The 72,089-nt window shown below is 40.0% G+C and overlaps 2 protein-coding genes across 7 annotated transcripts in view; one reads left to right on the top strand and one right to left on the bottom strand.

The window, feature by feature from the left end:
• The first annotated feature begins 13,364 nt into the window (after positions 1–13,364).
• Positions 13,365–53,337, top strand: LOC131315145 (tobamovirus multiplication protein 1). Of its 4 annotated transcripts, XM_058344231.1 has the most exons (14): positions 13,365–13,737; positions 16,938–16,988; positions 19,914–19,947; positions 32,364–32,450; positions 32,537–32,588; positions 34,056–34,230; positions 34,382–34,477; positions 36,086–36,146; positions 43,524–43,588; positions 44,178–44,252; positions 44,345–44,420; positions 48,118–48,281; positions 51,734–51,930; positions 52,658–53,337. In XM_058344231.1, exons 1-13 carry the CDS (start codon positions 13,633–13,635, stop codon positions 51,866–51,868), a joined length of 1,176 nt encoding a protein of 391 aa, XP_058200214.1. In that variant the 5' UTR covers positions 13,365–13,632; the 3' UTR covers positions 51,869–51,930; positions 52,658–53,337. The 4 variants fall into 4 exon arrangements, with proteins under 4 accessions (XP_058200214.1, XP_058200223.1, XP_058200231.1 ...); XM_058344240.1 differs by lacking the exon at positions 32,364–32,450; XM_058344248.1 differs by lacking the exon at positions 51,734–51,930.
• A 14,058-nt stretch (positions 53,338–67,395) lies between these two features.
• Positions 67,396–72,089, bottom strand: part of LOC131315658 (transcription factor bHLH144) — a 10,995-nt gene continuing 6,301 nt past the window's right edge. The window contains exons 2-3 of one of the 3 annotated variants that reach the window (XM_058344840.1): positions 70,136–71,173; positions 67,396–67,667 (exon numbers count right to left, since the gene is read on the bottom strand). In XM_058344840.1, the coding sequence (XP_058200823.1) occupies positions 70,148–70,864 (717 nt within the window). In that variant the 5' untranslated portion in view covers positions 70,865–71,173 and the 3' untranslated portion in view covers positions 67,396–67,667; positions 70,136–70,147. Of the gene's footprint in view, positions 67,668–69,641; positions 71,174–72,089 lie in introns of those variants that run through there. The other 2 variants (XM_058344841.1, XM_058344839.1) reach the window with 2 other exon arrangements.

The raw sequence follows: 72,089 nt of genomic DNA, 5'->3' as shown, positions 1-72,089 counted from the left end.
ATCTCGCAAGTAACCGACAATTTCGCCCATCCAGCTCAGGCCAAGCTCTATGTTGAGTACCTCTTTATCTAGCGCTTCGAGCTGAAAATTGGGCTTGTCAATGGAATTGAAGGAGATGGAACAGTGTTCTGTAGATGAGCAGGCCGAAGTGAGCCCTGCAAGGGCGTGGGCGTGGGCGTTCTATTCCCTGGAAATGTGCTCGACTCTAATTGCTTTGAAGGGTTTGATGAGCTGGACAGCGGCGCTAAAGTAGGTACGCATGCGATCATCCCGAGCTTCATATTCTTCAGAGAGTTGGTTAACCACCAATTGGGAGTCGCTGTAAACCACGAGCTCTTCGATGCCAATGGCTTCGGCAGTCTTGAGTCCTAAGATTAGTGCTTCATATTTCGGCCTCGTCGTTAGAGGTTGGGAAGTTGATGGAGAGTGAGCTTTCGTGCAGAACAACGGAGGGGGAGAGGAGAACGACGCCTGCACCTGCGCCTCGGCTGTTGGAGGCGCCATCGACGTACATTTTCCAAACATCTCCATGAAAAAGCTGCCAGGCTGTGCTAGGGTTGGCCTGGAGTACTGCCTCGGTGTTCGGGGTGGGAGCCGAAGTGGATGTATTGGGCGGCGTAAGCTCGGCGAGCACCTAGGCTTTTGTTGCTATCCGAGGCTGAAAATGGATTTCAAAATTGGAAAGCTCAACGGCCCACTGTGAGATTCGGTTGGAGAGATCTGCCTTCCGGAGGAGAGACTTGAGAGGGTATTCGGTAAGGATGATGATGCGGTGTGACTGGAAGTAAGGAGCGAGCTTCCTGGAAGCTGAGACGAGGGCAAGAACGAGCTTTTCTAATGGTAGATAACGCGTCTCGGCGGGAGTCATTGTTTTGCTGGAGTAATAGATTGGCTAGTGCTCCCGACCCTCCTGGCGGACGAGCACCGAGCTTACAGCGTGCGGAGAGACAGCTAGGTAGAGGAACAAGTCTTCCTGGTCCCGAGGGGTGACAAGGAGTGGAGCCTTGGAAAGATACTCCTTGAGTCGTTGGAGGGCTCGGTCACACTCTTCTGTCCAATTGAAGTTCCGTCGGCTGCCCTTTAAAAGTGCGAAGAATGGCTGGCATTTGTCCGAAGAACGGCTTATAAACCGATTCAGGGCTGCGGCCATGCCAGCCAAACGCTGAACATCGCGCTTGTTGTGGGGAGCCGAGAGTTGATTAATATCGAGAATCTGGGAAGGATCGGCTTCAATTGTCACACCCCAAAATGGAAAGTGACCAGCCATGAACCACAAGACTGAAACTCGTAGAACATGCAGCCTAAAAATAAATTTGATTAAAACCCAAGGCATTAAACTAATAAACGGTAAATCAATTTTTTTTAAATTAAGAACAACTCCAACAAAATTAAGTTCAACAAAAAGTATGGGGCACAACCATCCCATGAACCAACCAATATCCAGTAATCCAACAATAATAAAAAGGAGTCGTTATCTGACAATTGTTTCGAATGCGGAAGCGATTTATTAAAAGAAAACTAAGATGAGACACCCTAAGGAGGCCAAACAAAAGAATCCCCGAGATGCCACCAGAGTCCTTGCCTAACTCCCCAACTTGCCTGAAAGAGAAGTTGGAATAAATCCGTCAGCTGACGAGCTCAGTGAATAGCAAGTATGTATAATAAATAAAGTTGAAAGCGGGGATTAAAATATTTACCATTAAATCATAATTTGGCATACGAGGTGTCCAGCAGAATAATAAATTAATCAATAAAGCCTTTAACCAATGAACATTCTTAGTGGTGATCATAATAATAACTCTATCAACAATGGGGAACCACAATCAAACAGTACCATGGCCAAAATAAATCTCAACAGAATTGGATCCAATATCGAACTTAGAGTCACCAGGATTGGTATCCCGTGGTACTTTTCCCTAAGACGATCCGGCGAAAGAAAGCCGTTGACCATTAAGGTCACCGGCCTAACACGATCTTTTCCCTAATGGCCAGGGTCACCAACACGAGAAGGAATAAGTTCCCTGGACTTCCAAAATAAATGTTCCCATTAATATCCACCAAGTTCTCACCAAAAAGAACATTAACAATTGATCTCAGAAAATTCATCGCATGCCAATTTATAGAACAACTTATAAACAGTTTTGAGTCTCCGAATAACATACATATAAATTTCTGAAGGAAATACTTTTAAGGGACACAGGAAACTTTCGAAAATACGTAACATACTTAACTACTCACCTAGGTCCAAAGCTAATGCAAACGAACAACGCGAAACGAGTCTAACCTGAGCAAAGAATCATGTAGCACTATTATCACTAACTGTATCAATATAATATACTCTGTAGCAACATGGAACTCTCTAAGAAAAAATAAAAATAAAAAAATTCTTCTAACCTAGGACTAAGCCAACTTAACTTCAATTACAAAAACCCATCTTTGTTATTCTGAGTCTCAACTTCCATGTCCACAACCCATGGCAGTCTACCATGTGCCAAACTCTCCTGTTCCTTAATCCCAAAATTACGCCAATTACACCACAACAAACCCTTGTTCAACTCTTAGATTTTATTAGCAGTATATAGCCACCACAACCCCATATACATACTGATCATTGATCACCTTCACGCTTCACCACGCACACACACACCGCACAAACGACCAATAAACCCAAATCAATCTTTTACTCCACACCCACGTTCGGTAAAAAGAATGGAAGAAGGAACAAGAATAAGAGATCAAGATCACTTACCCGATTAATCACCAAATCGCCAAACTTTTGACTGTAGTCTCTCTCTCTCTTTCTTTCTCACCCAAAGTTCTTTCAACTTCTTATCTTAGACGTTTTCTCCAAATAAAAAAACCCTATACCGTGAAAACATCTCCTAACTTTCTAAAATTACCCACTACTCCCTATATTATAGTTAATTCGACTAAGATAGAACGTAACACAATTAATAAAATTACCATTCGGTACCACTTATTTTATCCAAAATCAATCTCATACCCCAAATATAATAATCGCGACATCAAAATTCATAGCACGCACAAATTAATTAGTTGGGACCCAATCATAACACTAATTAATAACGGCAATATAACTAATTAAATAAATGAAAAATGCTAGGCCGTAACATCCTTCCCCCCTTAAAATAAATTTCGTCCTCGAAATTGTATACTAACCTCATTCATACAAATGCGGATACTTCTCGCGCATCTCCTCATTACGCTCCCAAGTGGCTTCCTCAACCACATGGTTGCGCCACAAAACTTTGACCAGTAGAATCGTTTTGTTGCAAAGCACTTTCTCCTTCGTATCAAGAATCTCAACGGGTTGCTCATCATAGGTTAAATCATCCCAAACATGAAGTGGCTCATAATCAATAACATGGGACAGACTATGCACATACCTTCTCAACATTGACACATGAAAAACGTTATGAACCTTAGCCAAATTAGGCGGCAACGCCAAATGATAAGCCACCTCGCCAATCCTTTCCAAAACCTCAAATGGCCCAATATAGCGAGGACTCAACTTTCCCTTTTTACCAAACCGAATAACTCCTTTCCATGGGGACACCCTAAGAAACACCATATCTCTAATTGCAAACTCCAAGTCCCTTCTACGATTATCTGCATAACTTTTCTGTCTACTCTGAGATGTTACAAGTCTTTCCCGAATAGTTGCAATCTTTTGGGTTGCCTCCTCCACCAAGTCAGGTCCTAAAATTTGCCTTTCTCCTACCTCATACCAACAGATAGGAGATCTACACTTCCGACCATACAAAGCCTCATAAGGAGCAACTCCCAAACTCGAATGGTAACTGTTATTATACGCAAATTCAATCAATGGTAATTGATCATCCCAATTTCCTTTCCACTCTAAGCTACATGCTCTCAATAAATCTTCCAAAGTCTGAATAGTTCTCTCACTTTGACCATCGGTTTGTGGATGGTAGGCAGAGCTAAAAAGTAAACGAGTACCCATCGCCGCCTGTAATGCACCCCAAAACTTAGACACAAAACGGGGATCACGGTCTGACACAATCGATGCAGGTGCGCCATGGAGTCTAACAATCTCCTTCACATATAACTGCGCCACACCACATGGCCCAAAAGCTTAAGCACAAGGTACTAGTAGTAGCCCACAAGGTTTGTTATATGCCCAAGATCATCCATGTAGACTTTCGATATGGGACGGGGTGTTACAATCTCCCCAACTTTATAGCCTCGCGACCTCGCGAGGGCTTGAGCACTATAATCACCATTATAAATCAAACCAACAACCAAATCAAACCAAACTCCAAGGGTCCACACGGTCGTGTACAACCTGGCTTTGATACCACCTGTAACGCCCCAAGCAGACCACTGGCCCAGTACCCCGATTTTGATCCACAAGCCACACCACATGGCCCAAAAGCTTAAGCACAAGGTACTAGTAGTAGCCCACAAGGTTTGTTATATGCCCAAGATCATCCATGTAGACTTCCGATGTGGGACGGGGTGATACATCAATACCGCGTCGGGAGATGAGGTGGCCAAGAAATTTGCCGGAGCTAACACCAAAGACACACTTCTCGGCATTGAGGCGGAGCTTGTGTTTCTTAAGTATCTTGAAGACTTTGGCGATGTGAGTTAGATGATCACTGGCGCGCATGCTTTTGACCACCATGTCGTCGATGTAAGCCAGCATAGTGTCGCCTAGTAACCGCTCGAATATCTTGGTTATCATTCGCTGAAAAGTGGCCCCGGCATTCTTTAATCCGAAGGGCATAACAAGGTACCCGAAGATGCCGTGGGGGGTGATGAAGGTCGTGTTCTCGACATCGCCTTCGCTCATGGCAATTTGGTGATAGCCCCGGTAGGCATCCAAGAAGCTGAGTCGCTCGTGTCCGGCGGTGGCGTCGACTAGCTGGTCAATACGAGGAAGGGGAAAGAAGTCCTTTGGGCAGGCGTCGTTGAGGTTTGAGTAATCGACGCAGACCCGCCATTTGCCATTCTTTTTCTTGACTACGACATTGTTGGCCAGCCACTTGGGGTACTGGACTTCTCTAATTGCCCCTGCGTTCAGAAGTCGGTTGACTTCTTCAATAACGGCCTCGGAATGAACAGGAGAGGACCGTCGTGGCTTTTGTACGACCGGGCGTTTGGCTCGATCGATGTTGAGTTCGTGGCAAATGAAGGAGGGGTCGACCCCGGGCATCTCATACGGGGTCCAAGCGAACACTTCGATGTTTCGGTTGAGAAAAGCTACCGTCTCATTCCGATCAGTATCACTAAGTGAGGAACTGACAAGGAAGAAACGGGAACCGTCTTCGGTTATTGGGATGGTGGCCACGTCTTCTACGATTTTGTCGTCAGCGAGTCTACTGACGTCCTCCAAAACTGGGGCCTCGGGGACTTGAATGAGATTAACTCGGGAGGTCTGTTTATTACTTCGGACGGCGTTGACGTAGCACTTCTTTGTCACAGTTTGATCTCCGTACAAGTCTTCCTGGTGCCCATGAGTACCGATGAAACGGACCACTTGGTGATAGGTGGAGGCAATTGCCTTAAGCTTATGCAACCAGGTGCGCCCAACAATTGCGTTTTAAGGGCTAGGGACGTCGACTACCACAAATTCCATTTCAAGAGTCACCGAGCCGGCACGGACTGGAAGAGTGACCATGCCGATTGGCCAGACCGGTGCTCCGTTGAAGCCGTTAAGAGGAACTTCGGAGGGACGGAGGTCGGTGTCGGGAATCTTCAGATCCTTGAACAGAGGGTAGTACATGACTTCGGCCGAGCTGCCCTGGTCCACAAGGACGCGACGGACGTTGAAAGTTCCGATGCGTAGCGTGACTACGAGGGCGTCATTGTGGGGAAGCTGGATGCGGTCGAGATCCTTCTCGGTGAATGTTATCGTCCATTTGGAGCCGTCATCGATTCTGGGGCGTTTCGGTTCGGGACCGACCAACATGACCTGCTTGGAGGAGAAGGCCTCGTTCAGCTCGTCTCGGATGATGCGAGCGGCCTCAGAGTTTAAAGGACCGTGTATGATGTGGATCGTCTGGACCTCTTCTTCGGTGTTGATTTCGGTACGTTTTGCCCGAGCCATTGTCTTTTCGCGATCGATGAAGTTGTCGAGGTGGCCACCCGCAACAAGCTGCTCCAAGTAGGCCTTGAAGGGCTTGCATGCTGTGGTGAAGTGACCCTGCTCGTTGTGGTAACTGCATCGGACGATGAGATTCTTGATTTTCCCATTTTCGGATCCTAGCTTTTGATTTGGGAAAGAGAAAAAAGGCTGATCCTTCACTTGATCGATGATCCGGTAGATAGGAATGGTGAAGACGGTTTTCTCGGCGTTGAAATCACTTGGCTTCAGTCCCCTCCTCTGCGACTGCTTGATGGTGTTGACCTGTTTCTTTGGTGTTGGGACATGTGTGGGAACCGGTGTGGGTACCGAGGTGTTTAGTGTCTTCAAACTCGTAGGCTTCCCGATGCCTCTCTCCGCCTTGGACTCGATGAACTGACACCAACCCTCAATATGAGTCATAAGGTCCTTCATAGAGTTTGGCTTATGGCGAGCGAGGTTGTCATAGACTTGCTCGTCCTGGGAGGTGAGACCGTGCTTGAATCCTCGGGCTGAGATGACGCCATCACAACCCTCTATCTCATTGAATAGTTCCCAGTAACGTTCGGCGTACTGCCGGAGCGTTTCGTCGTTTCTCTTGCGGAGGGCCAAGAGGGAGTCGATCTCCTTTTCGTGCTTATTGCTAGTTACGAACCGGGCCATGAAGGCATCACAGAGGGAATCGAACGAGGAAATTGACCGAGCCGGGAGTTAATTGAACCAGGTGAGGCCCAGGTTGCCGAGGCTTGCAGGAAACACTTTGCACAAGAAGGCATCGTCCGAGGGTTTGTTCCGAAGAAATAGAGACATGACGAGCTTGTACTGAACCAAATGAGTGTATGCCTCGGTCTTGCCGTCGTATTTGGCAAACTTGGGTTGGGTGAATCCCTTGGGGGGGGGGGGGGGGGTAACCGAGTCGATCTCTCTCGTGAAGGGGGAGGTCGTGAGTCGTGTAAGTCGCTCGTCGCGATGAGGTCGAATCGAACGGTCGAGGCCGTCTGGACGCTCAATCGCTGTACGCTTCTTGGGGACAAGTTTGTCCAATCGTTCATATTCCTTTCTTTTTGGAGCAACACTAACCAATTTCCTAGGGGAGCGTTCTTGGCGGTGATGGCGGTAGCTGTCCCGAGCGGAAGGCTCGAGGTGCTCAGTGACCGAGCTCCTGTTGTGTGCGCCGTCGGGGTGCGAGACGATGGGACTTCTGGCTCGGGGGCCCTTCAGGCGCTCGCGGTATCCTCTAGTCTGGAACTTCACAAGGTCGTCATCTCCTCTGGCCGCCTTTGTGAGGCTAGGGGTAGATTCCCGGCCTGTCTTGCCCACTCGGACCGAGTGGGTGGAAGAGGAAGAGACGCTCTCAGCACCGAGCCTCTCGAAGACCGATGGTCTCCTTTGAAGCTGCATAGGGGAACGGGAAAGGTCCCTATGCGATGTGTCCTTTGTGGCTCGAGCGTCTGCCGCTCTTGGTGGCTCGAGACGATCCTTGACTGAGGGGCGGGATCTGTGCTCCAGCAGGTGACCGACTTCGCGACTGTGAAGGGGGGGTGTGACGGTCCTTCCTTCCGCCGCGACTCTTGGAGGAATGAGATGGGGAGATTTGGAGGAGGTGTTTGATCTCCGCCACCTCATCTCGGACGTGTCTGTCGCGGTCCATCACCGTCGTGAGGTCATCGATTTTTCGCTCAAGATGGCGGATGTAGGAGTGGAGCTCGGAGGATGGGCCTGCGTCTGGAATTGACGCTCCGGCGCCAACTCCGATGGATACATGGGTCTTTCCAAGGGCGATTGCTCCGCCGGAAGCCAGGCTGTGGTCCACGAGGGAACCGAGCCCGTGGGCGGTACCACTGTGATGCGCGTCGTCGATCTCAACCATGTTTGATTCAGAAACGCTAAACGGAGCGGAAAGGGGAAAGTGGATGCTGAAAGAGTGGCTAGGTCCCCAGCGGAGTCGCCAATTGTAAGGGTACGATTTAACGGGACCTTGACCTGAATTAATATTCCTCCTCCGCTGCTCCGTTCCCCTGCCTCTGGACCTGTAACAAGTCACTAGGGCTGGATTAGCCCAGTGACCCTCCGACGGTCAAGTCAGACCTCAGGGGGAAATATAGATCTAGGGTTAAGGAAGAATGGCATACCTCTCAAAGGCGAGTATCCCTTTGTATTTATAGACCCAGGTTTGCTTGCCCTCTAAGTTAGCGCGTGGAAGATACGCTCGGGTAACCGCCTCGGGTGACGTCATATGTGATGACAGGAGCGGAAACGGTTATGGAGCACATGATCAGATCTGACCATAATGATGGCATCTGCCACGTATCTTCTTTTGATACCTTCTGGCATAACAAACTCTTCTTGAGTGAACTCCGTGCGAACGTCTACGCAATTGTAATTTGTGTTGTTGGCAGTTTACCGAGGTTAGCACTGAGGGATCATTACCGAGCGCTTAACCGAACCAACACATCACAGTCCATGTGCACTGACCTACGGGTCGGATCCTCACGAGACCTCGGCTAACGGTACTTAGCACCATTACCTAGCTTGGTACTGAAGCCACCACAGATTTCATATAAAATTGGATCAAATAACCAAAAAAAAATGAGCACTATTTTTTTTACGAGTCCTCTTCTTGCTGAGGGCTGTTTTCACCAGATATATCGGCCAATTGTAGTCAGGGGTAAGCAGCTCAAAACTTGGACCAGATGTGCCCTAATCCGTCTTTCTTCTTGATGGTCTTCCTAATATGTTATATGTAGTTTTTCTGTTATGAAATAACATGTTACAGATGACAAGCAAAGGGCAATTGGAAAAAAAACAAGTGATTTCTATAGAGACTTGCATCTTTCAAATATGGATCAACTCTCTCGCGCCTTGGCTACAAGGAGTTGTAATGAGTTCATTTAAATAGTCCATGTACAAGTGATAACTTTCATTCTTCAACTGCAGCCGTCACAGTAACAAGGGATTCCTCGACAACGACACCAATAGAAATAGATATTATCAATATCAATCAAACGACACCCTTTAATATCAAAAAATTACAAAATTAAAAGTTAGTAAAGTTTCACTAGTTTTTTGAAAAGTGTTTTCTGCTCAAATCTAGAGGATGCTCACTAGTTTTATAATAAGTGTCGTTTCCAAAATACCTAGTGAATGCCCACAAGATAATATCTGGTGAAGTGTCACTAATTTTTGTGAAAAGTATTTTTTTTCTCAAATCTAGAGAATGTCCACTAGTTTTCATAACTAAGTGTCGTTTTTTGTAAAGTGTTTGGCGTTCAAATCCAGTGGATGTTCATAATCATTAATCTTACTCACGAGGTTATATCTAGTGAAGTGTCACTAGTTTTTTGAAACTTATTTGGCTCAATCGGATCTAGTGTTCTTTTGCGATATTGGTCCTTCTATAAGGAATTTCGACGAACACATAGTGTGCAAAGTTCTTCTATTAGGAATTTTGACAAACACATGGTGTGCAAAGTTAGTGACCCACTCTAAACTTCATGAAAGCTAAATAGATCAATGAACAAAGCTACAAAGCTATTTTGAACTACAGAACAAATCTAGTGAGCAGTCACTAAATATTTTGAAACCCATCAAAATTACTTATACCTGATTTTTTGTAGATACAATGCATGATTCCTTCGAACGGTGGTACAATCTAGTACGGAATTCCTTTGAAACAGATTGTAGATTCGAAACCCTACTCCAACTATGCACGAATTCGTTGTACTGCTCTACCGAAATCATAGCGAGAGAGAAAGAGAGAGAAATTGGAGTCTGGAGAGAGAACGAGAGTGGTTGTCGGCGGTGGAGGTAAGTGCGTTGGTGGTGGCGTTTGCCGTTCCGAACGGTTTCAAACGTTGAACTCAAAATGCCTTCGTATATGCGTGAACATGCGTTTGTGGGCAGAAGGGTATTTGGGTCCTTTCGTATACGACGTGTCCTTATAGTTGGTTGGAAAATAGTCAAAATACCCATGTCCTTTTCTTAGTAAATGTAAAATATTTTGGATTTATGGCAAAGTCACACACACACATACATACAGTTTCGCGGACAACCAATTAAATACCTAAAAAGCACTCTAAATCTCAATCTCATAGTTTTCGATCAAATTTTTATGATCCGAACCATTCAATGTGTGTAGAATGTGATTTTAAGGGTGCTCACGAGAAATTAGCAAAAAATATGACCGGGACGTGCTTATTTTGAGCAGTTTTTAATTGAACCGTTCATCAAATCCAAGCTAAAAACTGCTAAGATCAAGCCCTTCCCGATCTTTTTTTTTAGCTGATTTCTTTCAGTACCCTTAAAATCATGTTTTGATCACATTGAGCGGCTCGGATCATTAAAATTTGATGGGGAATTATGATGTGTTTTTTTAGGTGTCTAATTAGTTGTCACCGGAATCGCCCTGTATATATATATATATAAAATCAATCCACTTCTTATAAGGGTGCCTTTATTTTAGTTAAGGTAAGGACGTCCCTTTTTCGCCACTTTCCCGACCAAATTTCAATGATCTGAGTTGCTCAATGTGTTTAAAATGTGATTTTAAAGGTACTCTCAAGAAATCGGCAAAAAAAGATTGACCGGGAAGGACTTGATTGGATCGGTTTTTGATAAAAACGCGATAATAGTATTTTTATCAAAAACTGATCCGATCGAGCCCTTTACGGTCATTTTTTTTGCCGATTTCATGCGTGTACTCTTAAAATTACGTTCTAAAGACATTGAGCGGCTCGGATCATCAAAATTAGATCGAAAAAGGGGAGGTCCGGAACTTAACAAGTTAAGGGTGCCCTTATAATAAGAAGTTTCGAGTGTGTGTGTGTGTCTATACACACACACACACACACACACACACAGAGACCAGTTCAGGTAAGGACCCCGGCATTTTAGCTTAAAATGCGGACCTAGTTACTGGCCGTTGGATTGTGTTTTGAATGGTCCGGATTCGCGGATGGTTTATGACCGGTCACAATAAAGCTCTATTTCATTAAATTCCCAACCATTCAAAACACGATCGAACGACAGCTGAGTAGTACTGCTCCGTGTGTATCAATACACTTGTAATAAAAGGACTAGCATGGTAAGCCAAGGCATGGTGTGAAATTACATTATTGCCTTCCAAACTTTTTCTTTTCATTTTGCCCTTGCAAGTGTTGGTGTTTGGATAGTTTTGGTATTTGACATTATCAATCAATACACTTGTAATTAAAGAATGTAGGATGGCAAGCCAAGCCACTTGGTGAAAATGATCGATTTGTTCTTGTAGTTTGTTAGGAGAGTGGCTACACTAAGTATAGCCATAATGTGATTTGACATAAATGCCCTCATTTATTTATGATGAAAGAGGTATTTTTGTAGTTTGGTATTTTGTTGGAGGGCAAAATAGAGAATTGTGTTTGGCATAGCCATATCGTGAAAAGATGAATTTGCCCTTGTAGTTTTTAAAGGGACCGTATTGGACTTTGGAGGGTATTTTGGACTTATCTTGTTTAAGAAAATTGAGTGGTTATCCTTATTTTGTGTTTTTTTCCCTTAATTTATGGTTTACTTTTGAAGTACTTCCTTCACTTTTCCCCCCTTAATTTATGGCTTACTTTTGACTTTTGAAGTACTTTTTTCATTCCCCCGGGCCCCCCCTTAATTTATGGTAAATGTTGCTTTGTCAAGAAAAAAATGAGGTACATTGTGAAAAGATGAATTTGCCCTTTTAATTTGGCAAGGATGGATTTAAGAGGTTGATGTATTTTTTGTAGCTTGATATTGAGTTTAAACGCAAAAGGGAGAAGAGTGATAAGCATAGCCATTTCATGAATATATGAAATTACCCTTGTAATTTGGCAATAGTAGATTTAATAGGTGGGGTATTTTAGGTATTTTTTGTTTTCCTTTGCTTAGTCAAGAAGAAAATGCTTTTCGGGGGGTATTTAGGGGATTTTAAGTCTTTCTTTTCTTAGTCAAGAAGAAAAGGTTTTTCGGGGATATTTTAGGTATTTTAAGTCCTCATTTTCTTAGTCAAGAAGAAAAGGTTTTTCCGTAATTTAAGGGTATTGAATCTATATAAAAACCTGTCTCCTTCTCTCTCTGTTCTCGGCTGCAAATTCGTCTTCATCATTGTTCAGAAGGTCCTGATCTCTTTCTTAGTTCATATGTTGTTTAATTTAGTATTGCATACATTTGTTGGCATGAAATTGCCATATCCATATTGTTGAATGTTTACAAGCGCTTAGAGCTGCAGGAGGATTGGAAGCTATTGCAACCATAAAAGCAATCAACGCTAGCTGGCTGCATCCAACAATTAACCAATGTATACTGCACCGAAAGCCCATTCCTCTAATTATGCTAAAATTTTCTCAGTTATTCAATTTTATGATGCACTTCATGTCCTTATGGTTCTTGAATTTTGCAGAACTTGGAATCTGATGTCACAGTTGACATTGTTCCAAACGTGAAGAGCATGAAGTCTATGTTGGTACGTATTTTAGTCCCTTTTTTCAAAAATTATGAAAACCACAGAAGCATAATACTTAATCTAGACATATGGTTTATTGGTTAAAAACCAAAAACCTTTAAGTGTCTTTGTTACATGTTTTTGCTTTGTTGGCAATGAAGATAATATATCTTTTGTATAATAATCAAACATTTGAACATTTTGCTATCTAAATTCCTCATATTCCAACATTGCTTAGCGAATAAATAATATGTCAACATTCACTAATCAAATTTGCCTATTTCATGCAGGTATCTCCAACTCATTTGGCTATGGTTGGCATAATGTGGTGGTTGTTTTCGCTCCATTCAAGCCTTAGATGAAGGTAAATCGAAGTAACCTCTCTTCACCTTTTTCCTTTTGAAAAAATTTGGTTTTGGTATCATTTTGATTGTCTAAAGCATAACTACAAAATATTCGAGTATATTACAGTTTTGTCATTTTATGATATTTGAGTGATGGCTGTTGAAATTGAACCGCTGAACGTACTTGAAAAATATACAGCTGGTGGTATGAACAAAAATAACATATGTATATTAACTTCCTGACTATCAATTAAATTAATGAGTACGCAAAAACGTGCAAAGCACGAGCATTACACTAGTATATATATACACACACATCCTAAACCACATTATTATCTCTTTCTTTTATTATAATCGGTCTTGCTATTGTCAACTTACTGAAGCTGACGATAAAAACACTAGAAGACAAGGAAAACAAACATTTTCCGTGTAAATTGTCAGCCTACTGCACACTACCAGCAGATCTTATTACCATTAATAATAATAAAAAATTCATTTGCAAGGCCAACAGTATCGTTTTCGAACCATAAACACTTCCAGGCGATACGCCTCGTGACTACAATTCCTTTCTCATTTCGGAGAGAGAGAGAGAGAGAGAGAGAGAGAGAGAGAGTATATACCGGTATATACCTACCCGTTCCTATTCTCGTACGTATATACAGCAGGCAGAAAACTTCGTGATTGCGATCGGGAGGGCGTATGCCGTTCAATTGGAGACGACGACAACGATGATGGAATTGAGATACGGAAGTTGTTATCCAAAGGCGTTGCTCGGTGTTAATGTCGCCCTTGCTTGTATCGATGCCGCAATTTCCGCTTTCGCATTCTATCAGGTACGGTCGGTTCCAATTCTGGCGATTAATACACTCGTTGATGGATATGTGTTCGTATTCAGTGCAAATGTAGATGGGGAATGTATGTATATATACGCCTTAGTCACATTCTAGAGCAACTTCTGGTATCATCTCGAAGTACTATGTAAAATTTGTGAGAGCAAGAATTAAGAGTGGGACCCAGAGTGAGGATTGAGATTGGAAGCGAAGGGTGCTACTGAAATGGTTACGTTATATTTTTTGATCGTCAATGGTTATGTGACTTAGCTATCCACCTACGTGTGCGTTCGTGGTTTTTGGACGAATTGGGATTTCTAATTAGGGTTTATGGGTTTTTATTATTAATGGTTGATGTTAAAGAGGCGTTACAACATTGAAACTGTGTTATGCTGAATATTATGGCTCGGACTACTAGGTCGCTCGGCATACGGCTGAGCCCAACCCGTGAGTCCGAGATGGTTCACAGACAATTGACAGAGCTTGAAGGCTCGGCGGTGTTGCTCGGGCTTGGTTGTGAGTATCCTTTATGATCATTAGAAGATCCTCGATGGTATAGTCGTATAGATCTTTTTCTTACACGAGGAAACTAGTTATTTGGGTAGATAACCTCAATTCTGAAATAAAGAGAAAAGTCGTGTATTTTCTTTTTCCAGAGATATATAGACTATCAATCTACACCACCATGGTTTAGTTTTCAGTCTATCAAAGTTACAATAGAATAAGGCCGTTAATATGAAGGCCAACAACTATTGCCTCTTGAGCACTGCAGAACGAGCTCAGGCTCTTTGCTGGACAGACGAGTGTAAGGCCACTCGGCTTGGCCATGGGCTCTTTGACAGCTCACTCTCGTGTGTGTAACTGCCTTATCTGGGATGACGTATGTCAGCCGAGGCGATTGCCTAATGAAATAATGATGAATGCACATGGGGGTGCCAAGTCACACGGAGGGTTGTTAATTGCCTTATCTGCTACGTCATAAGTGACATCAGCTGACGCGTGTTGGGCACATGATTGAACTTGGAGAGCAAGCAAGGATGCTCTATAAAAGAGAAGCGAGGCCAACCCTAAGAGGTACGCGCGATCGCCTACCTCGAAACCCTAACACTTCCCTTCTTGCTCTGCAATATCTCATCCACACACCGAAGAACCATCCCGGAGTCCCTCTAGTGTGGTTCTTTAGCCGTGCTTCCTTGTGCAGGCTAGGTTCAGGCGCCGGACTCGGCCATACTAAACCAAACACTTGAGAGGTGACCGAACCGAAGATCATGAACCCCACAAAAACTGTCTCAATGGTACTAGTGGATTGTAAAACCAGGAAGGAGAAGTGAAATTCTTAATTTGTGTCAAAAAGATATCTCGACACTAGTTTGTCATTGTAGTTAAAGTATAAAAAGATGGTTTTCTAGAAATAGGTAAAAGATTTTATAGGTATCTCTATTTAGTGCGAAGCAGTGATTGAAAAATCGCGACTAGGCGAGGCGTGAGGCGACCCTGTCTCGCTTCAGAGGTTTGAGACGAGGCAAGGTTGCATGAGGCGACCGACTAGGCAAGGCGTGAGGCGACCCTGTCTCGCATGAGGCGACCTTCTTTTCTTCTCTTCTTTCCTTGCCTCAGAGGTTCGTCCTCTCCTCTTCTTTCCCACTGATTCTCTTCCATTTCTGGCTTGCCCCCAACAGAATCACTGCCCACAACCAACCAACATAATATATATTCTTCTTTTTCATATTAAAAAAGTAATAAGAATGACTGAATGAGGGTTAAGCTTTTTAACATGGTGGCATCGAGCTAGGCTTGCTGTAAGTTTTATCTCCTTTGTTTTTGTATATATCATAGATGTCGAAAAGAAGCGATCCTGCTTCAAAGTTGTATGAGTGAATATGTTGGATTGTTTGTTATTATGCAATATGGTAATGTTAATTCTAGTTTTGATGTTATGAGTGAATATTGCTCATTTATGTCGTATATCTTTCTTATTTTTACAATGCTCGCCTCGCTTCAATGAGGCGTTGCCTAGGCTGGGCTTTATCGCCTCACCTTCGCCTCACGCTTTTCAATCACTGGTGCGAAGATGGTTCAATCAAACAAGCAATGTATTTTAAATTGCGTCCACATAACAAGTAACCAATTTTATGCCATCACATGTGGAATAAAATTACTGTGTAAAGAAGGGCCAGAGATAATTTAAGAACTACACACTGCAACCATGTGTTAAATTATCTCATTGGCCATGGTCAGTTGACTGGAATGGTGCAAGGGATCATGTCTATTACCTCTGCTTTTGAACTTCCCGGTGCCCAATTTTTGAGAGAGAGAGAGAGAGAGAGAGAGAGAGAGAGAGAGAGAGAGAGAGAGTTGGTGAATAGCATATTAGGCCTCTCGTCATGCCACAGACAGAGAGCACGGTTGGTTGGGCAACATTGAATAGCATATTAGGCCTCCCGTCATGCCTTAGGGGTGTGCTATGGGTTCATGACTCGCAAAAGTTGTCAACTCATATTCATGCCTTTGTTTTACTGGCTTTATGTTTTTAGGGTCCATTTGGACTGGTATGTATTCCAAATCAAAGGATTCAACATTATTATTCAATAGGACAGCTGAAATTGTTTGTTACAGGGATGTCGATACTGAGTTTGTGATCTTTGTTAAGATCGATTTGAAGTAACTATGTAACACACGTGATTTGAAATCCTCCATGCCAAGGACTGTAGTTATACAAGGATCCCAATAAATTGCATATCTTCTACTTCTGATGCATCGTCCAATTCAGTTTGATAACCCTTTTTGTTTAAGGTTGCGTATCAAGTCTCTTGATTTGAAATCCATTGCTTCAAAAGGACCCTAGCAAATCCTTAATCTTTTTCCTTCGATTTTACAAACAACTTGTGCCTTGTTATCTTCCCTTTTCAAAAAGAATTTTTCAAAAAATTCCCCCTAGATTCCCCCTACTTTCAACATTTCTCTCTATCTCTCTCCACTTATTACCCCTACTATTTTTCAAAATTTTTTTCAAACACCAATCCAAACAACCCATTGATTTGTGTATTGTAGCTTCTACAGTTTTGGGATACTAATTGTTAAAATATGATGTTTTTCTTCCTTCTCCCACTCTTCCGTTGTTATTATTTGTTTTATATTGCTCTTGAGTATATACAAATCGCCGTTCTTGTATGATGTGGTTTATTGCTCCGTCATTGTACCAGTTGATGAGGATCCAAGCTAGGAATTCACATCTTGGTTGGACTCGCCAGAAAGTAAGAGCTATTTTATAATCCTTTATTTCTTATGAGGTTCATTTGTTTTACTTCTGGTTCTAAACAGTGAGATGCAGCAACCAGTAGAGATGCGATTGTTCGAAATTGATTTATTTGTTAGCACCTTGGATTGAGATTTTGAATTATTAGTTTGTTAAACAAATTGTTCACATACTTGTAAGAAAGGAAGTATGACCATGTCTTGAAATGTCCGCCATATCAACTAAACATCTTGATCATTAATGTCAAGCTTGAAGCCTCTTTTGTTGATGTTGCAATCATGACAACTTTGAAGCGAAAACAATATTTGTCAAGTATGCACATAATGGTGCAATGATTGAAGATATACTATTGCAGTGGATGACATTTTGGATCTTATGGTTTCTTTCAAAATGGAAATTTTAATGCTGCTAATTTCCCCTCCTTCGCAATCTGTTTCGCTAGAGTACCTGCTGCTCTAACTTTTTTACACCCTTTCCAAGTGTGATTTCTATGTTATGTATGGACGTGCCTGAGGGCATGTAATCAAGATATAATTGTCAATAATTTCGCTTTTTGTAATGCGAAACATGTTAATGATGTGGCCCAAAGGTAACATGTGTTTATTCAGTATTTTTGACGAGTCCAATGATTGAAAAAGCAACAATATGGGTAAACTTGTGTAGGGTTTTAAAAATCGGCCTAGGCGGTGGCCTTGGTACTGTATTAGGTGGCAGGATGATTAGTCGGCCGCTAGGCAGGATTAGTCGGCGACTAATTGGCCAAGCAGGCAGGTGGGATCAATCGAGAGTGGTTAATTACGTGATTTTGCAAATCTAAGGGGTTAAATGTCGTGGTAATATACTATTAGGGTTGCAGGGTAGTTTTAATATGATATATACTTGTACAGTATTCAATATAAACGATTTAAATCTAAACCTCGTCTTCTCTGCTCGCTGGTGCAAACGGGACAACGGTCCTCTCTCTCTTGTCTCTCTGTATCGTCTTTCTGTTGGCCCTGTTTGTATGTAGTCACTTTTTTTTTTTTTAACCTGTGTTGTGAAATAAAGTGCAATTATGTGCATGTACACTCTGTATGTTGTGAAATCATGTGTATGTAGGCTCTAGTTCCTCTGTTTGGATGTTATTTATGCTGTGTTTGGATGAGTTTTTGAGAAATTTTGTAGGGTTATGAGTGGAGAGAGAAATGAAAGTAATGATTGAAAACATAGGTAATGATTGGAGAGAAATGGAGAGAGAAATGAGAATAATGATTAGAGATAGGGGTGAGTAATGATTGGAAGTAGGGGTAATTAGTGTTTTTTGAGTTGAGAGATAGGGGTGAGTAATGATTGGTAGTAGGGGTAATGAGTGTTTTTTGAGTTGAGAATTTTTTTTCAAAAAGCAATCCAAAAAAAGCATTAATGTCTTGTTCTACTTACTCAAAACCATTGTAATCTATTTTCTCTCATTTTAATTTCTATCGGTGCTACCCCTACTTTTCTGCGAATGTTTTCGTTTCTGATTGAAAGAATGTTCTCTTCACTTAAGAGAACTCACCCACATTCCTCACTTATCTCGCATTAGCCATAAATCTATTTTGTCTCTTTGCTGTTCCACATTCTTTTCATTAGATTTATATTGCTTCCATGCTCTCTTATAAGCTATTGAGCTATATACTTAACCGTCTACGTTTCCTTGAGCCATATTTTCCACCTAATGCACAGAGTGTGTAAAAAAATCCACTCTTTGATTTCTTACGAAGGAATACTACATTCTAATAACTAGGCCCATGAAAAAAAAATCAAACAAAGAAACAAGCAATCAAACTTTCAAAATGCGGTAAATGCAAGAACTTGACAGATTAAAAAAATGCCAAAAATTATAGTAAAGCAAGTTCAACAAATTGCTTACAAGTTACTAGTTACTGTGAAAATTAAGAAGTAGAATGGCTTTTAGCCTAGAACTCGACAGATTACAAAAAAGGCAAGATTCTCTATGATAGTCAGAACATTATCTTTATTGGTAAAAATATGGCATCATGTGTTACTGGAGAAAATATCCAATTTTAAGGGCTTAAATCTATAGAATGTGTCCCATATTGTCAAACTGACAAAAAACTTCAATTGTTTATGTTATTTTTAGGGACGCATTTGATTCACTTGTGATATAAAATTTTCAAACCCTATTTAATAAACTTGATTGGCGAATTTATAAGTGATTTGTAGAGAACATCTCAAAATGGCAACTACATGAAATCAAATTTCATACACAACATGTGCATAGCATGGGTAGAACGCCAGTGCAATGCAATTCTGTGGTAAGAAGTTACATCTGTCTTTTTTTTTCCTTTTTGGCGAATCACAATGTTGTTCGTATTCTACTTAATTGACAGGCGGGAATTTTTTTTCCTATTCCAATAGCTATCCTCAACAGGAGAAAAATATTCTGCTTCCTAAACAACTGAGATAAAAGCTATTAAATCACTAATTTTTATGTCTCTGATATCTAAAGCATATTTGATCTTTGCACCAATTCTCTATTTCCAGCATCAACGACCAGATATTTAGTACTTGATTTGTTGTGGAAATGAGTAGAATTTGTCATACTCTGGATGTAATCTTTGTAGATAAACTATATGTATGTCATTTTCGACACACATTCAAGTGTATTTCATTTAAGTAGCCTGAGACAAAGTATAAAGCCTTACATTGGAGGTTTGCATGAGTGGTAAGATCTTGTTTTTAGAAAACTATTAGATTCTCATGTTTCAATTCGAGGTTTGCATGATTGGTAAGATCTTGTGTTTAGAAACATCTAATAGTTCAATATGGTAATTCAAGTTGCTTGAACATCAATATGTTGGTGATAATTTACACAAGTAGCTGCCTATTTTACTGTTAAATATTTTGGATACCCTTGATGCTATTGAACTTACCATTGCAGGTGTTTCATCTAATGATTGGATCTTCTAACATGGGTAAGTGCTTTTTGCTCAATGACAATTCTCTTTTTTTTTTCAATATTTCTTTTATCTTTTGATGCACTTGTAAGTGTAGGATTGCTTCTACCATTTTAAGTGTCATTTAGCTTAGAGAGAGGAAGTGTTGATTCATTACTGTATTAAATTTGGGAGTGTTCATTACGCGAGTAGTCCCATTAGTTTCAGTGGATTTTATTTCAGGTCCTACAATTCCATTTCCATTAATTAAACCTCACAACTCCCCATCACATTTAGACATGGTTTTACTGTCAGGGGTTGTTGGCATTCTAGCAGATAAAAATCCATGTGCTTCTTTCACACCAACTGCAACCGAGAAGAAAAATCTCGGGGAATTACGATCCTGGCCGCTATAGTTCAATTTTGCATGTGAGAAATCTAGCAATTTCATTTCAGACCTACACATTCTACTTCTCTCATTGTAGTACCAAAACCAGCCACCCGCACTTTTGTTCCCAATGTAAGCACTACCACCGCCACCTTTTTCATCCATATCCATTGCCCCACCATTACTGGATGAGATAAGCAGTCATGTAAGCAATCTCGCAGATATAGTTGTTATACGTATGCTGTGTATACTTGAGGAAGTTTTTAAATATCGTTTGCGTTACAATTGCCCCAGCCTATTTAGACGTTGGTGTGGTGGTTTAAGCCGGTGATCCGTAGGAGATGAGTGACTGCTGGGTTTTAAGTCGTGGTATCAGGAAACATACAGTGTTGGTGATATGGCCATATATTAGACCGTGTCTGTCTGTATTTGCTGATACGTAAGTAAATAACAGTATAAGATGTCTGAAATCCCATTACATATTGCCCGATGTGTTACGTAATGACCTTCATTTAAAACCCCGCCAGCAAGTCATAGACCTAGTGCTATGGTTTAAGACAATCATCATCGGGTAAGAACGTGTCTCTCATGCTTTACCATATTGAAGATTTCTTGTCTTGAATACAAGCATGTTGGGTTTGTAGCTTTATGCATTACTTGTTTCCATTTGATGGGTTTAAGTGAAAATGCCTCCCCTACCCTTGCATGGGCATGGCACGTCCATATTTGCTTCCTTTGGGAGGATTTGAAATGGAAGGACCATACTGCTAGTTGGTGAAAATGTTGGGGTTTCTTGGGTTTCCAATTGAATGAGAGGAACCACATGGGAAATGCTAAAATGTAGCATTTTTTCTTTCTTTCTTGGGAGCCTGTATGAAGATACAAACGAAAAAACTTTCTAAGAACTCAAACATGAGGTGCACACAGGGAATAGTCACAAATAGCATCAGGCATTTTAGAGAATTACATAGAGCTAAGCAAGTAACAAAGTGACATATGGCATGTGAACAAAATGTAATTTAGCTAATGCCGTTGTACCACAGGTATATCGAAGAGTATGAATTATTACTTTGTAGATTAGCTCATTCAACGTCATGTTAACGTTAGTATAGTTTTATGAAGTATGAAGTGATTTCTGAGACTTACGTGTTAGGACACTTGTCTTAGAGGTACTCGGGTCGCTAGGCCTGCCCTTCCTGATGCCTTCGGGCATTGAATTGGGAGCATTCGAAAGATTAGATCTTGTCTCCAGTCCTCCCTAGTTCCTACCCCATCTGATGATTAGATGTGTATTGTTTGTTGTCACGCTTGTCGTGGAGGAGATGGAATTAAAGTGGTGAGAACAGGGAAAGATCGAGGATCCATACATTATGGGGCCATCATGTACCCAACAGCTGCTCTTGTTTGGACCGGGTATTGTATCCCCAATAAAACATTGCATTGATTATGTATATTTTGGTACATTGCTTCTTCCCACATCAGCAACAAAAGCCAAAAGTTGTTAACTGAGGCATCTATTAGTGCCTAGAACTTTTAAATAGGGGCAATATAGCGATTGTAGGAATAATAGTATTTTGTTTGACTTGGAACACAATTACTCACACTTCGGAACATCTACCAATCATGCAGTTCATACAATCTTGTATGTACACGTGCGTAACTATATGTGAGCCTCTATGGTCAAAGACACGTTAAAGCCTTATACTTGAGCACAACATCTACCTTTGGAGAGGCCACAACCTAAAAACCATGGTAAACAACATGCCAAGTAGGAGAAGAAATTAAGACACTCTCACTACAAGAAAAAAACATGTTTGGTGACATAAACACCAAATATGTCACCAAAGGTCCAATTTTTGTCACTTATTATTGTTGGTGATACAGGAAGAGGGTGTCATTGTATCCGTGACTTTAGTAGTAGGATCCTTCTAAAACGGGTGCGCTCCCAAGACGGGAGCTCGAATCGGCGCTCTCAAGATGGGAGCTTGACGGGAGCTCGCTCCCAAGTCCCAACTAAGATGGGAGCTTATTGGGTTGTGGTTAAGACAACTATTCTCTTACCCTTAAGGTAGTTATGCCATTGTGGAAATTAAAATATGAAAATCTTATCACTCAAGAAGTTTTGCAAATTGAAAATTGTAAACTTTGGGGAAAAATGAGAGCCAACCCAAATTAGGTTTCTTTCCCACACACTTTTTATTTATATGGATAAGAGTAAAAGTACAAATATACCCCCAAGTAACAAATACATAACAAAGTGAACCCTAGCTTAACACTCCCCCTCAAGTTGGTGCAAAGATATCTATCAAGTCCAACTTGAAGTCAATGGGGCGAAAGATCTTACTACTAAGTCCCCGTTTGGATGCGTCCATAGGGGGAGGTCTTATTTTTAACCCCTTCATAAGACCTGGACCCCACCTCTTACCCCCGTTTGGCAACCACAAAAGAAGGGGTTTTCATTTGCACCGGTTCTTCAGTAATACCGGAGAAGGGGGGATCCGGCGGTATAATTTTCGGCTAGGGTTCGAGGTCCCATAATTTATCCCCCCCAATCCCCCTTGAAACTGGACGATTTCACCCCTCCTTATCCCCCTTCTCTCATCCCCAGCTTCCCATTTCTGCCGCCCACCATTTCTGGTTTTGTTTCGAGAGCAGTAGCGATTTGGTGAGTGCAACCGATTTTAGCCTCGATTAACTCAGGTATGAGGTTCGACGAACTGATGTCATGTTGTGTGACGTGTTTTTTGTTGATTTTCGAATACAATGATGCGTGGGTTTTTGTTATACCTGCGATTTTTGGTGTGTTCTCCATGGATTTTGGGTCTGGACATGTAACATATAGATTTTTCTGCATTTTTTATGAAACCCCTGTCTCTCTCTCTCTTTCTCCATTTTTCGTCGATCTCAAGATCTCCTTCACCAACATACGCTTTGTTACTCGTCTACCCTAGTTTTAGTGCTACTGCTTCTGCATATTGTGTTGGCTTCTGAGTTTATTAAAGGAAACTGGTTGGTCTTTTTTCTTCTTTGTTTTCTTCATTCGTGAGTCATACAGCGTATTACAGTGTGAATGTCAAACAATAGAGTTATGAGACTATTCTAAGTTTAGGTTATCAGACTCTTCTATCTTACGTCTGTGGTAATGGTACCCAACTCCGGTGTCAGAATTGACAGAAAATATTGTTGAGGCTTGAGGCCATGCTCTTAAAATTTGATTGAGCAGGTGAGACATGATTTTATGCTTGTGTCTTCTGATGAAGAGAATGGCTAATGATAATATTGGTATTCAATTTGAAGCAAGGTTGAGTCAAATCCTAACTAGGTTCTAATCTTTGCTTTCTAGTTTTCAAGCAGGCCTTAGCTCTTATGTAACCTTTTGATCACTTCTTAACTGGATTAATTTGTTGAAGTCTTCGGGATTGTACAAACAAATCCGCAAGTTTGGCACTTGGATGGGTTTGGTTCAGTATTTAGACAAAGCTCAACCTGACATTAGCTGTTAATTTTACTCCAAAGCAAAATTGTGATCTGACGACTGAGAGCAGTTCAGGTTCTTGACATCTTGTTGTGAAATAGCCTTCCATGCATGTGGCCTACTTTATGATCAGTCAGTCACTTAATGTACTATACATAGCTGTAAATTTGCAATTATATATAAAACGTAATACATAATGAATTTAGGGACTGCACAAGGGCAAAATGGTCATTTGACAGTTTTTACATTATCCACCCTTCCTTATACCCCCTATTAATCCTTCATCCAAACGAAGTACTATTTAATCCCCCTTCTCTAATACCTCATCCAAACAACCTACTATTTAATCCACCTTCCATAAACATCACATCAATGTGGGCCCTCACTTATTAACTAATACCCCCTACTATCTTATCCCCCCTTATTAACTAATACCCCCAATTCTTTACCCGCATCCAAACGGGCCGTAAGTCCCTTCGTAAATATATCAGCTAATTGGTCCTTAGACCTTACAAACGACATGCATATCAAACCCTTGCTCAGCTTCTCCTTTATTCAGCTTCTCCTTTATGAAATGCCGATCAATTTCTATATGCTTCATTCTATCATGCTGCACATGATTATGAGCAACATTTAGGCTTAATTGCAAGAACACCCCCTAAACTATCGCGTTTTGGCAAGTTCACCCCCTTAAGTTTAAATTCGAGCAACTTCACCCCCCAAACTACCAAATTTGAGCAACTTCACCCCCTCCCCCATTTTCCGTCAATTTCTGTTATAAATTTGGATGGAAAGTTTCAAAATTGGGTACCAGTACCACCTAAAATTCGGTACCAGTACCAAATTTGGGTACTAGTACCACCTAAAATTCGGTACCAGTACCAAATGTGGAAACTTTCCATCCAAATTTATAACAGAAATGGACGGAAAATGGGGGAGGGGGTGAAGTTGCTCGAATTTGGTAGTTTGGGGGGTGAAGTTGCTCGAATTTAAACTTAAGGGGGTGAACTTGCCAAAACGCGATAGTTTAGGGGGTGTTCTTGCAATTAAGCCCAACATTTATAGCCGCTTTGTTATCATAGTAAAGCTTCATAGGACCACCATCAGAGATCCCCAAATCCTTCAACAAGGTTTGGAGCCACAAAAGCTCACACTTGCCATGAGCCATAGCCCTATATTCAACTTCTGCACTTGATCTAGCTACCACTGACTGCTTCTTATTGTGCCAAGTAACCAAATTTCCACCAAAAAAGGCGCACTAGCCAGAAGTAGAGCGCCTATCATCCACTGAACTAGCCCAGTCTACATCAATAAAGGCTTCCAACCTCAGGTGATCATGATTGGAGAACAAAATTCCTTTACCTGGAGCCGATTTGAGATATCTCAAAATACAGTAAACTGCATCCAGGTGCATTGTATGTGGCTCATGCATAAATTGACTTACAACTTCAACGGCATATGTAATATTTGGTTTAGTATGTGATAAGTATATCAGACGGCCCACAAGTCTCTGATATCTCTCTTTATTTTTGTATGTTCTCCAACATCTCCACTAAGATGATGATTTGCCTCAATGGGAGAGTCTGTAGGTTTGCATTCCAACATACCTGTTTCTTCCAAAAGGTCAAGAATATACTTCCTTTGGGAGATAAAAATGCCTTTATCAGATCGGGCCACCTCCATCCCAAGAAAGTATCGCATAGATCCCAAGTCTTTAATCTCAAACTCTTGAGCAAGATGAGCTTTAAGACTGAGTATTTCATCAACATCATTGCCTGTCATGATTATGTCATCCACATAGACAACAAGAATAACAATCTTATCATTACCTCCCTTGATGAACATAGTATGATTTGCATGACTCTGCCTGTATCCAAATCTCAACATAGCTTTGAGAAATCTGTCAAACCAAGCTCTAGGTGACTGCTTTAATCCATAGAGGGCCTTTCTCAATTTACAAACCTTCCCTTCAGTAACAGAGGAAGAGAAACTTGGTGGTATATCCATGTACACTTCTTCCAAGTCACCATGAAGAAATGCATTTTTTACATCAAATTGTTGAAGAAGCCAATTCAAAATAGCAGCACAAGAGAGCAAAGTCCGAAAAAAGTTCATCTTTGCTATCAGAGTAAAGGTTTCCTCATAGTCAATACTGTATGTCTGAGTAAAGCCCTTGGCAACAAGTCTCGCTTTGTATCTCTCAACCGTTCCATCTGCTTTGTGTTTCACTGTGAACACCCATTTACAACCCACTGATTTCTTTCCCTCCAGAGGAGACACTAGTTCCCAGGTGCCATTCTTTTTCAAAGCTGTCATCTCCTCTGCCATAGCTTCTTTCCACTTAGGTATTATGAGTGCTTCCTTCCAACTTTGTGGAATAGATATGGAAGAGAGAGGAAAGAAATGCACGATACGAAGGGGATAAACAATCATATGAAACAAACTGTGAGATGGGAGGTTGAGTACATGTTCTAACTCCTTTTCTAAGTGCAACAAGAGCATCAAGATCATTAGAAACAAGGAGGGACGGTTCATTACCAGATGAGTCCGCCGTAGAATCAGAAATTGGAATTGAAGCCGGAGTAGGTGATAGTGATTGGCAAGGTGGCATTGCACATGCCGGCTGTCCCTTTTTCCGTCGAGAAAACTTCTGCAAGTTAGGCAACTTATGCGGGTAAAGCCTATCGTCATCAACATCTTAGCCACTCATGTCATGTTCTACTCTTGCTTTAGATATAGGTTCCTCACTTGAGTTTTCCTTCTCCCCCTCACCATAACAAGGTATTGGGAAGTAAGACCATGACTCTTGAGACTCTTGATTATGAGATATCAACATATCTTCCTTTCTATCACTCTCCCCCTGAAGAAATGGACCAGAGGAAGGATAAAAGGACTTAAGTTCCCAAAAGGTGACATCCATAGAAACAAACATTTTTTGAGAGTGAGGGTCATAGCATTTGTAGCCTTTCTAGGCAGGAGAGTAGCCAAGAAAAATACATTTACGGGCTTTAGGATCTAACTTACCATGGGGATGTTTAGGGGCATGAACAAAACACACACAACCAAAGATCTTCGGCGGAAGAGAAGAGAGACCCGAAAAATGACAGGAAGAACACTGGATGACATACGGTTGATAAGATAAGTTGCAGTGAGAACAGCTTCCCCCCAAAAGTGTTTGGGGACATGCATGGTGAGCAAGAGAGAGCGAGCTACCTCAACAAACCTCAGCAAGATGACGATTTTTACGTTCAGCAACTCTTATGTTGTGGAGTACCAACACAAGTTGTTTGAAAAAGAATGCCATTATTATCAAGGTATGCCTGAATGAGCCCATCTAGATACTTGGTCTCATTATCACTACGGAGAATCTTAATGTTGGTGTCAAATTGAGTACAAACCATTTTATGAAAGGATTTAAAGCACGAAAACACTTTATTTTTAGATCGAAGTAAGTACACCCAAGTGACACAAGAATGACAGTCAATAAAGATGACAAACCATTGATAACCAGAAAGTGAGGTGACAGGAGAAGGACTCCAAACCACAGAGTGAATAACCATAAACAGAGAAGCACTTCTTTGATTAACAGGTGCATAAAAGGAACATTTATGTTTCGCAAGCTCGCAAGCTTCACAAAAAAACTGACTCTTAGGACAGTGTTTAGTTAAATTAGGAAAAAGTTTTTCTAAAACTCCAAAAGAGGGATGACCCAATCTCCGATGCCACTGATGTAATAAAGGAAGAGTTGAACCCGTATCTGCTTCAAGAGCTTGACCACAAGACAAGATCGAAAAAGATGGACGAGATGCAGGCTCCAAAAAGTATAGACCACCATGGGCTTTACTACTGCCAATCACTCTCCCTGTATCCAGTTCCTGAAAGACAAAATGTGTGGGAAAGAATGTCATAGAGGAATTTAATGAATGGGTAAGACTACTAACAGAGAGAAGGTTAGTAGAAAAATTTGGAACATGAAGAACTGAAGAAAGTGAAATGGTTGGAGAGTGGCGAATTGAACCTTTCCCTAAAATAGCAGATAGGGATCCATCTGCGACTCTGACTTTATCCTTACCGGAACAAGTAGAATAGGAGTCAAAAAGAGATGAACAATCTGTCATATGATCTGTAGCACCCAAATCTATTATCGAAGGAAGAGAAAAGGAAGCAGTAGATGCACTTGGTTGGTTGGATACCTGTGTGAGCAAAGGAAGTAATGGGAGTAGAAGTTGTGGAAGACGAAGCATCAAGCTTAGCCATTAGGCGCGCCTGAGAGTTTGTAACTCCCCTTGGGAAAGAGCACCGACCGAAACATTCTTGGGATTCTCCGCCATAGCAACAGAAAAGCAGTCAAAGACTACAAACACAGCTTCAGCGATGCAAAATAGAATCAAACATCCCCAAACAGTATGAAATACCAAAAAAACTGAAGCAAAAATACTTCAAATGTGCCCAACTATTCTAACTCGGTCCAAATAGTCAAATCTGGTCAACTCAGTCAAGAGAACTAAGTAACTCCACCAAAAAACTTATTGAAGCATTGAAGCCTATGATGCACCGACACGGACACGGACACGGACACGGACACCGGGACACGGGAATTCTAAAAAATGGGGACACGGACACGGACACGGACACGGACACGGACACGGCGGGGGACACGCCACGTGTATATTTATTTATTTATTTATATATATAAATAAATAAATAATTATAGTTTAGCACCCAGAAATTTTAAAAAAAATATAATTTGGCCCCAAATTTTTTTTAAAAAAATTACAGTTTGACCCCCAAATTTTTCAAAAATTACAGTTTGGCCCCCAAAAATTTTAAAAAAATTACAGTTTGACCCCTGCCGTGTCCCCATCGGTGTCCCGCCGTGTCCCTAGCGGTGTCCCGCCGTGTCCCCAGCCGTGTCCCCCTCAAAATTTAATATTAAAATATGGGACACGCCACGTGGCGTGTCCCGTACGTATCTCCGAGGTGTCCCCGTGTCCTGACACTGCGATACTTCGGCCTTTAGAGGTGTCGGTGCTTCATAGATTGAAGCTAGGTAACTCAACAAACAATCATAGAAATCAACACTAATTGTAGCAAATCGCAACAATGGAGACAAAGCGAGCTGAAATCTAACTTGAACTATTGATTCGAGTGCCAAAGAAGGTAGAACAAGGGCCTTTACCACTGTTTCAAGTACTAACACCGAAAGGACATTGCGCAGGTAAAGATCACTGTTTCGAGTTCTGAAATGGCTAAGATGATGTCAGACAATACTGAAAATGGAGAACCCATGTCTGAAATACCTTGTAACTTCAAAATACCGATTCGGTAAAGTTGTTGGACGTCAGGCGAATGTCAAGAAAAGCTGGCGAGGTCCGGCGAGGCCAAAAATCTAGAAAAATCACCAATACTACCACGATATCGAGGCGAATCAAGCCCAGTTAATTTTGTGGTTACCAAGTGAGTTTTGTAAGCAATTGGTCCGAAAAAGCCCCAAAACCAAGCCTAGATGACCTCAGACAACACAAAACCCTGAAAACACCCCTGTTCCAGAGTTGTTGAAGACAAACGAGAGTCGTATGGCGTCGAAAATGGCCGGCGAGGCTCTGGCGAGTATGGGTGATGTTGGAAAGTGGTCAGGACTCAAGATCTGAGTTCTTCTGAGGTCGTACAGCTACTGGGTCTTCAAATACATTGTCGGATAGGTTTGTTGGAGAACAGACGTGAGACGTGAATCGCCGACGAGGATCAACGACGAAAACCAGTCGTTGTTGGTAACCTCAGGTAGATCGTGCGCTCTGATACCATGTAAACTTTGGGAAAAAATAAGAGCCAACCCAAATTAGATTTCTCTCTCTCACACTTTGTATTTATATGGACAAGAGTAAAAGTACAAATATACCCCTAAGTAACAAATACATAACAAAGTGAACCCTAACTTAACAAAAATATCTAACTTCCTATAAGTACCCTTTAAGATCGTGAAAATTCTCATAAGTAATCACTTTTCCTTCAATGGTTAAGTATTTAAAGATACTTTATATACGGACTGTGACACTAAAAGTCAAGGTTGACAAAATTGTGGAGTTGCCACGGGATGATGTCGACAGTGACAGAAATATGTTTGTCATCGAAGAGAGATTTTCTGTGACACAGGCTATCACTGAATGCAACGGTGACACAATGTGCTATCGTAGAAAAAAGATATTCTGTGACGAGTTGTCACTGAAATTATCTACCATGGCAACCAAATGTGTCACCCGATAATCTTTTTTGGTGGGCACACAAGGGTGACAAATGTTTCTTGTCACAAAAATAGAACTTACGAAGTATCATTTTCCACCTGCTTACAAAGTTTCAAATATTTGTATCTTGTGATTCACCCATTAGCAAAACTTATACCACGTAGAAGCAAAATATCATTCAAATCAAATATCCTACTAGTCAACATTCATCTTCCAACTTCAAAACCCTTCAAAACATTCATCCTCCAACAATAAACACTTTAAACTTAATAGCATTTGCGAAATTACAAAACATCCATACATGGTGTATCGAATGACAAAAAAGAACTCAAAACAAGTGTTCCAATTAACTACCAAAAAGTCTTCAACTCCATGTTGGTAACTGCCAAAAAGTAACTCCATCTCAATACTTAGCTGTACAAAATCGCAAAAAAATAAAAAAATGCAATTATTTAACATGTAAAGAGGTGCTACTCTTAATCAATGGAAATACCTTAAATCAAGAGCTGGCCCACGAAAGGCTCTGAAAAAGAAAGAAAGATTTTGCTCCAAGTTGTTATATGATGAATCATGGCATGACCAAGTGAGCTACCCAACCCAAATTTTGATGCCATTCTATATAATATCTATGATGATATGCAACAATTAGAACAAAAGAATGCCAAGCTACTTGGCTAACACAAATATCAGTTTTGAGATTGTCGAATTATTCTCATAATACGTATACAAATCTGTATTTTGAAACCCAACACACACAGGTTATGAATCACAGGGCCACACTATTTGCGATTCATAGGAATTGAAGTCCTAATCCATTTAGAGATTGAAGAACTGCATATAAACCATTATTTCTAGTCTCATCAAACTGCATTCAAGTGAACAAGACTCATGCTTAGGGGAACAAATTTTAGCTTTTTCTTTATATATGGCATGCTTGATAACCTTTCCTGGACAAGTTTGCATGAGATGAGGGAACATGTCCACCCACATGTTCCCCCTCCTAGCCTAGTCTGGTGTTTGTTGAATTAGCTAATAGCATCTGGAGTGTGGTGTTAGATAGTCCCTTCTTCACCCATCGGTTAAGAATACTCCTCCATTTTTCTCTCTCTAACAAAAAATAGTACAACTAACCCAATGTATACCTTATCCTTGTGGACCCCTTTTGTCCCTTATTCACGATCCGTGGTTTCCAATGCTCTCCAAAATATTGAATGTGTCCCTATAGTACTTCCTCCGAATTGCCATAGGGCTACAAGGAATATGATTTAGCTTGCCAAATACGCGAATTAAACTGCCTTTTATACTCATACTTAGCTAGACTCCACATTTGAGCTAACCACGCTGGCAATGGGCAATTGGAGCAGCCTCCCCACAATTGGTCTCAACATCACACATGAATGTCCCACTTGTAGACTGATCCATATGCTAAAATTGATGAGTAAGCAAGGTACTACCCCTTAGATACTTGCTCTGCATTACTTGAACCCTTCAGGATTGTTCAGCATTTTCCAACCTAACTTGGCCTAAAAAGCAGTGTTTTGCCACTTCTTAATGCCCAGGCCGCCTCTGCACTTTTCAAGTCTTCAACATACGTCAACGACTCATTCGACCATCCTCCAGGGCCAAGTCCAATATAGTTGGAGCATAGCTTTAGTCTCTCAAAGATGTGCAAGATTTTCTCTGATATGGATCTTCTTGGACTGATTTCCATACTTTAAGAGTGTACAGATGAAATGGTGTTTGGCATCGATTTGCTTGGTTCTTAGGTGAAATGTTAAATTCCTTGCTAGATGTATCACACTCTGAAGCACACCCGTCAAGAAATCCACCTTTCTCATCAAAGTCTCTAGCCACACAATCTTTTTCGATGCTCATATAATTGCAAAATAGTCCGGTTTTGTTGGTGTTTTCGTTATTGAGAGCCCAACTGATCACAATATTGCCGAGTGTAAGCATATATGTGCTTTCTATCAATTTGTTCCACTAGATCAGAATCAACATACCCACATGATATTCAACCTCATCCCTAGTACCCATGAGATAACTCAAAAGCCACTTGATAATCTTGTCATATCAAATTCATTCGACCACTACCTGAGCACATGTTCTAGTCCATCCATACAAACTCTTCTTACGGACAATATTTTCTTCTCCTGCGTCATTATAGCCATGGGATTCTGCTGAGTCAGCAGATTGCGCTTTTGGATGTTGGCTCTATTTCTTCATTGTAGTGTTTAATCACATTATCTATGTTGATATTTGGTGTGCAAGATAGGCGAGAGTAATCTTAAAGGCCTATTGTTTGTCTTTACTTAGAACTAACTTGTGTAATTTCATTGTGTCCTGGCAGGTTACGTTGTTTATTTCATGTTAACTCTTATTGCTGCTTGTAAGGATTGGGTTTGCTGGTCTCAATCTTGTGGCTTTATTGTGATGGGTATATGTTATCTTCAAGTTGCAACTAGCTATCAATACTTAAGTGCGTTGTTGGCAGAGCTAAATCATGGAATATTCCTTTTGCAGCCTGCCCCAAAATTTTGTTTCTTGCAGCATTTCTTCTACTTCTATCTTTCTGGTATGTGCTCCATTGTTGGAAATTTCTATGATTTATAATTTGCAACTATATAACTAGATTATTGTGGGACTGACTGATTCTGTGCATGTATTTTACTTACACCTGTTCTAACAAAACTGTGTATTTTGAGCTGCCTTTTTTTCCTCCCTCTATTTTGACTTTTTGATTTGCAACATCTGACATTTTAGAGGTCATTGGACTCTGAGTTTAATGGGTTTCTAAGAAGAGCATGAGAGGCGTCATTGCATTAGCATTTAGTTGGTGGATGTGTGACTGCAACTGTTAAAGTAGGAAGAGTGATTATTCATTTTATTTGCTTTTAGTTGTGGAACACATAAAAACTTTTTAAGTGAATGGTGTTAGCCTTTAGGGGGGGAGTTTATAAGTTTCTCCAACTCCTTAAATGTTAGGGTGTGTGGGAGTTTTCATATTTGATGGGTTGAATATGATAGTCCTTTTCTTCCTTTACATGAAAGAAAAGAACAGAAAGACAAGAAATGAAAGAGAGAGAAGTGGGTAGTTTCAAGTGAGATTCTTTCTGGGTGGGTGAAAAAGAGATTTGTTGGAACAAGGTTCTTTGGGTTGAAATATTATCTTGTAATTTGATGTCATTGACTCTACAATAGGGTACTTACTAGCTAAGTCTAGCTGGGTTCTGAAGCTTAAGTGTATTCTTCTTTCTCATTTTTCCAACTTTAGTCTTTATGTGCTGGTTAAAATCACCCTTTTTTGTGGCTTTTTCCTGTGTGCTGCCTTCAGATGCTGCTAAAGTTTCTTTTCTACATTCAGTCTTTAATTGTTAGTAAACCTTTCCCATAAATTTTTACAGTTGTATGCCACAAATTATTTTGTAATTTATACCTCGGCGCTGGTAATGCATGAATATGATGTGGGAAGAGTTAATTTATTGACCTTATCATAATTGGTATCTCCTTCATTCGTGCTCAATTGTCCATATACTGGTTTATTCACACCTTTAGTTCTGTTTGTTTGATGGGACTAATAGTGGAGGATATATGTAGTTCGTTCAGATATGCAATCCCATCTGATTAATAGGTATTAGGTGATCTGATTAATAATACCCCACCTCCCTTGGTATTGTATACCCCACACTTTGTGGTATTATATGTCCAAACACTGGGACCGGATATTTGGTCACCTTAGATGTATAGTACAATCTGATGTTCATATATGGTCTAACGAACTGGCCCATAACATATAACTTCTTTATCTCATTTCTCTTTAATTATGATGGGCACAATGGTACTAAATGGTTAATAATTAACTATATGGTTAATAATTAGCTGGCCGTTGTGTACTATCCAGATAAAGAGAATCTTTCCATAACTCCGGCCATCTCTTATGCAAGTTTCAGCTCATATTCTTGTACCAAGTCAATGTAAATATTCATACTTATCTGTGTTCTTTTATTAGCTATATCTTTCTCAAGTTTGGGGATGGTTTTAGGGTTGACCTCTGCCATCAGGCAAATGATGAAGATGACGAGGATGAGGAGTCTAGTCCTCGAGAAAATTTGTTGGAGAGAGCATCAAATAAGTCACGTTCAAGTACTGAAAGTCACAGAAGATGTTGCTCTTTCCGAGCCATCCATGTTGGAAGCCGCCAAAGGGTTGTGATTTTGGTATGGAAGTGGTGAAAGTTTCATGTATTTATGCTCCTAATATTTAGCAATTTTGATGCTTTTTATGGGGGGACTTTTTCATTCTCTGTGACACTGATAAAAATGGTAATGTTAAACATCTTTAATTTGATAACTTGTTACTTCCAAACAGGTCACTGCATTGATTTTTATTTTAATGATCACCTTCGCTGTCCTTATTTGGATTGGTATGGGAAGGAATCCTATTGATTCGGACCTGGTGGCCCGGGTATGAACTTATTTCCTAGTTAATTGTTTTTTTCCCTGTTAATATTGTTAAGGATTGCCATGATATAGTTTCTTAATTTACTACTCACGGTCAATTAACAAAGTCACTGGTGTGGTACTTGTGGATTCTATGCATGAGAAATGGATTCTAGAGAGTCTGTGAAGCAAGGACAATATCACATATAGTGTGCTCCCCTCCTACCCCCACTTCAGAAAAGGTTACTTGAAGTTGCCATTGGAGTTCATAGAGACACTCTTATAAAGTAGTTTACTCAAGTATACAACTATACAAATCATTGGTTGAGATAAGATCTTGAGCCAATCTGGGAAAACAAAAACAGTGCACGCCTCAGGAGCCTTTGTCGCCCTTTGCGAACTCTGCCTTGCCTCAAGGTGTTTGAGGCATTTTGGCTGCGCTAGGCGTTGGAACCACACACCTGTTAAACACTGCTTCTACAGCTACAATTCGTTTTAGTCCAAGATTCATACAAATTACAGTGTATATGCCACTTATCCAGGACACTTGGATTTCGACATCATGAAAACATTGAAAACGCTTGTTTGAGCTCATGTCAGCCAGCCCTCATATTGACATGTGGTTACCTCCGAGTAGTCTCTATATTCCCTACCTTGAGAGGGGGTGTCATGATGTTGGCTTGAAATCTCCAAGGGCGAGCTGCCGAGCCCTCTGGTTGAACCCAACTGGCCCCCATGGTTAAGCAGGCGCAACCTTGGAGTCCAAACAATCGGACCACTTGGGCTTGACACCCAGGTCCTTTAAACAATGCTCCAACCTCCTCCAAGCGCTGAAATTGATGCATGGCTTAGGGATGCCACTCGTAATAATAGGAGGATTCGTGGATTGGATGGAATTACATGGTCGTTAGGGGGCCTCAAGATCTCATCCAACTGAGGAGGCTTGCACAATAACACCACACACACACACACAGAGTTGTACTTACCTTTGGCCTATTGCAGCTATTTGCTGGTTGTTACTACCCTAGGGATTATCATGCCAACTACGGCTTCGTAAGACAACCCCGAAAATCTGGTAAGCACCTAGAGTGTTGTGTTGAACCAAAGAGTGTGCCACCTGACGTGTCCCTATTGAGTTGGTGCGCCTTGGTACCATTGTATAAAATTTCCCTTACCCCGGAAATAATTCCTCCTGGTTGAGCTCAAAACTAATTCTCTCTCTCTCTCTCTCTCTCTCTCGGGATCACCGATCCCTATTGCGTGTTCCATCTTCCCAAAAGGCACTGTCCCTACTAGTTTTAACACTTGCATGCAGTAAATTTTCTATGACTATGACTTGTTTATTTATTTTCTATCCTTTATTATTCATTACTTATTTTTGTAATTACGTTTGTAAATTTTGATGAAATAGTCAACTCAAGTTCTTTATGGGTCTGGACGTCCGGTTATGATATTTTTCTATGCACGATATCTGCAATTGTTACCGTTGGTTGAAATTAGCTTTATATGGTTTCGATATGATTGTATGTTTTCACCTTTCAAGAAATGCGTGTTTTAGTTTTGTTGCTATTGATAATTTCTCCAGCAATGTCATAATTTCTCCAGCAATGTCATATTGACTGTAAACATGCAGGTATATGTAGATCTTTTTTCCATAGCGATCCTTTTGTTAGGAGGAGCATTAGCATGTTATGGTGAGCATCTATTGTTCTATGTTGTGTTCTTTCCAGCTTTTAGTAATTGTGCATCTCATGTAATGCATTTGTTGTCTATGTGATCCGTGTCAGTTTATTTTATGTGTTCTTCGATAAGAATATTCCTGGTGTCCAATCTGCTCTCATTACCCTAGCTGATGCTACTCTGGTTTACATTTCTTTCTGTTAAATGCTCTTCATCTACTCCATTTCTTCTTTGTAATATTCCTATTCTGTAATCAAACTGTACAAATCTTCTAGCATCATACTGTCAAGTTTCATTCGAGGGCTATAACTTAATTAATTAATTTTGATAGCATAATAAAATTATTTTCGTCTTCCTCTTTTTTGGTCGTGTTTTGCAATTGCTTATTTCAATTCTTTTAATCATACTCAACCCAATGATCTGCGTTAGGAACGTATAACCTTTTTAAGTGAGACTTCCCACTATTCAAGAGAGAATCTATATGATGGCTGGCATAAAGATGAATTTACGTGCAAAATACCTTTGTTAAAGTATCCAACTCAAAACCAATTGGCAATGAGTGGAGAGGCCACCCAGGCTTATATACGAGTTTTGGAGGTTATAATTAACCAATGCGGGATAGCTTAACACTCCCCCGCATGTGCGACTAATGACATGCAAAATATTAGAGAAGTACTATGTGAAATAATATGAAATCGAAAATTTTGGTGACATAATTAGTGCTAATAGAGAAGAAAGTCGAATTCAAAAATGTTCAGGAATTAATCAGTCAATACAATCAAACTCTCAAACAAGAAGAGCTTCAGTTCAGAAGCAGGGTTGGGAGTCTCGTACGAAAAAAGTGAACCTTCTTGTATCTAGGTTCATCTATTAACATGGATGGAGAGTGCAAATTAGTTAATCAACTTAGGTGTGCTTCTGTATGGTGGCTAGGTTCAATAACTAAACATGGTGTGTTTCTGTCATATCGATGGATGGATTCCTACTAAATTGAAGAGAATTTTGTTGCGGGAGAAGTATACCATTGATGTTATACAGTATAAAATTGTGGGTAATTAGGAGACAACACTTAGTAAAATTAGTGTAGCCAGAATGAAGATTTTGAGGTGGATGTGCATTGAGAGTAGGAGAAAGAGTACTAGATATGTAATGCCATCAATTGATAGGGGTGGTGGCGATCAAACATAAGTTGAGAGAAACTAGACTAAGGTGGTTTGGTGGCATAGAACGATGACTACTAGATGCCATAGTAAGGAAAAGGCAGTAAGGATAATGTTATGAAAGTACTTGGGTGAGGTTAAGATTTACATTGGCGTAGATCATGTGGTACAAAATGATGTGAATTTATTGAATTTTACTAGTCATATTGCCCTTGATAGAGAAGAATAGGGAAAAGGATGCATTTCATGCAGGCTTATTCTAGTTCGGTCTTGGATAGTAAACTAATTGCAGAGTTCAACGGTTGATGCCTATAGATTTGTATTAGTTGTGATTGCAAACCAATGCGTGACTCCATTTTCCCCGGTTCTATGAAGAAGTTGGTACTTCATCATTCAGATTCTTTTGTACCTCACTTATCATCTTTGTGAGCCTCCTTGTTAGGTCTAGCTCCGTGACCATCACTTTGTATTCTCACATATCCTTGTCCCTCCATTGTTGCTATTGCCATTCTACAGTTCTGCAGCTTTCATTGATCACTTCTGCAACAGATATTGGAATGACTCAGGTCTCTATTGCTACGTCCTACTCATTTACTAGATTTTAAGGCATTTATGTTGCTCGAAAGTTGGTTCTACCGATATCTTAGGTTTGTGTCGTGACTTTTGTTTTCTGATAAGTAGTGGGGTCATAGTGGATTTATGGGAAGATAAGAAAAGAATCAAGGAAGCAAAAATGCTTTTATCGTACAAGGTTTGTTCTCCTAAGCAATTTTTCATGGCTCTCAAAGATACTAGAGGCAACTCTCTCGCTGGGTTTTGGACATTGCCCGAAATAGATTCTTGCTGGCGCTCTGCGCAACCTCTTAACGGTCCCCAGATTGTTTCTCTTTTACGCATTGACCACATGATATTCTACGGACAACTGTCTTTTGGAGGACTGGGAGAGCTCTAAGTGTTTAAGAAAGTTAATTCTGTTGGAAGTACGTGGAAAAAGTTTTCTATTCTTTTTACTTGTGGATATGAAAATAGAAGAGACTTCCTTAAGCTCCTCCCTCAGTAGTCCAGTGGTTTAGAGCATTTGACTCTTAACTGACAGGCTGTAGGTCCAGACCAAACCGGCTCTTCTCCCTCCTTGTGTAAGGATTCAATCCAGCCACAGATTCCTGCAGTTACCTTGGTACGGCTTGACATTGGAAAGCTAGGGTTTGACAGGCTCCTTGACGAACTTCCGAAATTTCAGAGAATCGAAACAAATCACAGCAAACATGGAAACTTGGTGCAAGGGGCCATCTACTGTTTCCTTGTGCCCGTGATTCCAAAAGGAATTAGAGGTGCTTACCTTCTTTAATCGAGCATTTCACTCTTATCCAACAGGGTGTCGGTGATCTAGGCGAAGGGCCATTCTAGCAAAATGTTGGGGAAGTGGCTGTGATAGCTCAATAAGTAAATAAAATCGCAGTTGTAAAGTCTTGTAGGTGAAATATAGCAAAATTTCAGAGGCGAAAGCTCAAGGCAAGGCAGTTCACCTCTCATGAGGGGAGACGTAAGCGTTAAGGCATAAGAACTACCATAAAAAGAGGGGATAGTGTTTGTGCCATAAAAGACATATGATAGGGTGCCTAGAGACATTATGTGGTGGGTTCTGGAGAGAAAGAGAGTGACCAAAGGGTATATCGAGGTGATTAGAGACATGTATGAAGGTGCTGTCACTACCATTAGATTGTCAGTAGGGTAGACGAGTGAATTTCCAATCACAAGAAGATTGCATCAAGGGTCAGCCTTGAGCCCGTACCTCTTTGTCTTAGTTATGGATGAATTGACTAGACAGTTTCAGGAGGATATACCATGGAGTATGTTGTTTGCAGATGATATTGTCCTCGTAGATGAACCGCTTGAGGTGTTAATACGAAATTAGAAATTTGGAGGGAAGTATTAGAGTCAAAGGGTTTTCGGATAAGTTGGAGTAAAACTGAGTATATGATATGCAAGTTTAGTGGTACTAGTAGTGCACATGAAGGAAGAGTAATGATCCAAGACTAGGAGATACCAAAGTTTGCCCATTTTAGGTATAGAGAGATTGCCGATGATGTGACCCATAGGATCCAAGTGGGGTGGCTTAAGTGGAGGAGCGCTACTAGTGTACTATGCGACAAGAGGGTACCGGGTACCCACAAAACTGTAGGAAAAATTCTATAGAACTGCCATAAGACCTGTGATGCTTTATGGGACAGAATGTTGGCCTAATAAGAAACAACAGGTGAGCAAGACGAGTGTAACGGAAAATGGAAATATGAATGTTGAGGTAGATGTGCGGTAAGACTAGACAAGAAATGATTAGAAATGAAACGGTTCATGAGACGGTAGGTGTAACACCTACAGAGAAGAAGTTGAGGGAAAATAGGCTATGGTGGTTTGGGCATGTCTACCGTAGACCCAGAGATGCAGTAGTTAAGAGAGCGGATATGATAGCTTTGGGTAACAACACTATGGGGAGGGGAAGGCCTAAATTGACATTAGATGCTGCTGTTGTGCGCAAAGATGAGTCTAATGGGTATGAGTGAACAAGTGGCCCTTAACAGAGCTCCATGGAGAAAAATGATTCATGTAGTCAACCCCAATTGATTGGGACTCAAGGCTCGGTTTGGTTTGGTTAGAATTCACAAAAAAACATGTCAAAGCATAAAAACAGAGTTCATTGATATTTTCAACCTATAAATACCCTATGTCAATCTCTCAAATACGCAAAACTCATCCTCTTCGCCCAACTACTCAAAACCGACTTTTCACTTAAACCCGACTCTTCTTTTGCGCTTGCCTCCATCTGGGCAAAAAAGGTGCGAAAGCGTATGCGTTAGTACGCCTTATCGATAGGGCTGCACATGCTCCGAATCGGTTCGGATTCCTATGAATCTGATGTCCGAACTGCGAGTCACGGTTCCAAGAAAATGCAATCCATGTCCAGACCAGTAATCCTATGGTCCGATTCCAATCCGAACCACGAGTCACGGTTTGGTCTTGATTTTATCCACGGATTACATTCCATCAAGCAACCAACAACCAGCAAGGCAGCAACCAAATTCTTCAAGCATTATCCAACATAGCAGATCTTCCCCCATGTTCTCCAACACAGCTATAAATGATACTTCTTCCGTCCCATTTTGTTTGTTCATTTTTGTTATTCATGCCGTTCTTTAAACGCTTATATGTCCCAATCTATAATGTTTTTCATAATTTTGATAACTTTGTATTATAGAACTAATCGAGATGAGAATTATAATACAAGATCCATATTGCATATTTTTGGCGATTCATATTGAAAGATATAGGCGAATGAAAACTGATGCAGACATCAAAAAAGGACAAACAAAATGGGACGGAGGGAGTGTATAGCAACCAAATTCTCAACAATAGAAACCAAATTCTCCAACAAAGCATTATTCAACATATCCAACATAGCATTATCCAGCATGGCAGGAACCAAATTCTTCAAGCATCAAACAACCCAAAAAAAAAAGAAAAGAAGAAGTAGCAATGATATATGCATTCCATTCCCGATTCCAAGTTCCAACATTCATTATCCAAGCATTACATGAAAGCATTACCCCCATTAGGTTTTATATGGACTATATCACATTAAGCTAAAATAGTTAAACTAATTTTTAGCAATATGTAAAATTATATTTATTTACTAAATATCATATTTTTATGTTTTATCAATAAATATCTCATGGTCCGGTTTGGTTAATCCACGTCTAAGAAGCACGGATACGGGGAATACGGTACGATTCGAATACGCGGATACGTGATTTTTTCAAAAAGAAGGATACTATAAGTTAGGGGATACATTGGATATAAAGTAAATAAAAAAATATTACATATTTAATTTTTAATTCTTAAAATTTCATTAATGATTATAGTTTTTCATTACACAAGTTCACTATTTCACATGCCGAAAGAGATATATTTACATATAGTTATATATGTAACTGTATCTATATAGTTATAGTTATATGCATACAGAAAATTTCAAATAAGGACCTCTTAAAATGCGGACTCCCCTTTTCCGATCGAATTTCGATGATCCGAGCCGCTTAATGTGTTTAGAACGTGATTTTAAGGGTACTTGCGAGATATAGGCAAAAAAAAAAGTCTGGGAAGGGCTTGATTTGAGCTGTTTTTTATTGAACCGTTTAATAAAAAACTGTTCGGATAAAGCCCTTCCCGGTCATTTTTTTTTTGCTGATTTCTCGCGAGTACTCTTAAAATTACTTTCTGATCACATTGAGCAGCTTGGATCATCAAAATTCAATCTAGAAATGGGGATGTCTGCATTTTAACTAAAATGAGGGCGTCCTCATTTGAAACACGGACTGTATATACATATACACACACAACGAGAGAGAGAGAGAGAGAGAGAGAGAGAGAGAGAGAGAGAGAGAGAGAGAGAGAGAGAGTTACAAGGTTGTGGAGAGAGACGAGAGACGAGAGAGAGGATGTCGTCGGTGTGTTTCTGGTGTCGATTGGTGGGGAAAAAAGAAAAATATAGTCCTAATTGCAATTTAAACCCATATAGTTTAATTAATAACATATTTACCCTCGCGCATATCTGAAACGTATCGAGATACCAAAAAATAATTCTAAAAGCAAGATACTTTAAAAAATGTATCAGATACATATCTAGAGCGTATCTGAGAGTATCGGTATCCAATATGGATACGATACGTGATACGGAGGCCAAAATAAAGTATCCGTGCTTCATAGATCCACGGTTTCTAAATGAAAATCTGTGGAACGATTCGTATCTCACAGTTTTCTAATTTTTGAATTTGTGTCTAGACCATTAATCCATTGATTCAATCCAAAACGTACAGATCAGATCGGTTCGGACCGGATTCACGGTTTGCCGAATTTTTTGAGCATCCCTACTTATCACACTTTTGACGGATGGGTGAACGGAACACCTTTGTGATTCTCTGCTTAAAAATCAATGATCAGGAGTGTTTTTAATTACTAAATATTCCATACATGTGTGTTTATATTTTTATGTATTCTCCGCTTAAAAATCAATGCTCAGGAACGTTTTTTATGCTCCTCGCCTTAGGGCAAGCCCCGGAATCCTTTTTGAAAAATATGGGATTATAGTAAGTGATTGCAACATATAAGTGGAACTTATGTGACCCTTTCGTGCGAGGTCACCTCTCTGTTTTATGCCATCAGAAGAACTATAACCAAGCAAGTTAATAAGCCAAAGGAAATAGCAGAGTCTGCGAAGCAAAGCAAGAAAACACCATGCACCTACAGGCCCCTAAGAGTTTGCACCTGAGTTTTTACCAACCTCAGTGACCTGCTCCCAAGAGTTCCCAACCTGGGGTGGGGTTTAGGTAGCTGCGCCATGCCGGCCCCCTGAGCTGCCTCTGCCGGACCTCAGGAACTCAGTACGCTTGCTGCTAACAGAGACTTGGTACAACAATGCTGCCTCCACCACCTTTGCTTGCTTAGCAGGCATTCGAGGGTGGAACACCTTGACATGTTGCTTTCCTTTGTTTGGCTGCCCGGAACTGGAACAATCACATCTTTTGTCTTATTGCCTTCCACTATGAGATACGAACTACTTCTCATTGACAACCGCGTAGGGGTAGTAAGATCCTTTCAAGTTCTTTTAACAATCTCCGAACAAGTAAGGTGGAGTGGAGAACAGACGGAAATAGCTAATTGGCTTGGGCGATTCTTCTTGTTGTTGCAGGGGTAGGTTAGTAGGACGTTCTTTTGAGTTTCAGAGGTGAATCATCATATGGACTCCATCCCCTTGAGTCAGTGACCAAACATTGAAACTAGCCGAGCCCCAGGTAGGCATAGATCAAGAGATGCGTGCCTGCGTGGAGCTCGATCTTTTTGCTAATGCCCGGGAATCATTTATCCCTTACCTGCAAGTCAAGAACAATTTCTCTCTCCTGTTGATTGAGCCTGTTCACGCACCATTCTGTAAAAACATTAAGCAGCTCCCTAGGCAGAAACACGATTTGTCTTCTACCCATCTCTGATCCGCTCCCTAAAATCATTGAGATGGAGGTCAAAATTAATTTTTTCCCTAGACCAATCATGTTGGGTAGTGTTTTATTGGTTTAGGTATCCTGTATCTTATGTATGAAGGTTTGCCAGCTCTCATCTTCTCTTTCGATTGCATTTTGCTTAAGTATCCTATTAATTTTAATGACAAAATCTCATATGCAGGACTCCTATTATTTTTGAAAATGAGGAAAGTTAGATCTGAAAGAGCTTCTTCCGAAGTGTGGAAGGTATTAAGTCCGTTGTTTGGTATTAACTTTTCCTTCATAATGTTGCTTTCTCTGTGACCAATGGTCTTTACTATTGTATAATTTCATGTCCTAATGGAAAGTAGATATATTTTTTACATTTTTTCACCTGTATTGTGAAGATATTTGTCCCTCAGATAGCAAGTTTTGTTGGGTTGATCCCAAATTACTGATGAACACAATGATAGAAAAAATAATGTTTTTTAATTGTCATCATTGAAAACACTTGGTCCCGGGCACATATTTTAACATGAAGAATGAAGATTGGACATCCATTGTTACTTATGCATTAGGGTTAATTTTTCCCCAAAATGTTTTATCCATGCAGTTCGTTAAAGAATTATCAATTGATAGAGCTAGAAATACTAATCTTTTGCTGGTCAACTGTGTTTCATCCCCTAAATATTTGAAGCTTAACCGGATGGTCTAGATTGAATACATAGGTCAACCATCAAATGCAGCATGCTGTGTTTTTTTTTTTCTTCTGCAAAATATGGGGATATCTTTCTTCGTATTTTCAGTAGCGCCTTGGTTCCTTAATCCGTTCACTAAAAAATTGTTTTCTGTGCAGGTTGCAGGATTGGCAGTTGTGTCTGTTCTATGTTTCAGTTCAAGTGCATTAGTTGCTCTTTTTACTGATACACCAGTTTGTGCTTGTGCTTCTATTAGTTCAATTAAATTCTCCTTCTCTGCTCGCATAATAATTGTTTCCGTAATTATTCATGTCTACTTATGCAGATGCTCTATCACTGGCATCATCAGCACGTTGACGCTATCAGTACCTCTCTTCTTTTGATTTTGTATTACTTAATAGGTATCTCTTCAATTTTTCCCTTCATGTTTCACATAGGATGAAAATGGTCAGCTAAGCATTTAAGATATGTGATTCTATCTTTATTTATGGAACCTATTCTTCATTATTTAGATGAAGCTTTATTCTAGTGATCCATTTGAGGAGTTTTTGAGTATGATCTTCACTTAGTAATTACCTTTGATGAATTGACAACTTCAAGAAAACATGAATACTGCTTTACATACTAACTGGCCAAGTGGCCATCCATCCTATTTTTTGGTACTCATGGAATGTACACTCTGGACACTTTGGGTACTAACTGCTCAATGTTACTTTCTTCACCATACATTCCTCCCCCCCACCCCCTCTCTTCTTCAATGTGTTCTGATTAACCTAATCAGTCCCGGGCTACCTGCTTCGCCCCTCTCTCCCAGCTTCCCAATGTACCCCACAGATGTATTTCAGTTGAAATGAAGTTGGGGACAATATACTGAAGGCTAAATTGGACTGGCCCCCAGTTTATGCTTGGAGCAGTTTATTTTAGTGGGATATCGACGACAAAATAAAAAAAAGGAAAGTTGAAAATACTTTCCTTGGAAATGAGTTTCCGAAAATCCTTGGAGCAATTTAATAGGAAATTCTCTAGTCAAAATTACTTGGTATTTTTGGTAACCTCTAAATAAGCTAAAAGACCAGGGTTATGTTCACGCGGATATGTTATTTCTCCAAAACATAGGACACAAACACATTGGGGACCTAGGTTTACGTTCAATCATATATATCCATATATGTTAGGGATACATATCCCCATAAGCATATGTCCCGAATTATATAATTCTTAAGATACAATAAGTTATGAAGAATCTAGATTTACATGGGACGGGTAGGAATGTAAATATTGGATGGTAATAAGAATTACTTTCATTCCAACACTAAATAACATAGTTATATGTCAAGTACCATAATCTTTGAGAATCACATGTAATTAGTAAGTGTCCAGGAAATGTCAATCACATTAATTTCTTAATCATAGACACCAAAGAAGTGTCGGCATGTTGCATGAAGAGTGTTGGACACGTGTTCAAATCAAGTTTCTTATTTACTAATTATGGAGACGAAAAAAAGGGTATCAGACGTGTCCGAGAGTGTCCAATACGGACACGCCACCTTGTGTTAAGTGTCTGCGCTTCTTAGTCTGCAAGTATCTGTAGAAAGTACAGGAACTGGTCCAATGACGGGTTACATAGACTCCCAACTGGGCAAAATGCTATAAAACAACTCTCAATTCCAGGTTCCTAATTCAACTTCAAACCCTTCCACTGTGAAACAGACTTTCTACACCATCAAATGTCATAGGTTCCTCTCCATTGCCATTAAACATTTGAGAATCATTGATTCAAGTCTTCTGCATAAGATCCTTATGGTAGTGACATGCTGACGGGGAAAATGCTCCATCACTGCCTCTAGGAGCACCTTACCCAACCATGAAAGGATGGAGGCCGAAGCTGCGACACCACTACATAGTGCAGAAGATGAGCCACCGATTCAACATCTCACTTTCACATGCAACACTAGTTCCCAATGTTTTCTATCCGAGGAATCAAGTTATCAGTAGTGAGAATGTTCCTTGGGCAGCACGTCACAAAAAGGAAAGCAACCTTGGGGGGAGCATGTGTCCCCACAATCGCCTTCTACGGAATGTAAGGATATATCTTCCCCGTAAATCCTAGTAATGAGACCCAAAGAGAAGAGATCCCGAAGGTGCAAGTTTCTATCTTCAACATTTCCCACCTAAGCCAATGTTAGGCAAATCATCTCTCTCCAAAAGAGTTGACATTTCCGCAATTTCCGATGGCAGTAATGCTCTACGAGCAGAGTATCCAAAACTACCTTATCCTCTCCCCTCTGCATGTAATCTGCCACTGTAGCTCCCTTATCAAGTGTTGGACGATCAATGGTTGGGAAAGAAACTCTCTTAACTCTACCCCTCACCATACGTAAGACCAAAAACATCAGGCTTTCTCAACTACTCAAATAACATGACTCTAAAAAACAACGCAACCTTTTCTGATTCCTTTTCAAAGCCCAGCCCAAGTGACATAACTATTGAATAGCTTAATATACATTATTGGGCCCGTTTACTACCGGCTTAAGCTTTTGGTATGGTTGGTAACCTAACATGCTATCAGAGCTCAGGTTGTGACAGGTTTTGGGTTCAAGTCTATCTGTTTGCATTTCTTCCCCATTTGCATTCTGCTTCTCTCCTTCGTATTTTGTTACACCCTATCTTTGGAAAATTGCATCTCCACGTGCAAAATAGGGTTGCGATGAGGTAGGATGTTGAATAGGTTGATATAAATTGTTGGGCCCATTTCCTAATAGCACAAGCTTTCGGGACAGTTGGTAACTTACTAATAACAACCTCCTATAACTTGTAATCTCCTTGCACTTGGTGTAACGCCCCAAACAAACCACTAGCCTAGTACCTTGATTTTGATCCACGAGCCACACCACATGGCCCAAAAGCTTAAGCCCAAGGTACTAGTAGTAGCTCACAAGGTTTGTTATATGCCCAAGATCTTCCATGTAAACTTCTGATGTGGGACGAGGTGTTAACTTGGGGAGTTACATGTGGTATCAGAGCAATCCTTGTACACGACCATGTGGGCCTTGGACTTTGGATTTGGTTTGGTGATTTTAGTGCTTAACTCCTCACGAGGGCGCGAGGCTATAAAGTTGGGGAGATTGTAACATCCGGTCCCACATCGGAAGTCTACATGGATGATCTTGGGCATATAACAAACCTTGTGGGCTGCTACTAGTACCTTGGGCTTAAGCTTTTGGGCCATGTGGTGTGGCTTGTGGATCAAAATCAAAATACTAGGCCAGTAGTCTGCTTGGGGCGTTACAGTTGGACACATCCTTTGAACCCACCATCTTGCTCCATCCTCTCGTGCGCAAACCTCCACAACCACTTGCCCTAGAGAGTTCGGTTGGAGATCTTAAATGAAGAGTACCTAATTCCTTCCTCTCTAAGAGGTGCACCAATTTTGCTCCACTCCACCAAGGCACCAAATGATGCTTGAACTCTCCCCCTACGCTTCACCAAACAAAACCTCTCAATATCTATTCTTTTCATTTTGCCCCGAAGGCTAGAATGACAAATGAGGACGTGAAGTCTGTCGGCAAGCTGGAAAAGTGCTCTTAATCATGGTGAGTCTCCCTACCTTCAACTAACACCTTCTCTTCCATCCCACCATGCACTTCTGAAATCTTTCCACCCTAGAGTCCCTCACTGAATGAAGACCATAACCAAAAACTCAAATACGTAGAGGGGAAGGCTCCAACATGCAATACTTTCTACGCCACAGAGGTGATATGAAAACTGAGACTTTTGATCCTAAAAGCAGGGATGATGAGGGGTCCAGATGTAAGATGTCTTGGTCCAGCTCTATTTGGTACCATCTTTTGGATTGCACTTGTTTTTCTTGAGGTTCTATTTTTCATTAGTGTTTTATGATTGTATCTTCTCCTTCCTCTCCCTAAATTACTTAAATTGTGGGACAGCGAGAAGAGATACAGCAGTGAGAGTAAATGTCTTTGATAAATGAAAGGAGGAAAGAAAGGAATAGACATTCTGGATTTTGTTTGCAAAACAGTCTACCTAAATTTAAAAATCTCTCTGATCAATGAAATGCTGTTTCCTTCTTTGAGACAGGTTCATCTTTACCATCTGCATATGTCTTATGGGTCATGAGGGAATTACCACCTTCAATTGTGGTTACTGTAGTAGAAGAATCCAGGACAATAGCATTTATCCATGATAGTGCTGCAACCATAAATCCTCAGCGCTGGACTGCTGCCACAAGCCTGCAGAATCAGGTTCAAATGCTACTCTTTTTCTATTTCCCTCATTTACTTTACTGGATTATTTACTAAACTACCTTTATCTTTTACTGTATCACATGTGAACCATATGCTTTTTGTGATTGCTACTTTACCATTTCTTAATCACCCTATTCTTACAGTTCACCCTATTCTTACAGTAATCAAAAGAACATATGATGATGGAGAGTTGACTAAAACTGGCACGTAATAGCTTTCAAGAGATTCTCCAGATCACTGTTATGACAAATGAAATCGTGAGTGTCAAGCATGTAGATTCTGGATCCAAGTAATACCTGGCCATAGCTATTGTTCTTGATAAATGGCCTAGTCTGGCCCACTAACTTAGCACGCTATTTGTGTCACGCCCTCGATTTTTAACGTAATAATAATAACATTTCTAAATGAAAATCCATTGCGAATATACACTTTAATACCCCAAAAGCTTTCCCATAATCCATCAAGAGTACAATCAATGTTTAAAGTTTACAATAGTGGCACTCCGTCCCCAAATTCTTAGAGATTAGTCCAAAGAAAGTAATTTTAAGAGATTACATATTCCCAAGTCAAATATATATATACGGGGGCGGTTCCGGGGACCCCTAAAAAAATCTCTAAAAAAACCCCCCAAATCTTAATCTCATAGTTCCTGATCAAATTTTGATGATCCGTGCTGCTTAATGTGTTCAGAACATGATTTTAAGGGCGCCCGCGAGAAATTGGCAAAAAAAATAACTGGGAAGGGCTTGATTTGAGCAGTTTTTTATTAAACCGTTCAATAAAATTCAATAAAAAACTGTTCGGATGAAGTCCTTTCCAGTCATTTTTTTTGTTGATTTCTCGTGGGTACTCTTAAAATCACGTTCTGATTACATTGAGCGTCTTGGATAATCAAAATTCGATCGGGAACTTTGGGGGGGTTTTTTTAGGGGTCTCCGGAACCGCCCTGATATATATATATATATACCACGAATCCAATGAGGGATCTCTTACCAGTCTACCGTGCGGACCTCCCCTTTCCCGATCGAATTGCGACGATCCGAGCCGCTCAATGTGTTCAGAACGTGATTTTAAGGGTACCCGCGAGAAATCAGAAAAAAAAAATGATCGGGAAGGGTTTGATCCGAGCAGTTTTTACTGAACCGTTCAATAAAAAACTGCTCGGATCAAGCCCTTCCCGATCATTTTTTTTGCTAATTTCTCGCGAGTACTCTTAAAATCACGTTCTGATCACTTTGAGCGGCTCGGATCGTCCCAATTCAATCGGAAAATGGGAGTCCCGCACGGTAAGCCCGTGCGGGATCCGATCCCTCAAGGGAACCGGACTGTATATATATATATATATATATATATATATGAAATTACAATTATATCTTCAAAAGGATTTTACAAAAGATGTCATGGTAATTCCTCCTTGTTAGCTTTCAAAAGTATGGTCAAACATGCACTTCAAGCATGCCAAATCAATGCTCCTGTGGTGTATCTGAAAAATGATAGGGTGAGCTACACTAGCCCAATAGAGAAATCTATACTCAAGCTATATACAAATGTGATGGTTAATGCACCGGAAAGAACGTGGACAACAACCAAACTTCACATATGATCAAGAGAAAGAATATGCAAGAAAATAAGACTGGGAGACCAACACCATTCATATACAAATAGCTTAACAATCACAAAAGTTTCCCATTTTCATTATGTCACGTGTTTCGATTTTAATTCCGGGCAGTAAAGACCCTGTGTGTCCCATATTCATTCCGGCATCACACTATAAGGTGGATCCGTGGCTTTCTTGTGCACTTTCGGGCATTAGGGACCCCGTGCGTCTCATTTCCGGCATCACACCTTATGGTGGATCCGTGGCTTTCTTCGTATTTGTTCTATCGTTCTCAATTACGCTTTTCATCTCACCTTACTTAATAACATCATGCTCAATATATAACAAGTTGCGGATCAATATATATATATATATATATCGTTCATAGTAACATGCCACAATACCCACATAATCGTTCTAATGCATAGACGACAACGGAATACCATACTTATAGGAATCAACTCTTTTATACCATGAGAGTTCAAGCAGACAGATTGAGCAACGAATCATTTGAAGTACGAACAATCAAGTTTGGAGGTGGTTTGGATGTGATTAGAGAGTGTTAGAAGTAATCGGGGGTCAAAACAATCGAACTGGGATCAGCAGGAGCAAAACTGTCCCTAAGGATCTGGTATCGATACAACATTTTGGGTTTGGGTTGTATCGATACCCAATTAACTGTCTCAATTTTAACTTAAGTGTATCGATACAAACACTTTAGATTATATCGATACCCAAGAGTTATGAGCAGTGATTCTGCAGAAGATCAAGGGCAAACACAACAACGAAACCCAACGATCCATGGCACGATTAAGGCACAAAATCAACTCATAAACCTATAGAGTGAGCAAGAAATCCCTACCTTGAGGTTTGAAGCTTCAACACTAGATCAAATGAACACGCCCTAGCTTCCAAAGCTCCGAAATCCAACAAGAACGAGTTCTAGCACAAACCCACGCAATCCAAGGCACGAATCACGCGTAGATGATTGATTGATGGTCGAACTATGAAGGTTTTGAGGTCGATTGGTGGGTTTTGGTGTGAGAGAGAGAGGAGAGAGATGCCGAGAGAGAGAGGAGAGACGTGGGAGATGAGAGAGTGTGAGTTGGGGATTTTTGTTCTCCTACACTCACATCCACATATATATACTAGCACCCACCCAAATTACTCTTGCACTCCCTCGGCTTACAATTCTATCATTCAAGCCCCAAATCATATAAACTCAAAAGGATTCCACATTTATTCAATATTCTAACATTAATAAAACCTTTAAACGATTTTTGAAAATACGGGGCTCTACAATTTGAGCAATTGTGACCTCCCCATCTAAGTTAGTTGCCCAGTCTGGCCCACTAACTCAGATGGAATTGACTCCGCATGGATCTTAACAATTTGAGTTGGATGATTTCGAATAAAACCCATTTGGGGTTGTTGTCATGTTTTCCATCCTTCGCCTGCATTTTGGAGAAAAAATTGACCTCGGTTGACACTGCAGTAATAAAATTTCTTTCAGCTGTTCAAAAAAAAAGTGTTACATTGGAATCTTCAGGTTAGGAAATCAGAGTTCATCCAGACTTGCGAGTTTCTTAGGTAAGAGTTAACTAGAACGGTTAAGGGTTCAACTTTTCCTCTACGATTTAGTTTCCTAACCACCCGACTTGAGCACAGGCAGGTTTGAAGGGATAGAATCCTGCTCAATAAGCGAAAGGGAAGAACTAGCTGAACCCGTAACTCGTGATTCATAGCTTATACAACCTATCCTTATATTCTCAATTGATCTTTGCTTACCGCTTTGCCCCCTTGCTTGCTTACACTATATCTATCTACGGGGCTTACTTTCTTTGCCTTCGAGGAAGCGCTTTGCTGCTGGTTAGGGTTGCTTGGAATGCTGCCGTTGGAGAGCTTGGGATTGGCAGTTGAAACACAACTGAACCTAGAAGTCCTTCTATTGGATTGGAAGTTGATCCTGAATCGGTTAAAAACCTGACTTTCATCGACTTACCCGTCTTCTTTCCTTGGCGGGAGCAACATAGCCCTACTTCAATTAAGGCTAGCTCGATCTCCTCCTACTTCTGTTGCTGAGCACCGGCTGTTCGCACAGTTTCCTTCAGCTTTCAAGGAGAAAATTTCATTCACCCCTTCCCTAACCCTGCTGATTTCATTCCTTATTCACATGGATTTTCCTGAGAGTACCTACTGTTATTTTAAGGCTGCTCCTTGATTACCAGAACTTATTCTTAACTTCGTTTCCTTGTAGTGTTGTACTGAGTGTGTAATGTGCGAGTCAGGACAAGTGCATGATTACTCTCCTTTAACAAATCAATGCAGTCCGGTTTAAAAAGTTTGAATGATGCGTCCTAAGTTTGATTTTGGGGTGGGGTTTGGCAAAAACGGACAGCTTAGGAGGAGGGGATGAAATTGGATTGGCGTGCAAGTAACTTTTCTTGCTGGAGTCTTAGATTTATGGTTCTTGGAAATTTTGAGTGGCAAACAACTTAATGGTTACTTTTGTTGGCCTAAAAACCAAGGACGGACTTCGGATTGGGTTTTGATTGTAATGAATTTCCTGGGAAATTAAGCTATTATTTACTAGATGTATGATCATTGCAGCAAATGCATAACATTCACTATTCGCTATTTCATTTAAGTTTGAATCAAGTTGGTCTGCATTTTTTTCCTCATCTTCGTTCCCGAATGTCAAGGTCCTTTGATCGTAACCCTTTTTGTTGTAGAAGAGAGGCAACGATGCTCAATGACTTGAGGTTTATAATTGCAGGTATCAAGAGCAAGCCCTATATAGTGACAATACATGGATTCTCATGCAAATCGGTGCGTCTTTTGGAGGACTTTCAGAAAAAAGTTGGTGGAGAAGGGTTGCATTGTGGCTTTCAAGCTGAGATCAAAGAAGGTGAATGATGGACATTCTTAGCAAAGCATTTGGGGAGCAGGCGTAAGACGGCCGGCCGTTGCTGTGATTTTGTTGGCTCTTCGTTGTAAATAGCTACAAGGTGCAAATGCAGGATTTGTTTTTCTTTCAGCCTTTCGCAGACTGGAAGATTGTCTAATGCTGCATCCGAATGGTGAACTGTTTTCCTTGTATAGTATTAACTTCTATGTTCTAGTTTTTCTCTGGAATTGTTTCTACCAGAATGCGAAGATCTTGCATATGCATTCACTTTCTGCTGACCTTATTCAGCCACCTACACGTGTTAGTTGGCTAGTAGAAAGGACCCCTTTAGTGAGGAAACTAGGAAATTGAGTTTCTTTCACCATTTGTGGCTAGTTGATAGGAGGACATGAGCCAATATGCCATTTTGTACATAGTTTCCATACAGATCGTTGGGGCTGCCTTCGTAAAACAACCGCTGTTGCGGTGTGTATTTTTGAAGATATAATTGACACATTCCGAATGGATTTCGTGAATGAGGGTTATGTCTATAAATTATGTTTGAGAGAGTATTTCTTTAGACAAATAAGTGGATCTATAGATTTGAGCAGATGCTGCCAGATCCACAGCTATGTTTGCCTTCTTTTTTTCTTGTTTTTTGAGGGCCAGATCCACAGCTATGTTTGCCTTCTTTTTTTCTTGTTTTTTGAGGGGGGGGGAGGGGGTTGTTGTTTGTCAAACGGAAATTGTATTATTATATTTGCCTTTTAAGTGTAGCATAAAAGAGCGTTTTCTATGGGCCATTAAGAATTACAGAAGTAATACAATCGATCATGATCTTCTGAAAAGTGTTCGGTGTGAAAACGACAAGGGTCTAGGCGGAATACGCAGTGCACCACCTTTTAGGAATTCTCCAAGAACTGCATCAATAATAATAAATGCAAAAGTTTTAACTATATGAACGAGTACTTACCAAAGATGCAGTCCAAGAAATACGTCAAGATTTTTTTTTTTTTTTTAAGAAATACCTCAAGATTCATGATTGAGAAATCGACAAAACGAGCCGGAGCAGTCAATTATTCAAGCTGGACTTGAGAAACAAAAAAAGGGGGGTGGGTGGGAATTATGGGACAGTGGAGGGAGGGGCAAAGAATCTCCAAGTCACGGAGAGGTTTTTATCAAATTGCTCTTGGCATGAGAAGGAAAAAAGTAATTGTTCATACATGAAAAGGGCAAGGTAAAATTACTAATATACCCCCCACAAAATCAGGGCTTCAAATCATATCCATTCCTCCTCCACTCGATCTGCAAGACTGGAACTCCATCTCTCTCCGCTGCTCCACCACAAAGCCCCCATATGTGCTAAGCTAGACCTTCTGCATGACACAATCGAGGTAAGGGTTAGGTTCTCATCGTTTTCCATCTCGATTTAGAGGCTTGTAATCCGAAATTAGGGTTTTGCAGATTGGGGGTTAGGAGTTCGAAATTGGGGTTTAGTTTTTGGTTTTCTCCAAATTTGGAGGTTAGGGTTTGTGCTTTTGTGGAGCTGGCGGTGATTGGTGGTGGTGATTGGTAATGGTAGTGGTGGTGGTTTGGGTTTCTCTGTTTACTTCTCGGCAACTCGTTTAGTTGGTTATGGAGGTGGCAACGGAGGTGGATTCCGTAGCGGTGGACGCCGTGATAGAGGTGGTTATGGAGGCGGCGGTGGTGGTTATGGAGGCAGTGGTGGTGGGTATGGAAGTGGTGGCAGGGATAGGGATGGCAGGTCTAGGTACTCATCGAGAGCAGGTGGTGATGGCAGAAGCAGGAGGAGATAGGTTTCTCTAAGTTGCCCTGTGTATGAACCTAATTTGCCTCATGTATTATGAACCTAAGTTTCCCCGTGTATGAACCTAAGTTGCCTCGTGTATGAACATAAGTTGCACCTGATTGAGGACAAGAGGAGTATGAAAGTGCAACAATTTTAGAAGAGGGGTATTTTTTGTCTTCAACACCATGTTTTGGAAATTATTGTTTTCCTTCACATGACTGAAACATGTCCCATATGTCCTTCGTCACCTTCTACTCCTTGTAAATCTCCACCTCCTCCTCAACCTCCATCTGATGATGGCTCTTCGAGTCAACCAAGTGGGTGTTTTATGTTCACCTCATCTCCTTCTTGGATTGAAGCAGATTTTCCTCCTTTGGAATTTCATAGTTCTCAAGAAAGAACGACCCACCGTCATAAAATTTCAGATCCTACTACCATTCTTCCTGATGGTAGTACCAAAGCAGTGTCAGCAGCAGAAACAGCAATAAATTGGCAGTCAGCAAATTCTTTGGCTCAAAACAAAATTCTTCAGAGAATTGCTAACTCTCAGCAATATTTGGAAAATGTTGTTCATAAGAAGTTATCCTCTTTAGAACTTCTTATCAGAGATTTGCAGCAGAAAATTCAAAATGTTCACCATGAACTTCTCCAGATGGTATATGCCAACTAAGCATTTTCAGTAGCTTTTTACCAAAAGGATATGCTGAAATGAAGCATCTAAAAAATTAGCTTCATTCACTTCAAGCTCAGCAGTATTCTCAGCAAAAAAGCCCATTTGACATATTCACATCTTCCTCTCAACAAAGTTTGTTTGGGTATCTTCAAATGTCTCAACCTTTACCTATAAATCCTACCTCAGTATTTGGTGAGTCAAGCTCCATCTTTGGAAGCTCATCAACTTTCCTTCCTCCACCAAAAAGACCATCTCCACCAAAATTTCCTTTCCCAAAGCCCTAGATAAAACCTATTCAACCACCGACAATTCCGTCTCCACCATCTGCATCTACCTCAATTCCAACTACCTCCACTCATTCTAAACCAACTGATCTAAATTCAAAGTCACCTCAGCTAATGGTTCAGTCAACTTCTAGCCCTTCCAAAAATCTAATCTCCACTCTCTTACATACTTTAGCCACTATACCAGAAACCCCCTCACCTGAACCAACCATTGAGTTTGATTTGGATTCTGAATCTACTCACTCTATTCCAATTCCTCATGTTTTCATGATGAACCCAGGTCTTCCTGAAGAACATGTTGAAGATCCTATTATTGAAGAAGGTCTTGAGTTTGATACATCTCCACCTCTAGAAATCCCAACCTTTGATTCCTTCTCACATTCCAACATCCATACCCAAGGTTTCTCCTCTGATAATATTCCCCCATCAAAATGGCTGGATAAGCTTTATGAGATTCATACTTGGTGCACTACTGCTATGCTTTCCCCAAATGCTACACTGAGTATTGTTATTACTAAGTGTACAACAAAATTCTTTGGCCGTCTTCGTCAATGGTACTTGGCTCTTGGTGAATACCGACAGTTGCAACTTAAACAATTGCCAACCCTTGATCAATTCATCTCAGTCTTGCATACTGAATTTCTTGGAGACCACAACAACACAAAAGAGTTTGTTCGAGAAGAATATCTCAGCATGAAGTGCTGTTCATTCAAAAGGAAAGATCTCGAGATTCATTATGACCGTATATCTCAGAGATTTTATCTTCTCAACGGCATGGATGATGTCAACCTCAAGCAAGCTTTTCTCAATTCCCGTCGTGAACCATTGGAAAATGAGACAACAAGATTACTTCAAACAAAAGGATTGACGCTGAATGCAATATCTCTTGGCGGTATTTACCAGCACTCTTTGATTGCCTTAGAAAAACTGTGCAATCACCAGAAATTCCTCAGAACTCTTGAAGAACAGGGAAAACTTCTTGGCAAAGCATGTGACCGACCAGATCTCTCTGTAAAGTGCAAAGACAAGAAGTGCACTTGCCGTCCTTCATATCGGAAGTCCAAACACTTTCAGAAATGGAAGTTCCAATCTCCTGGCAAGTTTTCAAAGTTTTCAAAATCTGGCAGGTTCTCACGCCGGAAAAAATGGAAATTTTTCAAGAAGAAGAAGTTCAGAGGGCAGCGAAAGTCTGATCACTGCTACATATGCAGAAAGAAAGGGCACTATGCAAAATAGTGTCCAAATAGAGTAGCAAGAGACAAGATGGTGAGCTCTTTGGCTCTCATTGATGATAATCTTGAAGATGCTGATGTTGAATCATTATTTTCCATTGATGATGAAGTAACAGATGAAGCAGTCCTAGCATTCACCTTTTCTGATTCATCAGAATCAGATGATTCTTCTGATGATTATGACCCATTTCCCTATGAAATTCAAACATTTGAGTACTCAAATATCATGATAGCTCAACCCTTAGCCAAGGTTAAAATCTTGATTGGAAAATATGAGAAACCCATACCAGTCATCGCTTTCTTTGATACTGGTGCAGCAGCCTCCATTCTCAACCTAGCAATTCTCCCCAGGTCCTATTGGCAATCGTGTTTTAGACCCTTTACAGCAGCCAATGGAGAAACTTTTGTTATCACTCTGATCAGTAAGCCTATTACCATCCAACTTTTTCCAGGATATACCATAAAACACCAAGTCTATGGTTCTGATCTCCTAGGAAAAGATTTATTGTTGGGTTTTGATATTCTCCAAAATCTCAGCAAAGTCTCCTGGCTCAAAAAAGGTTTGAAATACAAAAACTACCTGTTACCCTGGACCACCCAACCAAATCTCTTTTCCATAGAGAATTTCTCTTCCATCAAAGAAGCCATAATCCAAACTTCCTGTGTTGAATCTCATTCCCAATTTCTCACCAAATGCTCCAACCCACTTTGGAAAAATCCAGATTTCTTCATTTCTCTTCCCTTTAAGAAAAATGAAGACATTAATCCCACAAAAGCTACCCATCATGGAATGAACCCAGAACATTATCAGCTTGCTCTCCAAGAGCTCCAACAACTTCAGTCAGAAGGTTTGATTGAGCCCACAACCTCTCAGTGGGCATGTGAAGCATTTTATGTAAATAAAAGGACAGAGCAGATAAGAGGAAAGCTTCGCCTGGTTATCAATTACCAGCCTCTTAATCATTTTCTACAGGATAACAAATTCCCTCTTCCTCGGAGAAGTGTTCTTTTTGCAAACTTGCCTAAAGCTCAAATTTTCTCAAAGTTTGACTTGAAAGCAGGTTTCTGGCAGCTGGGCATCCATCCAGATGATCGTCCCAAAACTGGTTTTTGCATTCTAGACCACCATTTCTAGTGGTCAGTCATGCCTTTTGGATTGAAAACAGCTCCATCTTTATTTCAAAAGGCCATGATTCAGGTATTTGCTCCCATTCTATCCTCAGCCCTCGTCTATATTGATGACATCCTACTCTTTTCCCCAGATATTGAGTCTCATGCTGTTCTATTACAAATTTTTCATTCCCTGGTCCAAACCCATGTTATCATGCTCTCAGAGAAAACAATGTTTCTTGCTCAACCGGAAATTGATTTTTTAGGAATGCATATCTCTAAAGGTCAATATGCCCTCCAACCTCATATAGCCTCCCAACTTGACCATTTTCCTGATGAAAATCTCACAGTCAAACAAGTTCAACAGTTCCTTGGAATTGTTAACTATATGGCTGATTTCATTCCCAACCTTGCCCAATACCGAACTCTTCTCTCAGCTCTACTAAAGAAAACCTCTCCTTATTGGTCAGCCATTTGTATCAAAGTTGTAAAAGACCTCAAAGCCATAGCCAATACTCTTCCTCCATTAACTATACTTTCAGATGGGAAGAGAGTCCTTCAGACAGATACCTCTGATTTATATTGGGGAGCAGTTCTTTTCGGAAAATTCTGAACAAAAGCACAGAATTTGTGGATACAAGAGTGGTGCTTTCTCTCCAGCAGAACTTCATTACCACTCTACTTACAAAGAAATTCTGGCAATCAAAAAGAGCATTGAGAAGTTTGAATTTTATCTAATTGGTCATCATTTTCTAATTGAGACTGATATGATGAGTTTCCCCAGCATGCTCAAGTTCAAACAGAAACACCTTCCAAAGGCACAGTTGTTGTGATGGGCAAATTGATTTTCTAACTGGAGTTTTGATGCTGTTCACGTAAAAGAAAAAACAAATGTCCTCCCTGATTTTCTGTCAAGACTCAAAAAAGAAATCAACCAATTTTCAAAAACAAAACCACACTCATTTGTTCCTGATTGTTTCCCAATGATTTCCTGTTTCCACCCAGTTAATCTTTCTGTCCACCTTCATTGTCAAATTTTGGAGTTAACCCCTCTTTCCAGGTGTGTCCAAATGTGTCAAAACCTTCAACATCTCTGTATTTTCAAGTATGGTCTTGATGAAGGTCCCATAAAAGGTTTACCTTTCCATCCTGTCTATCCCTTTTTCACCCAGTTTGAAGTGTCTTACCACAATGTCTTTTATTTTAAAAAAGAAGCCTATCTCCTCTTATGGTATTTAGTCGATGTGTCTACTATAAGTGTCTGTTTTAATAAATCAGCAGTATTGGTGTATCTGGCACATGCAGCGTTCAATCAGGTCCATTCTCCAGAAGATTTCTTTTTGAAATTTCTCTTGCTCTTCAGAAGCATATCTTTCTGGCAACAGAAGATCAGACAAATCCCCAACAGTGCAGGCGGAGATCTCCAATTTGCTTTTTGGACAAGTCGTAACAACAGGAGTCATCCTAATCCAGACGGTTCTATCACTTGGTAAAAGGAGTATCACACTATATTTCTCTCTGCATATCCAGAATCTCAGAACATTCAGAGCGACAATGGAAATTATCTTGTCATGACTCAAACACTGTGTTCACTCAATGGATTGACACCTGCAGAAGTTCCCTCATCTCTCCTTCATTACGAAACTGCAAATTAGAAATTCAATGATACTTATCCGGAAGAATGGCACCAAAATATTCGCTATCTTTTGGAACAGTATTACTTGACTGATAGAACTGAAAACTATTCTGAAAGCAGTGGTTCAGATAATCCAGAGTGACAACCATATGCTCAGGCCAGTTGTGTGGTGTATGTGTAAAATAAAAATAGTACTCATGTCATTCTTTTCGAAAGATGGTGAAATTACTGGTGTTTATTGTTGTGTACTGTTGTAAGGAGTATAATTGGTATTTACTGTTGGTGTAAAGTAGTAGTAAGAAAGCCTACATAGCAGGTGTGATGTAGTCCTTTATGAGTAGTAAATACCGTGCATGAATGTAAATACTGTGCATGAATAGGAAAGTCTATGTGTAGTAAATGCTAGTGTAGTAAATGCTAGCAGAGGAAAAATGTCAATAGTTAAACTAATAGGTGTTGTCAGTAGATGGACGTATACTAAGAACAGTAATGTTCAATTATGGGTACCATCTGTATTGATTGTATTCCCCTCCTTACGTCTATAAAACGAGGGTTCTACTTTTGTAATCACCAAGTTAGTGGAAGCCAGTATCTTTGAGTAATATATCATGTGTCTTGTTCTCTTTCTTTGATCCTAACTAGGGGTGGCAAATTGAACCCAGGGCCCCAAAAAAAAAACCTAAACCCACCTATTAAAAAATAGACCCAACCCAACCCATTTATTAGTTGGGTTAGAATGGGTCCAAACCCATCTAACCCATTAATTATTGGGTCTTAATTGGGTTTTAATTTAACTTAAATGCCCAATGAATCATGAACATTACCCAAAAAAAATCGAACTACCCACTTTTTTACTTTGATGACCCAACAGGGGCGATTTCCTCTACTTTCCACCAAAAAATAACGTCGGAAAGCATCTGGACAGTTCACACAGAAGATGTATTGGTCCGTTTATAATCTCTCAATCGACAGAAATGAAAAAAACAAAAGTAAACATGTTACGTGAAGTGAACTTTTTTCTTGGTCAAATCGGGAACTGGTGACTCGGTTTGAACGGTTTCATGTTAGAATTTCAGTTACAGTACAAGCCGAGTTGAGTCGAGTTTTGTAGTGAACTCGTACACTAAACGAGCCAAAAATTCAAACTCAAACTTCATTTGTTTGTAAACGAGCCGAGTCCGGTTTGAGTTGAGCTTATACAAAACGAGCCGAGGATTTAGAGTGTTGAGCTCGACTCATTTACTGTATGAGCCTAAAACTTGAGTTTGAACTCGACTCAATTACTAAGCACCGAGCTGAGCCGAGCTTTAAGTGGTCAATTCGTTCGCAGCTCTTAACTGGTTAGCAAAAATTCGATTAGAACCCATGGCTTGAGAAGAATGTAAAATCATCTGGTAATTAATGTGTTTGGGGAATTTTTTGGGATTTTTTAACGAGTAATAAACTTGAAATGATCTTGCATATTTTGTTAATCAATCTTTTAAGGGGATTCGTCTCGGCATTGTAAAATATTTTGATCAAAACTCATAATTTTTTTCAAAAAGACAAGAATAAGAAAAATAAGTTGACTTATTAACTTATTTTTGTCTTTATTTAAAAAATTATGAGTTACGATCAAAATTTTTTACTTTTCCGAATCCTCTCATCGAGACAAATCAATAAGTCACAAAAGTTTGATGCAAAACAAACAAATGCAAAAAAAAAATTCAAATAAAAACAAAAAAGAAGAAGTTATATGCTGTATCTCCTCCTCCATTTTAGTATATAGGGGTATTATGGTAATTTTAGTCTGCAAGGATAATTTGGTCATTTAAATGTACAAGGGTGATATGGTCATTTTAGTGTATATGGATATTTTAGTCATTTTTAATTTTAATTGGGTTAATGAGCGGGTTGGGTTTGATTTTAAATAAATGGGTTGGGTTGGGTATGGATAATTGATCTTCTAACTAATTTGGTCTAAATGGGTCAATAACTCATTAAAGACCCAACCCACTTATAACTTACCCAATTTGACCCAAACCTGCCCATTTGACACCCCTAATTCTAACCTACTTTGTGTTTATACCCACTTCGTGTCTACAAATTTGGTATCAGAGCTAATGTTGTTCATTCTAGCGTAAACCCTTCCTTTGGGAACTTCTTTTCTAAAACTACTTTAAATCTTTTTCTAAAAAAAATAAAAAATGGAAGCGTATACTCTGTGGTTGCCTTTAAAGGATCCTCCACATTAGAAACTTCATTAACTATTTTGATTAAAGAATTTTGTATCAGTGGGTTAAAATTACCTTGAGACTTTTGGCTTTTTAGCGGTGTGTCTCGATTTATCTACTCTAGTATACAGAATTTTATTAATCTAAATTAATTAAAAGATTTTACATTGAAAAAGAATAGATTTGTTGTATGATGAAACGAAGAACCCAGATTTTTATTCATAAAAAATGAATCACTTGTTTTCCACCTATTCCTCTGCTACCTCCTCTTTAGTCCCTTCACGATCATCCACCAGCAGAAATTCCTCAACCTCTTCTTCTTCTAATCTTGAGTACTTGTATGAGTTTGAATACCTACCTGATGATAGTAAGGTTTCCCTTACTGATCTTTCTTTCCTAAACCCGTATAATGCCTTTGTTAGACCCCAAACATCTGTAAAAAAACTGTCACTCAACTCTTCTCTACAAAATGTCCAACTTCTGTGAAAGAATATGTTCAAACCTCTAAGTTTGATCAATGCTTCATAGCAGCTACAGAAGCTGAACAACTTTTACCTTTGAAAATCCCGGTTGATTTGCCTCACCTTTGGCAACAACAAGGATTTACCCATCTTCACTATTGAGCAATCAGACTTGCTGTCACTTTCCATGGCAGAAAAGGTTTGCCTGTTACTTCCAGACTTGCTCTGGTAGATACGAGGTTCATACAGTATCAGCACGCATGTATTGCTACTGTCCAAACCACATTAAATGCTGGAACTGTGATATTCACCTTTTACCCCAATTTCAACTGCCACTAGCAAATCCTCATTTGCTCTCAGCCTTGAAGGTCCAAGTTCAAATTGGTAGTGCTTCCCAAATTTCCACCACATATGCAGCAACCCTTCACTACCAAATGGCCTATCGCCTTCAAAACCATGCCTTTGACATGTAATTACCTTCCTCCACAGATGAAGCCCTTTTCCTAACTGTCGACGCACCTCACCAAGCTTCCTGTGTTCATGTTCCACGACAGATTTCTCATCCTGAGCTTCTTAAGCTTCTCCCAGAGTCTTGGGACTCTTGGGTTACAGCTTATGAGAAAAACCAACAAAAGCCCATTCCAATTCAATCCTCAAATCCAACTTTCATCCCAAACCTGATGGTACAGTAGGGATTTCATTCCCAAAAGAAGTCTCTGCCTCATCCTCCACCCATCCTGTCATTTTTCCCTCGAGAATTGACATGTTTGTAGATGGTTCTCAACCTGGCCCTCCAATTAAATATTTCCAACCCAGTGGCCTTCCAGTCTTCTATTTCAAAAATTCAGAAATAGGTCATTGTTATTTTGATGCCACAGACTATGATGAGTGTCTAGAAGACAGTCTTCTAGAGGATGAAGAAGACTTTGAAGAACCATGTCCCATATGTCCTCCTCACTTCCTACTCCTTGTAAATCTCCACCTCCTCCTCAACCTCCATCTGATGATGGCTCTTCGAGTCAACCAAGTGGGTGACTCCATCACTTAAGAATAAAATGCCCCAAGGGCCACTGAAATGCAATTCCCCCAACACAAATGTACTTCGCAGAAGAAAAAATTAAAAAAATGAGCTTCAAAAGTATGTAAAAAAATTTATCCTGTGACTTTAAATACCAATGAAGAAAATTCAATTTGTTGATTGTTAAGTGTCCATTTTCATATGATTGCAACAGCCTTTATGGTCCATCATTTTGGATTATCAGAGCATGTCCAATGGGATTTTAAACTATAGCCATTTGTTCCTTTTAACACCAAAAAGTAGTTAAAAAGTGGTTAGCTATGAAATAGAACCATTTTCTCTCCAATGGTTAGTTCTGAAATAAAATCAAAGAGTCCTAAAAATTAAATAGCTTTTCCTTCAACTCATTTTCTCCCAACTTTCTCAACCCTAATTCAACTTTTACTTCCGTTCAAAAACAATTGTTATGTCCGCTGAACGAAGATTTTAAAATAAAATTATTTATTCAAAAAATTATACTAGTTTATTTTAATTTTTTTTCTTTAAAAACTATGTATTCCCTACGTCCCTTTTAAGAGTCTTATTTCGTAAATTCAACTTTTTATGGAGGCATCATTATTACACTCTAAAAGTTGTAACTTTTACCCTTTATGGACACATCATCATTATATTTTTACTAACTTTTTAAAATGGAATATACTTTTTGGGGTAAAATGAAAAATGTGTTAACTTTTACCCACTAACTTTATAAAATGGACACTTATTAAGGGACAATCTAAAATGAAATGCTGAGTGTTATTTATAGCTAACTTTCCTCCACATAATTTTTCACAACCACCATTCTCAACTCAACTACCATTCTCTACTCAACTACCATTCTCTCAACCACTATTCTCACGATTAATCTATAAATAAGCATATTTTCCCCTTGATACAATACCACACAACTATTACAGTCTTCTCCTTCAAAATATCATCATGAGCAATTTAACCCAAAGATTATTGCCGGGAGATTTTGACGGATCTTCCTTTGATGATGAGGAGACCACAATGGCGCAATTGATTATGGCCAGGCAGTATCGAAAAATGCAAAGAAGACATAACCAACAAGGAGGTTATGTTGGTTCTACAAGTAGTCAAGCTTGGATCCCCGTGATAGAGTTGCTGCCAATGAATGCATCCATGCTGATTACTTTTCTGAAAATCATCTCTAGGCGAAAATTTGTTTTGCCAACGTTTTCGAATGAGTCGACCTTTATTTCAGAAGATCTTGAGTCAACTCCAGCAACATGACGATTTTTTTGTCCAAAAGAATGATGCAACTAGAGCTGCATGTCTTTATAGTATCCAAATGATGACAGTAGCCCTAAGGATGCTTGCATGCGAGATGCGTGCCGATAGCCTTGATGAGTTTGTCGAGATTGAAAAAAGTACAACAGTTAACTCTTTTTAGAGCTTTTGTAGATGAGTTGTCTCCGTTTTCGAATTAGAGTACCTGAGATCTCCAAATGAAGTAAATACTGCAAGGCTCCTCCATGTGGCCAACCAACATGGATTTCTTGGAATGCTAGGTAGCTTGGACTATATGCACTAGCAGTGGGACAAATGTCCAACTGCTTACCATGGCTTCTTCACTAGTCACGTCGAAAAACCCACTCTCATACTTGAAGTAGTTGCATTGTATGATTCGTGGATTTGGCATACTTTATTTGGCATGTATGGGTCATTCAACGATATCACCATGCTTGATCAATCTCATCTCTTCGATGATCTTAGTGTCGGTCGTGCCCCTCCGGCCCATTTTGTCACTAACGACAATCAGTACAACATGGGGTTCTTATGGGCTACCACCTCCGGGGTGTGTCGTGCTGTGTGCAGGGTTCGGAGTTGCCACCCGGGTTTTTGTAAATGGTTTGCCACCCGAGAAACCTTGAACTTAAAAATGATGTTTGAGCTTGATTTTCAGTTTGAAAAGGGCTCGGTTACAATGGGTTTTATGTCCATCGTCACCATGAGATCTTGGGTTTGGGAGCCAGGTTACGAGAGAGAATGGATTTTATGTCCGTCATCACCATGAGATCTCTACTAAATGCTTGTAGGATTTTAAAAATGTTTATACTCTTGACATTTAAACAATTAACATGTAGGGTGTAGGCATGTGCAAAGTGTACAGTTTAAAATGAAATGACTATGTAGTAGAGAAACAGTATGTACACAGACTATTAAAATTAAGGAAAATATAGAAAGAAGTCCAACACTGAGGATTATATACCCAGCCTTGGGCTTCTGTTCAAAGAACACTTGTGAAAACAAGTTTTGGCTATCCAAACAGTGGACTAAGCAGTACATATGCTGAAAAAGGGTTTTTAGGGTTTTTATGACTTCTTTGACATATTCCTAAAAGTAAGAAGCAGTACTAGAAATGAATAATTAAATGCTAAAAGCAAATAGTAGAATCCCTGAACTCCACTGATATTGAGGGGATCAGTAAGTCTAAGAGAAGAATCCCAGCGCTGGGGAAGGAATATTAAGCGCTGGGCATTTGCAAGCTACATTTTTGCAACTAAGGCTTGTGGGTGCACTAGCCAGTACGTAACACTGCCTTATGCCCCTTGGCTTCCTCAGAATAACAGAAACCAAGAATATAGATTGTTTCCGACCTTTTTGGATGCTTGATCAAGGCTTTGAAGCTTGGTTTGAGTGGTTTAAGAGGTGGTTTGAATTGAAAAGTAGTTTAAGAGGTGGTTTGAATTGAAAAGTGGTGGGAAATAATTTTAGAGTGGAGTTTTGGGGTGATGGGATGGAGTGAAAACCAAAATTTTGGATATTTTTCTCACTAAAAGTGAATTTTTCTCACAATTTTCTTCAAAAATCAAGATTTTTCCCAAGTATGTCAAAAGGGATTATGTATCTCTTCAAGTCTCTCAAATCTTGTATTTATAGAGGAAAAATAGTGGAGGAGCGTCTATGTTAGTCTGGTTCTTGATCAGATCAGTCAGCATGCTTAGTAGAGTATGCTTAGTAGGGTGATGATGAGATTTCGGTAGCAGTTAGCACTCTCAGAAGTAGGATTTAACCTCAGCGCTGGGGTGTGAGTGCCAAGCGCTGGGCTAGAAACTGGCTTTTTCAAACTACAAAAACTATTTTTTTAAAGGTGTTTTTGAAAAATTATTTTGTATTTCTAATAAACAGTTTTTATTAGGTTGAAAACTATTTAAAAAAAAAACTGTTGTCATGTTTGAGTTTTTAGATTTTTTTTTGTATTTGAAAAAGGTGATGCGGTAAGTTTGGTTATCCAATTTGGTTTTTGCCATTGCGAACCTCTGCATTGCTAATCTTAACAATCCCTTCAATGGATAACTAAAAGATGATGTGAAAACTTTTGGTTATCCAATTTTGATTAGGCCATTGTGGATAGTAGCGACAACAATATAAGAAAACAAACGCAGGGAGGTTGGTACTCTACCAACTTAGATTGGACAAATGTGGTTAGACTTTAACCCCGTGAAGAAATGGGATTAGGATTTGTTGTTAACTGTTTTGATCTTCTATTAGTACAATCTTAAGATCTCCCTCAAAAAGCATGATTTGTGTTTGATTTTCATTTCTTGTTGCTATAATTTACTACTCCCTCTGTCCCTTTTTAAGTGTCCTGCTTCGTAACTCTAACTTATTAAAAAGACATCATCATTATGCCTTTCACATCAACTTTTTCCTCCACTTTCCCTACTTACCTATCATCATTACTCTTTTATCCACTAACTTTTCAAAATGAAATCTACTTTTAGGGACAAAATAGACAATATACCAACTTTTATCCACTAACTTTACAAAATGGACACTTATTAAGGAACAACCCAAAATGGAATATTGGACAATAAATAAAGGACTGAGGGAGTAACAATTAACAAGTTCAGATGAAAAACGATTGCAGCTGATTCTGCTTTTACGTTTTTTTTTAAAGTTTCCATTTGTTCATGTTCAATGCCATAATGTTGGCAATCAATCTTTGGGTGCAAAGTTAAATATTTACAGATTAAATAATACAGCCAGTGATGAGCGCTATTATCACTTTGACAGAGTAGTAATTCAGTATCGGTTGGTAATTTGTTTAGGGCAACACGGTCACCTTGCCTACCTCCCTCCCAAAATGCACAAGGCACCGTAAAATCTTTTCAACAACCCAGCACTTTTGCATCATAAGCGGGAGTTTAGACTAATTTACTCACACCTCGATCAATTCTCAAGCCCCGAAGGTAACAACTGGACAAACCTTGTGTGACCCCAAGGAGTTTTTGCTGACGAAGAGTCGATCCTATGAGCTTGAAAGGGTAGGCCGTTGCTGTCATGCTCTCACTTGACCCACTCATTGGGTTCATATCAGCACACTTTTTCGGTAAAATAGAATATTTTGATTTCACCTTTTGGTAACACAATAACAATATTGTTGAACCACTTGGACCTGTTAAAATTTCACTGGGAGATTTGTGAACAAAAAGAAAATAACGGCAAAATGATGACAAAAAAAAAGTAGGTATGTTGAATAAAGTTTTGTCCACGATCCCTGCATATATTCTCAAACCATACACAGCCCTAGAGTGTTGCTTGAAATCCCAAATCCCTAAAGTGAAGTTACTTGGGAATTGGAATACCAAACATGAAACATTTTGAAACTCAAGACCCCAACACCAATTCTGTTCCACAGAAAACAATTTCTACATTTAAGCACCTCAAACAAGGCAGAAATAGAAACCTTATTTCAGAAACATCCCCTAATCGACTAAACAGAAACCTGCCTATACAATACATCTCCATCCTAGCAGCCTAAACTTTTGGTAATATAACATGCTAATGGAAGTTTTTTTTCTTTACTTTTTGTTGCTAAGAAGGTGAACTGAGCTGCCCATTTGAACTTTGGCTCGGTCGTTTTTTGCTGTCACTACTATTTGTCCCCTGGACCTAATTACATGCATTATGTTTTCGTAGATGCATGGTTCAAATTTAGTAACACCCATTGGTGACAGTAAAGGCCTTGATCAGGCAGGTTTTTGTCAAGCATTCGAAACTGATTAAATTTGTGATATTTTCTCTTGCAGCATCTCCCAAGTGACATATGGTATGGTATTTATCTCGCCATTTTAGGGAGGGAGACTGATGAAGAAGCGGTTGAATCTAGAAAGGAGTAGTCTATGCGGTATGTATAACCATAAACCCCACAGATATCAAAGCTAGATAGTGGAATCTTGGAGCTTCCATTTCTGATGATTCAGATATACGGAGACTGCCAAGAAGAGTATAGTCAATATGCTTGATAAGGTACGCGTCTTGCTTGGGAAGCTAGCTTGAGCATACTCCGGAGTCCAGATAATTTTAGTGTCAAGTTCCTTCTTCTCCTTCTCAGACCTACTCCTCCCACCGTCCAATTCTCTTTCTCCTCCCAAATGCCCGCCACCACACCCTCCGCCAGCTTCCCCACCACTCCTCCGCTGGCTACGGCGTCGTCTCCACCTTGTCCTCAACAACATACCCGTCGCAATCGTTCCCAATTGTCGAGAAGGAGAAGAACAAAGGTTTGCAGATTCGTAGAAGAACAAAGGTTTTTAGAAGGAGAAGAACAAAGGTTCACATCGTTCCTCTGTAGAACAAAAGGTTCGTATTTTGTAGATCTGTGGAAGAACAAAACACTTAGTTTACATTGTTGTTCTGCTTTTATTAGGGTTGGAACTAGGAGAATAATTTTGGAATCAAAAGTTTGATTTTCAGAAAAAAAAAAGGTTTGTAGATTTGTTACCATGAATCGTGATTTTGTAATATTTTGCTGTGAATCGTTATTGTCATTTCTAATTCTAGATCTATGACTGCATTTATGATTTTGTACAACCTGTCATTCGACCGAACCTGACCAGAACCAATCAGCACTCATTCAGGTTGGAACCGGACAAGTATTTCAGTCGGGCTCGGGTGGCCATTTGAACAATCCAAATAAAGTAGGGTCGGGTCCAACCCAGCCAAAATCCCAAATAAAGTTGGGTCGGGTCCAACCCAGCTAGGATCCGAAAAAATCCAACCATGGACAGCCCTAAATTGTACTTCACGAAATAAAAGTTACCATACCAACGTAATCTAAAATGTTGAGTAGTCGTGTCTCTCATATACGTTCCGAAATATATTTATTTAGACAGCATAAGTTTTGCATTTTGAAAACTACCAAAAATATTTACAATTAAGAGATTCGTCAGATGGGAAATGTTGGCAGGTTCAAAAGGCTGAGTGTCAGCTGAACTGTTCGATCTCATGCCTATAGGATTTTAGTTATTACATGTCGAGGAATCCACAAGGATTTTCAGTAACACACGTTCAAGAAGTTTCAGATACTTTGCCACTAACTACTACGTAGAAGCAGTAAAAATCAGCTATAAAGAGGTGAATGCATCTGTTAACTAAGAAGTCATTACATTCATAGAAATGGAAGTGAAAAAAGCAGAAATGAAGTTACACAATATCCAGCAAGTCTTGGAGAGTATTACTCCACTTATTACACCTCAACTCTCACCCTTCCTACATAAAGCAAGAATAAACCATACCACAACAAATTTACTTTTGCACCCAAAGAGACAGCTATACCGCCCGGAAGCATTTGAAATCTAGGGATTAAGAGAACCATAGACTATCTTTACTTGCAACAATACTATATTCCCAGAATTTGTTCTCCAGAAAACATGGAAAAAGTGGCCTCTATGGATCAGATTCATTCAGTTTGAGATTCACATCACAAACTTATAATGTTTACACGCCATACATACCACTTTCTCAGTATTTTTGTGTTAAGATTCTGGGTAACATAGCATTATGATTATCACATGGCAATGTGTAGAATACTAGCAAGCCAACCTCAGAGAGAGAGAGAGAGAGAGTTTGAATCTTTGTTACCAGATCAGAGCTTTAATTATTCAGGTTTGCAACTCCAAGCTTCTGCGCTTCTACCTTGAGGGACTTTAGGTACCTGACAGCTTCATCAAGAACAGCAGCAGTATTCATTCGGTTACTGCCACCAGGTACAATCCCGCGAAGAACCTTCACCATCTTCCTCATTTTCTGCCTCTTCCTTTCATTGTTACAACTGCTTCCACCAGAAGACTTCTGAGAAGGGGGCAGCTTGCTCTTTTTGGGTTTCGAACCATATGAAGAGCAAGAATCAGAGGAATCACTTCCATAATTTCCCTGTGTTCGAGCTGTACTAACCTCATCCTCGTCGCCTTGTTCGTAATCTTCTGAGTCCAATAATGCATTGATGTCATCTGAATCTTCTCTAAGGGAAGAAGGATTCTCTTTCTCGATATTCTCTTCCTGCTCAACATTGTTATGAGCGTAAGATGAATGGACATTAAAACCCGGATAACAGAATTTGGGAGCAATTGCTGGGTGAAACATGATTTGGCTTCTGTTCTGTGTTTGGTCAAAGATGATGAAATTCTTCGGGCAGACCTCAGAGGGTTGAAATTCAACTCCATGGAGAGGCCCTGAATGCTTTAGACCAGTCGGTAAAATCGTCCCCCCAAGCACAGATTCATTATGAGCATTAAACATGTAGCTATCACACACTTGATTTGAATGGGGAAACACAGGATTTTGAGGGAATAATCGCTGGTCACTCTGCATTGGTCCTTCGAATAAGTAAATTTACCAAAAGGTATAACTGTGGCTTTTGAGACAGTGAATGTCAATTTCAACTTTAATTTAATGGAAGTTCCTAAAGGAGTGAAAACCGAGACGACTAAAAAGCACGCTTAATGAGTTTCCATCACAGTACGGCCGTCCAATTTAACCACTATTTGAACCAAGGCTTTGTAGACGTTACTGCCTTCCAATGTGCGGTCACAGCTACAGGGAAGCAAAATCCCAATCTCCCAAGGTCTTTACTACACTAGACTACGTTACAGGTTTAAGCAACTGACGGAAATATTCAGCCTGCAAAGCAAATTATAAGGCATCAGTACTAATCATACCAGCACGTCCAATGTAACAAACTAGATAAATCAAATTACATAGGTTGGTAGACAAATTTTAAAACGGTTCAGAACATGAAATGAAATCTAGCAATTACAGATCAACAAATAAAAAAGGAGCACCATACAGCCTAATTCAACAGTAGTATATTCCATTTTCTAACTTATCACTTCATTAATGGGAAACCCCAAGCCTAGATCCCTGCACAGTTCAAACATAAAAATTACCAATAGCACATACTAGCAATCAAGTGAAATTTCATTTAAGTATGCTTTGCATACTTGGGAAAAGATAGACTCAATTATACGCACTATGCAGCATGGGATACAAACATGGACAATCGGATACAGAAACGGACAAGAGATTTCTAAAAGAATGGGCACACTGAAGAGTTAGAGGACAAGGCAAAAACAAATAAAAAATATTTAATTTAAACGAGTGGAATCATAGTTATATGAAGAAGTATGAAGCATCAATATATGTATAAACAAGCATCAAACATACATCATATACGCTTTTAACCAAAAAATATCTGAAGTAGCACAAAATTTTCCCAATAATTTTAAATTTTGGGGTTTTTAGACGCGGGTCCCTTTTTTTAGCTTTGGTTTCATCCCAACCCTAGATATATTATTTCTACCCAATCTTTTTAAAATAGTCCTGACCCATATTAATTCGGAAAAAAATACCCTTGTCTATGAGAACTGTCTCTATGAGAATTGGCTAAGAGAACTGGTTATGTGAACTGCCTGTGAAAACTGAAAAATACACAGTCCTCATAGCCTCACCGCACATTAAAATACACAGTTCACATAGCCCCAATACACAGTTCACATCAGTGTTCTATATCTCGCTACTCGGTACTCGCTCGGCTAGG

Source organism: Rhododendron vialii, chromosome 2a (genome assembly GCF_030253575.1).
Source record: "Rhododendron vialii isolate Sample 1 chromosome 2a, ASM3025357v1".
NCBI lineage: Eukaryota > Viridiplantae > Streptophyta > Magnoliopsida > Ericales > Ericaceae > Rhododendron > Rhododendron vialii.
This window is presented reverse-complemented; position numbering and strand designations above follow the sequence as displayed.

Bases quoted from the DNA above. Each gene is read 5' to 3' on its own strand.
- LOC131315145 (XM_058344231.1), top strand. From the start codon at position 13,633: ATGATGGAATTGAGATACGGAAGTTGTTATCCAAAGGCGTTGCTCGGT. The intron at 32,451-32,536 runs GTATATGTTATC...TTCCTTTTGCAG, and splicing joins TTGTGGCTTTATTGTGATGG to CCTGCCCCAAAATTTTGTTT. The intron at 48,282-51,733 runs GTTCAAATGCTA...TTTGCCTTCGAG, and splicing joins CCACAAGCCTGCAGAATCAG to GAAGCGCTTTGCTGCTGGTT.